Genomic DNA, 71863 nt, shown 5'->3' with positions numbered 1-71863 from the left:
CAATAAGAGCAATAGAGACCTAAAAGCAAAGGCGTGCATGTTAGCAAATTTTATTATATTAACTAGCCGTAGACCCATGCAATGCATGGGAATATATAAATATTTATGTAATGGGGTATAATTAGGGGTGGCAAAATTGGATACGACCCGCGAAGCCGACACAACACGACATGAAATTAGCAGGTTATAGGTTGAGATTTAATGGGTTTGTGTTACATTCGAGTTAATATGACTGACCCGTTTAATAAATGGGTTGAGTTAGTGTTCAACATATGGAACCTATTTGACTTGTTTGACTCGTTTAATTAAATGACATTTTACTAATATACCCATCAAACCCAAAGTACATAAACTTATTAGTTGTTATGATTTATTTTCTTTGACACATTGTGATTGATTATTTGTGATATTTATATATACTTTAGTTTTGAATGATTATATACCTAAGGGTGGCAATTCGTGTTAGTGTGGCAGTTTCGTGTCGTGTTAACTCTTGAGTATCCGACTATATAGGTCAACACTAACCCGACATGTTTATTAAACGGACCAAGCTTCATCATCCCTAACACGACCCATTTATTAAATGGTTCAATTGTGTCGATATTACTTGTTAGTTCTGAATTTTATATTAAAAATATTTGTTTTTTTTTTTTCCATAAATATATATATATATATATATATTTTTTTTTTTCATTTTGATAAAATTTGATAAACATATTGACACGATTAAACCGTTTAATAAATGGGTCGTGTTAGGTTTGACGAAGCTTGGTCTGTTTAATAAATATGTTGGGTTAGTATTGACCTATATAGTCGGATACTCAAGAGTTAACATGACACGAAACTGACACGTTAACACGAATTGCCACCCCTAGGTATATTATATAAAAAACAACAATTACTTCAAGTGTCATCTATTTTAATATATATATATATATATATATTGTAGGGTTAGGATTTGTGGCCCAAGCCCAAAATAATAAATTTGTAGAGTATGGGTGAAAGAGCTAGGTTAAGTATTGGATTGACAACAACGAATCACAACTTTCAAACACAAGCCAACATGAATTTACACATAAAGCCTGAAAATCCGAAGAGGTATATTATTGTTTATCTGATGAACAAAGGTCTTAGGGTTACATTCAAGTTCTCTCTTTTTCTCTATCTTTTTTTTTTCCTCTCCCCCGCGTTAGGAGCTTCTTTCCTTTATATAACCTCCCTTTTCTTTATCTCCATCGTCCACTTATACTTTATCCGTGAATCTACTTGAGTATGTGTCACGTCAAGCACCTTCTTCAACTCTGTGTGAGTGGCGGTAGGTGAGGATACACTGTTCAGGGGTCTTCTCCACATAAATGCGGCCAGAAAAGTTGCTGCAGAACATTAAATACGGTGGTAGCAGCTTTCTCCTTAGATATTTCTTCATTCTTATCGTCTCCTAGTGTACTCAGAGCTTATCTTGATCAGGAGAAGTCCTTGGAAGATCATTTTGACCTCTTATATGCTCAATTGACCTATACTATTCTCGTCAGAGGAATATAACCTCTTCGGACAGAAGATGACCTCTTCGGATTGTAATCATTCTTCCCTCTGAGGGTCCCACTTCTAGATGGGTCTTGCCCTTACGATCTCCTTCTTCTCGGTCGCACAATAGCTCTCATATGGGCTCTCGGCCCATTATGTTGGATTGGGCCATTTTCCCCCCACCACATATATATATATATATATATTTATACAAGTATTTTTGATCTTTTTATCTCTACAAATATATCATTTTATTATTTTTTTGTGTTTGATTAATATTTTTTAAGGTGAACCATATTCTTCTAATTTCTGTTATAGTGTATTATATTTGCTTAATATACAACTAAACTTTATAAGTTTCAAATTTCTCATCTCTCAAGGGTTAAGGAGATTATCATAATTATAAAATTTAATCACAAAATTACAATGCTATCTTAACCAAAATTAAAATGAAACCAAAGGAATAAAAGTTAGACATTATAATAATTTATTACTCAAACAATTGGTAGGCATATTCATAGTTGTGTAGATTGTGTTTTGATAGAAACTCAAATTTCTATTTCCAAAAAAACTATGTATTAACCCAAACCAAAATTCAACCAAAACTATTAAATTAAGGGAAATTAAAAAAGCACAATACCAAAATACATATTCAAAAAAAAAAAAAATCAACCTAAATCAAAATTACATGTACACAAATGTTAGGACATATGTAGAACATGTTAAGAACATATGTCATATAGAATTGACTAATTCTTTGACAAAACGCACTTTACTTGTATTTGGATAGATCTATGATATGTTTAATACTTCAAGGAACAAGAGTTCAAGTCCAAGTATTGAGGCCATGCATGTTTGTCCAAGAATCAAGTGAAGAAGTGTTATTCATTAAAGCTCGACAGATAGCTTGATAGATGTATTTATTGAGATTTAATATGTGATTCTCGATAGCTCTCAACAAAAGCTGTATCTATCGAGAATTACGAAATTCAGATTTCCATATTTGTTTTTCACGCAAGATTTTTTTTCTCACAATTTTAGACATATAGAAGGATTATTTTTAGGGCTGTCAAAGGTGGTGCAACTTGATGCGAAGTGATTATTCACTCAAATTGTGACCGAAGACAATTTTTCCTATTTCATCTTTCTCTTGAAGAAGCTGCTGTGTTTGTGCGCCAAGAGTTTTGTAAAGGAGCTTTTGAATCTTCATCGTGTGAATGAATTGAAGAACTTTGCAGCCAACATTTATCTCAAGTTGGTGTATTATTCATGTACTTAGATCCGTGTATCAGTTGGTTAGTCATGTACTGGGAGCCGTGCATTGAAAGGAAAGATTGTCATTACATTACAAGTTCAATTGTGCATTGGGATAAGGGTTCAACTGTAAGTTGGTATAAAGTACTATGATTCCTTTACTTATAATCGCTTGTTTTGATAATAGTGGATTCTCGAGAGTGGTGACCTTAAATTCATCCGGTGGGGTTTTTTCTTGGTAGTTTTCCCCATTCATAAACAAATTATCTGTGTAAAATTTATTTTCCGCTGCATTTAACTTAGTTGGTGATTTGTTTGTACTACCATACGTATTGCATGTAATTGAATCTAATTAATTCACTTGGCTGATTAATTGACTTAATTTACCAAAATGGTCAATACATTCTTGGCCTATCAACACACACACACAAAGTACTCTTAGTTATTTTGGGGGGAAAATATAGATTAAATGAGAGAAATCATATCAAATTTATACAAAACAAAATTGGGAGAATAAGAGTCAAAATATAAGAAAGAGAAAGGTACGAAGGAAGTATAACGGTAAAGAAAAGAGTAGTAAGGAGATAAAGAGGCAAAGAGAAATGGGAAAGGTAGGAGGAAGTGTTACAGTGACTAATAGGGAGAAGAAGGGTTTTTTTTTTTTTTTTTTTTTTTTTTTTTTTTTTTTTTTTTGAATAAGAAGAATAAAAGTTAAAGAGAGAGAGAGAGAGAGAGAGAGAGAGAGAGAGAGAGGGAAAAAAAAGAGGTAGAAAATAAGTGGATGATGTGGCCAAAATAATAGTTACATTCTTACTCTTCTAGACTTATATGAACATATCAAAATACCATAGCATGGAGTCCACAAGTATAAGAGTAATATTCAACCACACAAAAATTTACACAAAGATTTTTCTACTTTTCATTCTTTTTTTTATTCTTAGTATGCCAATTTAAATTCATTGTTTTTGTAAACCATGTTTACTCTACACTATTTAATTATGAAGTTTCTAGGGTATGTCATATACTTGATGGTTGATTTAAATGATTTCTTGAAAAGATTTTGTTTGAATAATTTAATAAGTTACGTTATATATCTTTGGTTATTTTTTTAATAATGGTAGTTTATTAACTTATTTGTGAAGAATTTTCTTTTGGCCACTATTCACCAAATGATCCTTAATGAATTATTATTATAAATTATTTACTTTAAAATAAGTTTAACAATTAAATGATTATTAAAAATATTCCCACACATTGCGTGGGTTTGCAGATAGTTATTATAAAAAAGCACACCCTTACCTTTAAACATTTCTTCATGTTCCATTAACACTGTCCTACGCCTCCTACCCAATTAATTCTAACAATTTGACATGTCTACAAGTAAAAAATTGTTCTTTGCTTAAACTCTGAAAACAACTAAAGTAAATGGCTAGATACCTACAATAGAACGTTATTAATTCAATAACAAAAATAAATATAAGACTGGATGTACTACATTAATTATATTAACACGAAAGGGAAAAATGGAAATGAAAAAGAATGATCAAAGTTTTCAATNTTTTTTATAATGTAGTTTATTAACTTATTTGTGAAGAATTTTCTTTTGGCCACTATTCACCAAATGATCCTTAATGAATTATTATTATAAATTATTTACTTTAAAATAAGTTTAACAATTAAATGATTATTAAAAATATTCCCACACATTGCGTGGGTTTGCAGATAGTTATTATAAAAAAGCACACCCTTACCTTTAAACATTTCTTCATGTTCCATTAACACTGTCCTACGCCTCCTACCCAATTAATTCTAACAATTTGACATGTCTACAAGTAAAAAATTGTTCTTTGCTTAAACTCTGAAAACAACTAAAGTAAATGGCTAGATACCTACAATAGAACGTTATTAATTCAATAACAAAAATAAATATAAGACTGGATGTACTACATTAATTATATTAACACGAAAGGGAAAAATGGAAATGAAAAAGAATGATCAAAGTTTTCAATCCATGATTAGCAACATTACTTTGGAAAGGAAATCATATTATTAGCCATAGAAGAAAAAAAAAATGAAACGTAGAAACTCCTATTGTTTAGGCATATATGCACCCTTGAATTTACCAAGCTCTTTTTCACTTTATGCCAAGTATATACGTTAATTTTTTTTGTATTCTGTAGAATCTTTCTAATAAATTCATTGTTTTTAAGTGTACACAACAACAAATAAATTTAGAAACAACACTTTAAATCCAATGTTTAACTAATAATTGAAAAAATATTTTACTTCAAAACAAACGGAGCATCTATTACACACAATTTTACACATACCAATGAAAATAGACTTTAGTGCGTTTTAAGGATGTGTATAAAATTGTATGTAAAGAGTGTGTGTGCTGTATTTTCCCATATAAAAAAGATCGATAATTTGTAAAAGTGGCGAAATTCATTTTTCTTGTCTTTGGGTTGAGGAGAAGAGACCCATGTGAACTAAACATGTACCGCTTGGACTTGATTGACCAGAGATAGCCCTCTAGCTTATTTATAAGAAAACAATAAACATTATTTCGTCTTTGAGCATCTTCTATTTGGTTAGCCTTTCATCTACTCTTTCGGTCTTGTGTCATTCACCATTGAGAGAGGTGGCCTAGCGGTCTTGGTGTGAACATGGGAGCACTAGGTCCTATGTTCAATTCCCAATGGGAAAATTGTGGGATTTTGCCTGCAACTAGCCCAAACTTCTAGCTCTCTCATGAGGCTAGAGTGAGGTCTATGGTTACCCCTAACCACAGTCCCTGACCACAATAGCTATGACTCAATCTAACATTCTCTAGCGAGTTGTGCTCCTATGGTCACGCCCAAGGGGGTAACTCACAATAATTGCGCCCCCCCCCCCCCTCTTGTTCATAAAAAAAAAAAAAAAAAAAAAAAAAAAAAAAAAAAAAGTCTCTTGTGTCATTCATTAATTTTCCATATCCAAGTATGGCTCGTGCTCTACTCTCTGTTATAGTGGAGCAGCTTGGTTCTTTCATTTTCCCACCATCTAGGCAATGCTCAACGATGCAGAGAAAAGGCAGCGGTGCTTAATGATCTAAATTTTCATCATAAAGGCAACGAAAAAAAAAAAAAAAAAAAACTATAGTTATGTAGATTGGTTTTGATAGAAACTCAAATTCCTATTTCTAAAAAAAGCTATGTATTCCCAAACCAAAATTCAACCAAAACTATAAAATGGAAATAAAAAAACACAATACCAAAACAAATACTCAAAAAAATAAAGCCATCAACCATAATTAGAATTATAAGAAAGAACAAAAATCCACCAAAAGAGAGTATATATATATATATATATATAGAGAGAGAGAGAGAGAGAGAGAGAGAGAGAGAGAGTACTCACACTTATTTTGTGAGAAAAATATGGATTAAATGGGAGAAATGATATCAAATTTATACAAAATAAAATGAAAAGAAGAAGAGTCGAATGTAAGAAAGAGAAAAGGATAGAGGAAATGTAAAGGTAAAGTAGAGAATAGTGAGGAGATAAAGAGGTAAAGAGGAATGAGAAATGGTGGAAGAAGTGTAGCAACAATAAATACTACGCTTCAACTTTTAGATATATGTAAATCTAGATTCATTCATATAAGAGTACCACATAAATAAGTATGAAAATAAATACCACTAGACTTGTCTCTATCCCTTGCGAATATTAGAGCTACAACATCTGATAAATATTTCATAGTCCCACAGACATTTCTAATGCCAAACAAAGATTTAATTACATGGACCAAATGAAGTCGATCCATTACCTAATGCCAAACAAAGATTTAATTTCCTTTTCTCTCTTAAAGAAAGTCTAATACAACAAATAAAAATCAGGTCACCCCCAATCCATTTTTTGGTTCATAAATAAAAAAAATAAATAAAAAATTCAAGCAATCAAATAAACAAATAAGAAAATTGTATAGGCAGATCAAAGTATGAAGAAAGAAGAAGAAGAAGAAGAAGAGTTTTTTTTTAAGCGTTGGGTGAATTCAAATTCCGTTGGCAACTGGGAAACCTTTTAAGAGTAATACTAGCTATTGGCAAATATATGATAGTACTAATTAAGGTAGCCTTAGAAACTGTTAACTTAGCAATGAGATTGTTCAATTAAAGTTTTGAATTGCACAATGTAAATTTGAGCACTCCAGTACTGTAAAGCATGTCTAAATCCAACAATGAGCCAACAACTCAATGAACAAAGTTCAAAGATTAGCCATTTAATTTGAGGATTAATGTGTTCTCTTTCCTATTCCAGTATTTATAGGGTCAGTCAAGAAACAAGTTAACATAACAAATCAACACCAGTCTCATATGTTCTACAAAAGCGTGATATACGCCCCATTCAAGACTTGGGCTTTAATCTTGTGCCATCACATATACAAACCAAAACCTTAGCCTAATCGTAGCTATAAGTTCATTCATGGAGGTTGGTTCGAAGAATGATCAAATAGGACCTTTCTATCATTTGTATTTTAAATTTCCATTTATTTCCATTCATTTGTTTTTGTTTGTCTAGTCTGTCTGTTTGAGCTAGAAAACCTATCCTCCCTTTGGCCACAAAACCTTTTCCTTCTATGTGACCACGGAAATAAAGTTCTTTTCAAATTGTCTAGAATCACATGCTTATCCATATACAATATTGTGTCAATGATGAGCTCCTACAAAATTGATGTTAGATTAATCACAAATTATCATCTCAACAGAACTTAAAAAAGCAATACATATATGCACTACACTTTGTTAAGTTCTAAAGATTTAGGATTTTATGTATTTAGAACTCTAATTTGTATTGTTGGCAAACCATGATCAAAACAAGTTGTTTAGTCTTGTTTAGGCTTGCTCAAAGTTGGGTCTTTCATGTAAAGTTGGAATCGAGTGGCCGCAGATGCATTGGTGCATTTCGGCCTGGCTCGATCGATTGAAAGAAAGACTCGATTAATCGAATCTCGGACAGAATGTTTTTCTGTAGAATATTCTAGCTCAGCCCTAACTCATTAAACGTTTTGGGTTTTCTATTTTTACCCTAAGTATATAAAGAAAAACCCTAGCCACATTTTTAGAGTTGCTCCAGTTGAGTTGTTGCTCATACTTTGCTGTTTTGTGTAAATCTCTTGTGAGATCTAGAAGAACTTTCCTTTACACAAAGCTTAGGATTTTCAAGGTAGAGATTACTTCAACATCTTGATGATCAACTCGGTTGCTACCATAGAAGCTTAAAGATTATCAAGCATGGGTGCTTGTAGCTGATTGGAGAATCCAAGAAAGAAGGAGTCCATGGATTCGGAGCTTGCACGTGGTCGTGTTAGTAAGTTCTACTGGTGGGTAGCATTAGGAAGTCAAGCGGGGAGCTTGTAAGTCCTTTTGTATGAACTTCGATTCTTTCGCATAGTGGATTCAGGTTTACTTTGAGGATAGCTAGGTCAAATCCTCCCTAGGTTTTTACCGTGTGGTTTCCTGGGTGATCGTATCATTGTGTCTTTTATATTTTCACTGCTTTATACTTTTGATATGATTGTTTGTTTGTGATAACCTAGAATTGCTGAAATTGACTAAATTGATCACTTGGCTAATTAACTAGGTTAATCTAGTTGTTTTAAGGGGTCTAAAACTGTTCAAGTGGTATCAAAGCCAAGTTGCTCTTTTGTTTTAGATCTTTTGATCTCAGAGCTGATCCTTGACCCCTATTGTCATGGAGCATGGACACTCTCTTGTTGTTCCTCCTCACTTTAATGGAATAACTATACTTATTGGAAAGTAAGGATGAAAGCATTCCTGAAATCTATTGATGAGAGGGTTTGAAATTCCGTTGAATACGAATGGCCGAAGCCCACTACTCCTGTGAGTGAGTGGCAAACTTCTAAAAAAGAAGCAGCAGGCTTCAATAGCAAAGTTATGAATGTCATCTTCAATGCTGTTTCTATGGAGGAATTTAAGAGAATCTCTAATGTTGAGGTTGCTCACACTGCTTGGAAAATCCTCCAAACTGTGCATGAAGGCACAAAGGCAGTAAAGATTAATAAACTGCAGCAATTGACTTCTAGATTTGAAAGCATTAGAATGTCTGATGATGAATCTTTTGATGAATTTTATGCTAAATTAAATGATATTGTTAATTCTGCTTTTAATTTGGGTGAAATCTATGATCAACCTAAAATTGTTAGGAAGATTCTTAGATCTTTAACTGAAGACTTTAGACCCAAAGTGACTACCATTACTGAGAGCAATGATGTGGACACCATCCCTGTTGATGAGCTTGTAGGATCTTTTCAATCTTATGAGTCTGACCTACCCAAAGTGAACAAATTCAAATCAATGGTTCTTAAGTCAGTTGATGATGTTGATGCTGGTGGATTTGATGATGAGCTCTCTGCTACAGAGATTGCGTACCTTGCCAAGAACTTTAGAAACTTTCTTAGGAATAACAATAGAAAGGCAAGAGGTACAAACACTGTTGAACCTAGAAACTTTAGGAAGAATGATCCCACTAAGGTTAATAATTTTGAAAAACCTAGAGAAAAAATTGGTCAATCTTCAAACAATCCTTTGGGTGCTCAGTGTTTTGGCTGTCAAGGGTATGGTCATGTGAAATCTGAATATCCTACATTCTTGAGATCTAAGGGTAAAGCTATGGCTGTAACCCTTAGTAATAATGAAATTTCTGATGATGAGTCTGGATGTGACGAGGATGGAAACTTCATTACTTTCACTGCTACTGTTGTAGTAAATGAAAGCATATCTGTTGAAGAGAACCCTTCTGATGGGAAACTCTTTAAGGATGTAGATCTTCAAGAGGCCTACAATGAACTTTGCAAAATTGCTGCAAAGAATGCTATGAATGTTGAACTTGACCTGAAGAAAATTGAATCTCTTGAGCTTGAAAAGAAGAATTTGCTTGTTAATTTGTTTGATACTAATGATCTTTTGAACAATGTTAAATCTGAGAACATGCTCTTGCTTGATAAAGTTAAAACTTTGAAACATGATTTATCTGTTACTAGATCTGCTAGTTCTAAACTTGATCACATGTTGAATGTTCAAAAGTACCCTTTTGATAAATTTGGTTTAGGATATGTTGAAAGCATCTTTGATTCTGCACCACATTCCACAAACTTTGTTCCTCCATCTTCTTCTGAACCTTCTGTGAGGTTGTGAGTGAAACTGTTAAGCCCCCTGTGAGTGAGGTTGTTAAACCTATAGAAGTTTCACCACCTAGGAAGATTAGAGTTGATCTAGGAGAGTCTAAACCTAAGGATTCTACCCGTTCTAAGGACAAGATACATGGTAAACCTGCTTGGGTTTATCACTATTGTGGAAAGTCTGGACACATTCATCCTAAATGTTACAAGTTTCAAGCTGCTAAGAGAGCAAACAAACCAAAGGTGCCTGTGCCTCAAGCACAAGATCCTATGGCACTCATTAGTGAATTGGTAAAGGCATTGAACCTTTATTCCAATCCTGGAGTTGGAAATCATGCGAATGTAAATAAGAACTCCAATGGTCATGGGGCATCTAAAAAGTTTTGGATGCAAAAGACTCGAACTAATTGAGTCTTTTTGACATGGTCCTTGTGCTTCATTGCTCATTCCTTTGTGACCATTGTTATTTGGTTTTTTGTGTTTTTCTTTGTTCTAGGACTTGCATTGCATTACATTCATGCATTTCATTTTAGAATTTATTTGTTTTCTCTTATAATAATAATAAATAAATAAAAGGAGAAAAGCAAAATATGTTAAGCACTATGTTTCTTGGTTTTTGAAAAAAATGTTAGTCAATTTATTTACACATAACATGTCTTATGTACCTTGTTTAGCGTTGATGAGCTTATTTATTGCACTTGACTAGTTGAAACTTTGTAGTGCATGTTGTGTGTGAAAGATGTTTATAGTTTTTAATCACTTTGTCTTGATCTTGAAGTCACATGTTATTTGACTGTCGAACTTGATCCTTTTGAGAAAGGCATAAATAACCATCTCACCACTATTCACTAGCCAATCATGAACACTTTAGTGCATATCATAAGATTCTGTGCTCGAAAAAGTGTAGCATATGCACAAAAAGAACATAAGGTGATGCCTCGGCTTAATTGCTTAATGCTTAAAATTGGTGTGTACTATTAGGCTTGATGTCATCTCACATAATTAAAATTGGTGTATATTATTAGGCTTGATGCCATCTCACATAATTATGAGGCAAAAATACAAGAAACTTACATGATTGCAAGTTTTTGTTCTAGGAGATGTGGGAGTTATAGGATGTAACTCGTTAAGTGATAGTCTCTTTTAAATTCTGTGTAATGAATTTTGTAGACTTTGTGATTGATTTCTATTCACATATCACCTTACATGTATCTCAAATTTTTGCTAGTTTGCACACACTACACAAGTTACTCTTTGCTAAACACTGTACATGTTATTGTGTGTGTTTTTGGTCTGACCAACCAAGTTTGAAAAATACCTTGAGTATTATGAAAAACATTTTTTTTGCTTGTGAATTTAAAGGAAGAACTGGCTGAAACTTTCATTGGAGAAGCTGGGATTACAAATTTGGGTTTTTGAAAAAACATTCCATTTCATCTCATATTCATGCATTGTGTTTCATTGATTTTAATGTTTTAAGGAGTTATTTTCAAAAATTGGTTTGAGTTTTTCAAAACTAGAATTTTTCTCAAAATACTGTGATCCACTACTTGTTTCGATCGATCCATTCTGTTTTTCGATCGATTGAAAATATTTAAAATTCTTTTTAAAACTTTCGGAGTGATTCGATCAATCAAATGTAATTTTCGATCAATCGAAGGTCATGAATTAGGTTTTTTAAACAGTAATCTTTGACTGATTCAACTCTTTTTTCAAAAGTCTTTTTCAAACTTTCTTTTCTCTCTCCGACTAGGCAAGGATCTACAGTGATTTTTTGTCGTTTTTCTCCAAAAGTTTTGTAAGATTTCTCTTTCCTCAAGCCGGTAAGTCTCTTTTGCCCCTCATTTTTGAGTTTATTTGCATTTTTCATGCATTTTACCTCATATTTTCGGACCTCTTTCTTTTTGGGATTTTTGATGTTTCAAGCCCAATTTTGTGAAATTGATTAATGGGTTTTTATGGGGACAAGCTATAAACATGTTCTTGATAGTTTAATTTGATCAATTTTGGGTTTTGTGGAAAATTGAAAATTCTAGGGTTTATAATTGTTCCAAATTGGGGATTTTGTTCAATTAGGTTGAATTTGATAAAATTGGCTTGTTGATTGGATGTAATTAGGCATTATCATCCATGGATTGTATTTTGTAATGCTTAATTCATCAATGTGCTTCAAAATTTTACAAGTGGTTTTCAAATTTTTGGGGTTTTTGGTTAGAAACTCTATGCCCGAGCCAATTTTGTGAAATTGAACTTAAAATTGAACATTGTTTACTGCATTAGTACATGTATCATGGCATTTTAACTGTTCATGCATCATATAGTTTTTTTTATATATTTTTTTTTGTGCTAACTTGCAGTCTGCCCTTGGTTTTTATTTGTTTCTCTATTGGATTTCTCTTGTGTCTCTGTCCTTTCCTTAGCATCATGCCTAGGAAAACTAGGGCTCGTAGGTCTGTCCCTTCACCTACTCCTTCCCCCCCGTCCTTTGACCGTGAGAAATTTCCAAGTGAGAAAAACCAGGAGATCTTTGAGAAGCTGAACCTTAAGCGTAAGATATTCTGCGTTCTGTCATTCTAGATGAGTTAGATCCTACCATTAGGAAAAACTTAGAGCGTAGGGGCTGGTTACCCTTGGTGGATATTTCTGATCCTCCACCACCTGCTACCTTGATTCGAGAGTTCTACTCGAACATCTCGATCCGCGTCTATGATTCCAATACTTTAGTTAAGAGTTAGATACGAGGCGTAGAGTACACCATTACTCCTACAGTAGTGGTTGATGCTCTAGGGGTACCTTTAGTCCAGCATCCTGTTTACCCTTATGATGAGTCTCTAGTTTTGAGTGATGTCATGTCTTACATCACTGGGTCATCTATCCAGTGGGGTTCCGATCTTAGGATCACCACTGCTGAGCTTTCTGAGCTACACTATCTTTTCTTTAGGATAGCGTGTCACTGCTTTTGGCCTATTTCTCATTTGCACACCATTCCTCTGGAGAGGTGTGTCTTTTTGTACGCTCTAGTTACTGATGCTCCTATCAGTTTTCCTCATTTGTTCCTTTGTTCTTTGAACGAAGTGTATAAGAGTTCATCTTCTTCTCATGCCCTGGTTCATCCTATTTTTATTCATAGGATTCTTCTTTATCTTGATCTTAGTAGTTTCCCCTCCTCTGAGCCTGTGCATGTCATTGATCCTATAGGTGCGTCTTTTCTTAGACAGAGGGCTGCTCACCTTCGAGCTGGCTCTAAACACCCTCGGTCTACACCTTTTGGGTCCGCACCTCCTCCTTCTTCTTCTACAGGTCCTTCTGGTGAGGATGTCCTTGATCCTGATGCTGTTGCTGCTGTTCCTTCACCTCGATCGGATGACTTTGATATCCGTCATACTTTGGAGACTATCATGACCGTTCAGGCGGCTCATAGTCAGATTTTGGTGGACATGCTTGATGAGATCCGTGCGTTGTGAGCTGATTTAGCACATCTTCGTTCACCCTCACCACCTCCTTTTGATGATGGATTTTGATTACCCTTTGGCATTCCGTCACAAAAAGGGGGAGTAGTGTTTGTAAAGGAGTTTTGTAGTTAGGGAGAGTTTTTGTTGTTTTGAGGAGCTTGTGGAGCTGTTAGATTGTATTTAGGCACTTCACCTTGTATATCATTTTTTTTTTGGATATTCATGTTAGAGGGAGTAACATTGATTGATATACATGTTTTCTTTTTTATTCTTGTTGCTTTGGATTCACTGTTTATTGATTTATATTCTATGAGTTATTCATTTGATATATGTCTTTCTTGCGTGTTGTGTGAATCATACAAGAATGTTATACCTGTTTATATACTATTTTCTGTCACACATGCGTTTATGCGTTTGTTGAGTATTTCAGGAATAAACAGGTTGATTCAATTGAGCTGCTGTCTACACTTGCAACTGATGGATGGTAGTTAGGATTGAATTTTTGTTTATGAGTATTACATTTTGTAAAGGGCTTTTTAAATTGTAAACTTTGAGCTTAGTGTTTGTGTTTTGTCATGGATTGCCAAAGGGCGAGTTTGTTAGGTTCTAAAGATTTAGGATTTTATGTATTTAGAACTCTAATTTGTATTGTTGGCAAACCATGATCAAAACAGGTTGTTTAGTCTTGTTTAGGCTTGCTCAAAGTTGGGTCTTTCATGTAAAGTTGGAATCAAGTGGCCGCAGATGCATTGGTGCATTTCGACCTGGCTCGATCGATCGAAAGAAAGACTCGATCGATTGAATCTCGGGCAAAATGTTTTTCTGCAGAATATTCTAACTCAGCCCTAACTCATTAAACGTTTTGGGTTTTCTGTTTTTACCTTAGGTATATAAAGAAAAACCCTAGCCACATTTTAGAGTTGCTCCAGTTGAGTTGTTGCTCATACTTTGCTGTTTTGCGTAAATCTCTTGTGAGATCTAAAGGAGCTTTCCTTTACACAAACCTTAGGGTTTTCAAGGTAAAGATTACTTCAACATCTTGATGATTAACTCGGTTGCTACCATAGAAGCTTAAAGATTATCAAGCGTGGGTGCTTGTAGCTAATTGGAGAATCTAAGAAAGAAGGAGTCTGTGGATTCGGAGCTTGCACGTGGTCGTGTCAATAAGTTCTACTGGTGGGTAGCATTAGGAAGTCAAGCGGGGAGCTTGTAAGTCCTTTTGTATGAACTTCGATTCTTTCGCATAGTGGATTTAGGTTTACGTTGAGGATAGCTAGGTCAAATCCTCCCCAGGTTTTTACCGTGTGGTTTCCTGGGTGATCATATCATTATGTCTTTTATATTTCCGTTACTTTATACTTTTGATATGATTGTTTGTTTGTGATAACCTAGAATTGCTGAAATTGACTAAGTTGATCACTTGGCTAATTAACTAGGTTAATCTGGTTGTTTTAAAGGGTCTAAAACCGTTCACACTTTTCTTTTATTATCAGGCAAATACATTTCATTATACATATCATACACGTTACAAGAAAATTTATGATGAAAGGGTTATAGACAAATTTGCACACCCCCACAAAAGTCCACAACAAAAACACAAATAAAAAAATTAGATTTAAATAGTGCTTTTATTGCATAGTTATTTTATCAAACAACAGCAAAAATTCCATTACTACAAGTAATTTTATCTAACATGGATATTCACATTTTCTTCTTTTAAGGCACAATCTTATAAGCTTTCATTTTATCTATCCAAGTAATCATCGAATCCTTGGAGTTCCTAAACCCCAAGAATCCATGCTTCTTACTCTTATTCATACTATCCACGTAATCCCCTCCCTTCAGTATTACATCCACAAACCACCAAACTCCAACTTCCTCCAACTTTGTAGGTTGCAACTGATTCTCTCTCACAATCTTGTCCCACACTGAACCTTTATCTTTCATCGACTCTACCAAGCTAACTTTCTCACCCTCCACAAACCCATAATTCTCAATCCCAAATTGCTCGGCCAACACCTTCCAAAGATGCTTCCACTTAAACACATCCCCATTGTTACAATTAAATGCTTCATTCCTCGCATTAGGATCTACCACAGCCCAAATTTGTTGCTCAGCAATAAGATCAGCATCCGAAGCCACATAATAATACTCCCAAGCCTCTTTGCTTCCAGGGAATTTCAAAGTAAGCCCCTCGTGCTTACATATAGCCGCATACACACAAAGTGTGCCAATTATATTCATCAAACTATAAGGTGAAAACCCAAATATGGTAGTCGGCCTATGGACTGACCAAGTCAAACCTTCTTTATTCTTAACTTCCTCAAACAAAATATCTTCCTGAGTGTAATAAAAATTGGGCACATTCAAACGTGGCATGTCTTCCATAAAAGGTGGGCTATGATATTCAATTTTGCCAAAGGTTTCGAAGGGTCCTACATAGTGTTTGGCACCTGTTTGTAGACATATGTGTTTGAGATTTGGCGCATGATGGATCACCGCACGTAGCACATTACGGAACATTGTACCGTTGGTTTCACAGTTTTGGGCCTCAACGGGCCGACTAGCCCACGTGACATGGAAGATGTGTGTGACATCAGTGAGTTGGGAAAGTTTGGTTTGGTTTCTTTTGGGTCAGAGACATCGCATTGGATGTACTCAACTGGGTGGTCTTTGTTCCAATTTGGGCAGGGACGACGTGCCACACCATAGACTTTCCAAGGCCCACCTGGGAATCAGAGAGTCGCAAGATTTCAGCTAAGCTGTTGCCCACAATGCCAGTCACGCCAATCACTAAGCCTACACTTTGGTAGCCTCGTGGTGCTTCAAAATCTTCCTCATATTTCTTCTGTAAAATTCATAGAGAAAGAGTTAGCATATGTGTTGGTGCACAAGATTCATAATAGCAAAGTCTTGGTGTGTATAGAAAGAGTGAGGGAGTTTATACCTTTGCAGCGCCAACAGATCTAGCCCACCACCAGCTCATTCTGAAATTACTGTAAGTAAGAGGCTTGTAGATGTAAGCTTAACTTTTTATTTAGCCAAAGAAAAATAAATATTCTAATCTGATTTGTGTACTGGCTATCTGCTTCAACTTATATAGAACATAAAAGAAAATTCCAGAATTAGAAAGAAGACAGTCAACATAAATGACATGAGCCATGACATACTGTACTAGGCCCAGCGTCGGAGCTATGGTTGGACGGGAGAGGGTGGGGGGAGATTTATAAAAAAAAAAAAAATTAGTATATATGTGTACGTTTGGACTTTGGATTGCGTTTTGCGCGTCCAAACGTCCAGCGTTTCCCTAGTTTTTTTTTGGAGAAGCGCTTCATCACGTGAGTTTTGTCTGTCATGGAAAACTTACACTGAGGTGGGGTTTGAATTTGCGTTTGTGCGTTTGCACCTTTTTTAATGCTTATAAACAGTAATCAATACTGCACTTTTTTTTTTAGTGCTTATAAACGGTAACCGGTACTGTATATGCACGTGATTACTGTGCAAAAGACAAAATTATTGTTTATGCACTATTTATGTATTATTTCTAAGACCCGCAACTACTTTATTAATAAAAAAATTAAAATGGAGTCACACAGTACTATTCACACATTTAAAAATTATTTTTCTACATATGACCTTGAAAGCAAAATTTACACTGAAATTGCACTATTTAGTGAGTTTGTGCACTATTTACGAAACTCACACAACCTCTAAAACTTTCATTAAAAGCGGGTCTTACAATATTATTTATACATTTAAAATTATTTTGCTATAGTATTTTCAATTTTCAACAAAATAAACGGTATCCAAACACGCCTATACTTATTTTACTATTTTAATTTTGCTACTATTCCTGAGCCCACTGTACTTTTTGGTACTATTCGTAAGTCTTACTGTACTATTTTAACTAACTTTTGCTTTTATTTACAGTATTTTCAGCAAAAATTTTCAGTTTCAACAAAATAAGTGAATCCTAAACAGATCCTATATAGTGTCTGTTTGAATGGCTTATTTTTTGCCAGTTTATTTTACTATTCAACTTATTTTTGTTACTATTTCAGCTAACTTTTACCTTTATTTACAATATTTTAATAAAAAGTTTTCAGTTTCATCAAAATAAACGGATTTCAAATATACTCTTAATATATTACTTTTTGCAAATTTATTTCAATAAAATTTTAATTTGCTCACCTTAACAATATTATTAATATTTTTAAAAGTTATAAAAGAAATTAGCCCAACAGCAAAACGCCAAACACCACCCCTAAAACAAACACATGAAAAAAAAAATAAAAAAAATTTCATCAAAGCCAATTCTAATGAGCAAAGAGATCTAACTAGCTTAGGAATAGTCGAACACCCAAATTACGGCAAGACACGCATTAAAAAAAAGGGGGGGGGGGATTTCTAAGCAAGCAAGAACAATGAAAAAAAGAAAACCTAACTTACGGCGGCAGAAGACCTAAAACCTAGGAGGAGTTGAGCTGCGGCAGAACAGCAGATAGCAGTGTAGCAGAAATAGACCAGCACCACGCCTAATGCCACCACCAATCCACCACAGCACAGCCCAAACTTGGTAAATATATCAAATCTCTCTTTATTTTTTTGGATTAGAATATTTTATCCCTCTCGTATCTGAATCTCTAGTGATTGTTGATTAACTTAGATTTGATCATACGTGTTGCGAAGACGATTGAAAGGGAGGTAGAGATGAAAGAGCTCCACACTCAACATCCAAAAATAGAAAAGAGAGAGAGAGTCTCGTGACTAGTATCTTTCTCTTTCTCTCTTAAATAAAGCTAAAAGGTTTTTTTTTTTTTTTTTAAATAATAGTGGTGAGTTTGAGTCCCGTGTGACTAACAGTGTAACACTTCACCCAAGGACCATGGCCATGTGCTGTGCATCTGATCGTGTTTTTTAAAAAGTTAAAGAGATTATTTTTTTTAAATAATTAAAGAGAGTATTTGCAATTTTAAAATTTATTGGTCAGTCACCTTGGCATCAATAGTGCAATAGTGCAAACTGTGGAGATGCTCAATAGTGCAAACTGTCCTAATAGAAGTTATGTTACTTTCCTGTGTGGTTGCAGGTCTCTCATGGCCAAGTTCAGGCAGGTATGGGTGGGGCATGTGTTTAGAGAGGAGAATAAATGCGTTAACTTTTTGGCTAAGAGGGATTGTTCCATGATGAAAAATTCTGTTGTGTTTGATACCTTTTCCTCTGATGATTTAAATGTTTTGCTTGATGCTAATATGAATGGGCTGTATTATTATAGGTGTGTTGCCAATACTTTGGCCTTTGTGACCAGTTTGTTATTGCTGTTTGTTGTTTTATATATGCACCTGATTAACCAAAAAAAAAAAAAATTATTGGTCAGTTGCTTGTGAGTATAGTGCTTGCCTATAATGGTGAGTCAAAAGTCGTGTGTGACTATTCACCTTAGGGCTGTCCAGATTGATTCAGTAACCCAACCCACCCGAAAAACCGACTGGAAACGACCCGAATCCGGCCGACCTGACTGCTCGGGCGAGTCGGCGGCGGATCTTCACCACCAGAAACCGATTCCAGCGGGTCGGTTTCGGTTTTCCTCCCCTAAAACCCGAAAAACCTGAACCGACTGAATGTTTCCAGATCTCGGCGAAAAATTTCCAGAATCCGACTATAATTTTCTAGAATCCGGCGAAAAATCTCAGATTCCGGCAATATTTCCCTTAGATCCGGTGAGATTTCACCAGATCCGGCGAAAATCTCACCGTATTTGATGAGATTTTAGCCGGATCTGGTGAAATCTCACCGGATCTAAGGGAAATATCGCTGGAATCTGAGAATTTTTGCCGGATTCTGGAAAATTATCGCCAGATTCTGGAAATTTATCGCCGAAATCTGGGTTTCTTCGTCGGATCTGTGTTTTTTTTACCGTTTTCTCGCTATCTTCTATGATCTAGGACTCTAACCAACCCGCCCACCACCCGTTGATGGTCTGAATCAACCGATTCGATAACTCCAGCGAGTTGGCGGCGGGTGCATTTTTTTCCCACCCGATTCTGGCGGGTCGGTTCCGGGTTAGGCACAAACCCAGCCCGGACCGACTCGTGGACAGCCCTAATTCACCTTTACTTATCAAAAAAAAAAAAAAGTCGTGTGTGACTAACAGTGTAACACCTCACCCATGGACCATGGCCGTGTGCTGTGCATCTGATTGTGTTTTTTAAAAAGTAAAAGAGATTTTTTTTTTTTTTTAAATAATTAAAGAGATTATTTGCAACTTAAAATTTATTGGACAGTTACTGAGTGCTTGTGTGTATAGTGCTTGTCGAGAGTGGTGTGTTAGAGTCCTGTGTGACTAACAGTGTAACACCTCACCCATGGACCATGGCCATGTGCTGTGCATTTGATTGTGTCTTTTAAAAAGTTAAAGAGATTTTTTTTTTTAATAATTAAAGAGATTATTTGCAATTTTAAAATTTATTGGTCAGTTATTGAGTGCTTGTGTGTATAGTGCTTGTCTATTATGTATAATGATTTATATATTATTAACCATATAATGATTTCAAAATTTTTTTAAAAATATAGTTTTACTTTCATAAATAATTGCATTGTAATATCTTAAATAATAATAATTTTGTGTATTTTTTTATTATTGATGGTTTATTAATACTAAATAAATGTTTATTTGAAGTTTTATAAATATTTTAATTTTTTGTTTATACTTTTAAACCCTAACTCCAAGTCTTAACTTCCTACCTAACTAGGCCTAACCTGACTGCATAGAAGACCAGCAAGTAGAAGTGAATGGATGAACTTGGAACATGTTAAAGTCAAATCTGGCCAAGATTTCCCTTAAACACAATGGGGATTGGGTTCAAAATGTGGACATATTCTGGACATGCAACACAGAGGCAGCCAAGCAAGTGTCTGTATTGCTTTTGGTTTGCACAACCTTATTAAAAATGAAAACTGTGGGGCCCATAGGCCTGATAGCCTCGGCCCATCATGTAGCAGGCCCAAGGCCCATGCCGAGGAGTACAAGCTATTTTGGACTAAAGAGGGGGAAAGCCTATTTTCCCAATCCACGCCGAGGACTACCTTATCCTCGGCCTGACAAAGGTGATTTTGGGGAGAGGCTAACCCCAAAGTAAGCTGTCACTCTCGCATTTAATGCACTCAACTAACCCCCCTGGCCGCATTAATGGGGAGGTAACCCCTTGGCAGGATAACGTTGATTAGAGTGAACCACTTGAGTACCGATAAGGCCTCTGATTAGGGAACGTGCAGCAGAGTTTTGAGGGGCTATTGTGGGGCCCATAGGCCTGATAGCCTCGGCCCATCATGTAGCAGGCCCAAGGCCCATGTCGAGGAGTACAAGCTATTTTGGACTAAAGAGGGGGAAAGCCTATTTTCCCAATCCACGCCGAGGACTACCTTATCCTCGGCCTGACAAAGGTGATTTTGGGGAGAAGCTAACCCCAAAGTAAGCTGTCACTCTCGCATTTAATGCACTCAACTAACCCCCCTGGCCGCATTAATGGGGAGGTAACCCCTTGGCAGGATAACATTGATTAGAGTGAACCACTTGAGTACCGATAAGGCCTCTGATGGGACGGACGACCAGAAGAAAGGCAAATAGATGATCAACAGATGGAAGCAGGAGATAGGAAGATGAAAACTATAAAAGAAAAGCTAGTAAAGCAAAAGGAGAGGGGGAGAAAAGAAAGAACATTAAGGCCTCCTCGGCCTGTGGCCGAGGAGCATCCCCCCATTTGGAAAGAAACTCTTAGCATTTTTTTTATAAGAAAAGTTCATGCATGGTGATCGACGGCTAGCACCTAGACCTGTCAACCCACTCTCTATAAATTTATTATTTGGGCTTATTGGGCTAAGGACCCATCACTCAGGGTCAATCCAAATTGAGTCCCTACAAAAACCTTTCCAATATTGCGTCAAGTTATTTAGGGTATAGTTAGGGAACAATTTATTTAGCTAAAATTAGAATTGCTGAAGGTATTAAAAAAAAAAGATTAAAAGTTAGCTGAATAGTATAATGAGACTCATAAATAGTACCAAAAAGTGTAATTAAACTCATAAATAATACCAAAAAATGCAATTAAACTCATGAATATTACCGAAAAGAAACTAAAAACTAAATAAGCTGAAGGAAATAAGCTTATTCCAAACTCATCATCAGTGTCAAGTTTGAAATGTAGAAATATCAAAACTTATTAGAGCATGTTTGATAGATTGTAATAGATGCTGTAATGTAATAGTTATTCCTATGGTTTAGTTATTCTTTAATTTGGTTATGGTTTTATTACAAGGAATAATCATTCCTTATGAATAGCTATTCTTCAAAATAAGGAATAATTATTCCTCTTTAAAAGGTTGTATTAGTTATTCTTTAGTAAATGTAATAATTTCAAAACTTAATATATTTTCAAATAAACAAACTTTCCATATATATCTAACAATTATTAAAAAAAAATTATAAAAAAAATATCACATATCTCTCTTAAATTTAAAAATAACAATTTTTAAGGAGATATAATTGTATAAATAAGAAATTTCTTAAAATAAATTTTAATTTTCATTCTAATGTTATAACTCACAACCAAACTAATGTATAGGTTTAGTTATTACATTACAACACATTTTATTTCTAGTAATAAAAATTACCATTCCTGTTGTAATCCCCATTCAGTGTACCAAACTTACTCTTAGTTTAAATAGTATGTAAAACAAAGGTAATATATGTTTGAACAACTCTTTTCTTTTCCTATTAATTAGGCAAATACATTTTACCGAACATATCATACATTTCATAGAAAATTCATATTGTAAGAGCATCTGTATCAGCTGTTGCAAAAATTATGCCATTTTGCCACATCAAAAGCCTACTTTATTATTTTATCACATCATTTTACAACATCCCATTTATTAGATGTTTTATCATTTAGTTTTATACATTAAAATAATATTTACTACACATTAAAATAATATATTATCATCTCCCCCATTATCATCAACAACAGCAACAACATCAACGACACAACCACTAGCCACCAATATCCACTGTCGCAACAACACCTCTACCGCAAACCAACCACCACAATTACTTACCAATATCAAATCAACCCAAATTGCAGCCAAAAAAAAAAAAAAAACCCACAACTAGAGAGAGGTAGAGTGAAAGGTGGACAGAGAGGAAAGGGAAGAGGGTGAGATCAACAGCGGCCTCGGGGTGAGATCACCTGCCAAACCCAAACCTATCACTAGCTATACCCACTTTCAAGCTCACACCATGTCAAACCCATCTACCACCATCAATGAACCCAAGAGAGAGGCAATCTTAGTCATTCACCACCATGGCAAACCCAACAAATCAAGATAATTAGTCATCATCATCATACAACTGTGAACCCACAACCCAATAAATCAAGCTAAAGAGTGAGATCAAAAATCAGAAGCGCCTCAACCCCATTCGCCAACTTCTCCGCTCCGTTCTGCAAATCCGCCGCTGCCGCTGATTTGGACAAAGTCACGGCTACCTTTCCTCCTAAAAAAAAAAAAAAAAAAAAAACCCACAACTAGAGAGAGGTAGAGTGAAAGGTGGACAGAGAGGAAAGGGAAGAGGGTGAGATCAACAGCGGCCTCGGGGTGAGATCACCTGCCAAACCCAAACCTATCACTAGCTATACCCACTTTCAAGCTCACACCATGTCAAACCCATCTACCACCATCAATGAACCCAAGAGAGAGGCAATCTTAGTCATTCACCACCATGGCAAACCCAACAAATCAAGATAATTAGTCATCATCATCATACAACTGTGAACCCACAACCCAATAAATCAAGCTAAAGAGTGAGATCAAAAATCAGAAGCGCCTCAACCCCATTCGCCAACTTCTCCGCTCCGTTCTGCAAATCCGCCGCTGCCGCTGATTTGGACAAAGTCACGGCTACCTTTCCTCCTCTCTTGGCCACCGCCACTGCCTTCTTTTGCACCGTAGATGGGCTTCTTGCTCGCATCCGATTGTGAGAAGAGGAAGAACGGGTTGGGAACTTGGGAGAGAGACAGATTCTGAAAAGAGAGAGAGAGAGAGAGAGAGAAAAAATCAAATAAAGAATTGAGAGATATGAGAGAGAAAGAGGAATAAAAAAAAGAATAAATCCATATGCCACACTCGTTCCGTACCGTGGCAAATTTGTGACTCTACTGTAGCATGTTGCAAAAAATATAAGATATGGCACATCTGATAAATAGGGTCAAATGGTGTTTGGTGTGTCAAATATGCCAAATATTTAGCATTTGGTACATATGGCACATCTGATACGGATGCTCTAAGGGTCAGCTATTGTACACATCCAAAAAAGTACACAACAAAAACACAATGACAAAAAGGATTAAAAGAACATTCCATTGCCAACAAGACGATCGTATCTAACATTTATTCACATTTCGCTTAGGCCTGGCCTAGGGCCCTTGACCATAGAAAGCTCCCAAATGTTTTGGGGATATATTATTTTCAAACTAAATATTATTTAAGGAATATTTAAATAAATAAATAAATAAGACATATTTAAAGTTCTTGGCATATTGTCTCAAGTTTCAAATTGTATTGAGCTAAGCCGGCCCTGTTTCAAGGCACAATCTTGTAAATCTTTATCTTATCTATCCAAGCAATCAATGATCTTTCAGAGTTTCTAAACTCCAAGGATCCATACTCCTTACTCTCATTCATACTATCAACAAAATCTCCTATCAAATGCATCAAATCCACAAACCACCACACACCAACGTCCTCCAATTTAGTAGGTTGTAGCTAATTCTCTCTCACAATCTCATCTCACACTGGACCTTTATCCTTCATCAACTCCACCAAGCTAACTTTCTCACCCTCCTCAAATCCATAATTCTCAATCCCAAATTTGTTAGCCAACACTTTCCAATGATGCCTCCACTTGAATACATCCCCGTTGTTACAATTAAAAGCTTCATTTCTTGCTTTAGGATCGACCACAACCCAAATTTGTTGCTCAGCAATAAGATTAGCATCTGAAGCCATAGAGTAATTCTCCTAAGCCTCTTTGCTCCAAAGGAACTTCAAAGGAATCCCCTCATGCTTACATATAGCCGCATACATACAAAGTGTACCAATTATATTCATCAAACTACAAGGTGAAAACCCAAATATAGTATTAGCCTTATGGACCGACCAAGTTAACCCCTCTTTATTCTTAACTTCCTCTAATAAAATATCTTCTTGAGTGTAATAAAAATTGGGCACGTTCAAATGTGATATGTCCTTAGTAAAAGGTGGGATATAGGGTTTGATTTTGCCAAAGGATTCGAATGGTCCAAAGTAGTGTTTGGCACCTATTAGGAGACAGATGTGTTTGAGGTTCGGTGCGTGGGAAATCACTGCCAGTAGAAAATTGCGGAACATGGTACAGTTGGTTTCACAGTTTTGGGCCTCAGTGGGCCGATTAGCCCATGTGACATAGAAGATGCGGGTCACATCGGTGAGTTTGGAAAGCTTGGTTTGAGTTTCATTAGGGTCAGTGAAATCGCATTGGATGTACTAAATTGGGTAGTCTTTATTCCAATTTGGGCATGGTCGATGTGCCACACCATAGACTTTCCAAGGCCACCTGGGTTATTTGAGAGTGGTAAGATTTCAGATAGGTTGTTGCCCGCAATGCTAGTCACACCAATCACTAAGCCTACACTTTGGGAGCTTCATGGTGCTTTATAATCTTCATCATATTTCTCCTGTAAAATTCATAATGAAAGAATTAGATAAGAATTAGAATGATATTTTGCTGTTGTAAAGTTGTTACCATAATCTGATAATCAGCTCATTATTTTCAGTTGGATTAACATAGGAGAAGTATGTGGCTATATAGAAGGAATTGGGTGTCGGCTTGTTCTTAGTATTTTTTTTTTTTGGTAGTTTATTTGCTAAGTATGAGATAAATCATCTAATTTTCTTCTTCAAATCAATTGATGAGTAAAACAAAAATAATTAGGTAGCTATTTATTCAAAATTCTAAATAAGTTTAAACTTTCGAGGTGATCAAATTAAACCCTATAATTATAAAAATTAAAGTTAAATCCTATGGTTAGTTTCGAGGAAAAAAAAAACTGCTAATGGATTAATGGAACTATTGTTGGTCCTTTTTCGTTTTCTTAATCCTTGTACAAAATTCATTATAGCATACGTGTTCGCATGTATAGAAAGAGTAAGGGAATTTATACCTTTGCAGCACCAATAAACTTAGCCAACTACCAGTTGATTCTAAACTACTGTAGATAAAGAAAGAAATGGATGAAGAAATGGGGTATTGGGAACTATAATAAGAGGCTTATAGATAGAATCATAGAAGCTTAATTTTTAGCAAAATAAAAACACTGAAGATATTTGAATTTGTTTTGCTTACTAGCTTTCTGGTTCAACTTTCCTTTTTTGATAATCTGGTTCGACTTTATTTATACAGAACATGAAAGAAAATTCCAAAATCCAAAAGAAGACAGTCTAGATATAGATGGCATGAGCCATAACACGTATTCACAGCCTGGTTCAACTTTTTTTTTTTTTTTTTGGTGGTAAATTGGAATATCATTAAAACACAAAACTAAAAGGAAAAAAGCATATTAGGGCACAGCCTGTTAGAAAACAAGCCTTGACAGTTTGCCTCAAAACATCCAACCAGGTCCACAAGTGGACATGAATAAATAACGAAGTCCAGAGATTGGTTTAGACCTATACTAGTTAATTTATCCTCGCACTTGTTAGCTTCATGATAGATGTGCCTGATGCAGAGACGAGGAATCCGCTTAGGCAATTGCCTGCAATCATCAAACAAGGGGGAAATCACTGAATTAGCATAGGATGGGTTTTTAAAGGCATCAACCAACGCCTTAGCATCAAGTTCAACAATAACATCACCTAGGTTCATCTAGTTGCATAGCATAAGCCCATCACGCAAAGCCCAGACCTTTGCCATAAAACTATTTGTGACTCCTATCCTTCTAGAAAAGCCAATAACCCAATTTCCTGGATTGTCTCTAATCAATCCACCTCCCCCTGCCACACCCAATGCTTTGCTAGCAACACCGTCCGTGTTAAGTTTCAACCTTCCCCTTTCAGGCACTTCCCATCTGACCTGCTTCATAGACATCCTTTTGCAATTAATCGAGTGGTAAACGCAATGAATGAATTCCGTAGCTTGCATGACTATCTGCTTAACTAAAGATGGGTTGAGTCTCTTATTATTGAACACGGCTTGGTTACGTTGCTTCCAGATTGACCAAATGGCAATTGGGAAAAGAATGTTCCAGGGAATGCCTTTAGGATTATGAGTGGACTTCGAAATAGCATTAGACTTCAACCAGCTTTTCAAATCTTGGTCAAAGAAGGCATTGTTAGTTCTTTGCATTCTAAGTTGCTACCAGATGGGTTGAATAGTGCGACAATCACGTAAGGCATGTGCAATTGTTTCTGCCTCCGAATGACAAAGGGGGCAAGTATTATCAATAGGGATACCTCTTCTAGCCAAACACTCCTTCACCCCAGTACTATTGTGCATGCATCTCCATATGAACATGTAATTTCTAGGCGGCGTGTGGAGTCTCCAAATCCATGATCTCGAGAATAACTCTGTGTTTCTTGGATTCGAGGCTAGAAGATATGCACTCTTCATGTCAAAACCACCCTTGGCCGAATGTTTCCAAGCCATTCTATCCCCATTCCTATCAACTAGAGGAGTAGGCACTGCTTGTATCACCTCTTTGATCTCAGGAGGAAAATCAAAGGGAATGGCTGCCCAATTCCAGCCAAAAGGACCTGTAGCATCATTGATGGTGAGATTTGAGGCTTCTTAGGTAAGAGGCCCTTAAATCATGGACCTAATGGGCCCGAGGTCTAACCAGCAGTCATTCCAAAAGCTCAAAGGGCTATTATGCCCCGGGATCCACCTAATTCCTTATCTGAATATATCTTCTCCTTTCTTCAATCCTTTCCAAGTGGATGAGCTTGGAAGCCTAGCTGTATTTCTAGAATTAATTCTTTGTTGAGTACAATATTTAAACTTAAGAACTTTGGCCCACATAGAATTCTTTTCCAGATGGAATCTCCAATTGAACTTCGCAAGGAGGGCCGTGTCTCTACCTTTGGCTGATTGAAGAGCCAATCCTCCTACATCCTTGGGTTTGGTAACAACATCCTAATTAACCCAATGCATTTTCTTGATGTGGTCATTGGACCCCCATAGAAAGTTCCTATTAACACGGTCAATACCATCAAGAATTTTGTTGGGGAGGAGAGCGTTCTGCATAACATAGCTAGGGATAGCGAAGGAGAAGGCCTGAACAAGTACCATTTTGCCCGCCATTGATAGCAGATTCACCTTCCAACAAGCGAGTTTTTTCTTCACTCAGTCTAGGACGAAGTCAAAATCATGCTTACCTAGGTTGGTTGTTGAATCAAAGCCAAGTAAGTTTGTCAGGTTATACTTGAGGTCAGAATCTACATTTGGTGAGAAGAAGACGCGGGTTTTAGAGGCACTAACTTTCTGCCCCGACTTAGCACAAAAATCCTAGAGCACGTCATTAATAGCATTGCAATTTTCTGTATCAGCATTGGCAATAAGGACCAAATAATCTGCAAAAAAACAGATGTAAGAAAGTCGGGCCGCTCCTTGAGGCTTTAATAGGATTCCACAATCTGGCAGTACATTTCTCTTCAATTAAATACCCCAAATACTCCATGCACATGAAAAAGAGGTAAGGGAAAAGGGAGTCCGCTTGTCTAATACCTCTTGAGGGGGAAAAGGATTCAAGGCAGTCCCCCATTAAAAAGGACAGCTGTCAAAACTGATGTCACATAGCTCATGATGAGCTCAATAAGCTTTTGGGGGACGTTGAATTTAATTAGCATCTCTCTAATAAAGCTTCATTCAATCCTGTCATACGCCTTCTCTAAGTCGACCTTGATAGCCATGGCACCTCTACTCCCTTTCATTCTGCCTATGGTGTGAACTAACTCTTGCACAATGATGGCGTTGTCTGCCCCTCTCCTTCTTGGCATAAAGGTAGCTTGGGATGAAGAGATAAGCGAGTCCAAATGAGGCATGAGTCAGGCAACAATGATCTTGGAAATGATCTTGTAGACGGAGTTACATAGGCTAATAGGTCTATAATTCCCGATAGATTCCAACCCTTGGATTTTAGGAATGAGAACTATATGAGTCTTATTAAGGTATTCTGGGACCTTCCTTATAAGAAAAGCTTTTCCGATTTCCTCCCTCACTGAATCCCTTACAAGCAGCCAAAACCTCTGGAAAAACCCCGTATGAAGCCCGTTGGGGCCCGGAGCTTTATAGGGCTGTATGGACCAAAGTGCTTCCTTAATTTCCTCGAGGGTAATCATCACATCTAAAGTAAGCTTAGCTTCTTCCGAGAGCTGCACCTGCCAATGGTCAATTAGAAAAGGGGTCCAGGACACCTCTGTTTGAGAGGTGGTGTATAAAGCAATAAACCCCTTTCTAAAATGCTCCATGACTTCACTTTCCTCTATTAACCACTCCCCATTTTCATCCTTAACTGATGCAATATGATTCCTCTTTCTTCTCGCAAGAGTGGATATGTGGTAGAAAGAGGTGTTGCGGTCCCCTTGTATCATCCAGTTCAACTTGGACTTTAGCATCCATAAATCCCACTCTTGATCCAGAATTTCTTCAAGATCTTTTTGCAACTGAACTTCCAAGTTAATAAGGAAGGTGTTAGGGTTGTTAAATAGTGCTTTTTGGGCCCCATAGATCCTGACCATAACTCTTTTCTTCTTATGAAGGATGTTGCCAAAGTGGCATCTATTCCACATAGTAGACTCCTTTGAAAACCCCTCTATGGCTTCAGCTAAGCTCCGGCTTCTACCCCAAGCCTTAGAGACAACATTGGGAAAGGATATATCTGACAGCCAAAACTCTTGAAATCTGAACGGCCTAGTGAGGTGCACAGCTCTGACCAGACTGGCTTTTAAAAGGATCGGACAATGGTCCGAAAGGCATCTGGGCAAGTGGGTAACCTTAGCGTTCGGATAAAGAGCACACCACTCCGGGTTCATAAAAACTCTATCAATTCTTTCCAGTTTGAGATTGTTGATATCCCTTTTATTTGTCCAGGTATACCTAGGTCCAGAGAACCCCAAATTAACCATACTACATCTATCAAGACACTCTTTGAAAGCAAGAGAAGCCTAATACTGACTCATCTGCCTCCAAATTTATCTTCATCAATAAGGGCTTGTTAAAATCCCCTGACATGATCCATGGCATTCATTGTAATTCTACAACCTTGGTTAGATTTTCCCATAATATACATCTCTCTTCACTCCTAGGACTAACATAGATAGCATAGAGTAGCCAAGTAAAATTTGAAGAGCGTACCTTAACTTCGACATGAATCTCTTGCTCAGTCTTTGCTAGTGCCTTCACTTCCACCTTGTTAGAGTTCCAAAACAACCAAAGCCCTCCGGCATGCCTAATAGTATTTGTATGTAAAGCTCTGTTGAACGGTAGACAATCAGTAATCTCCTTTACCCTACTGCCACCCAATCTAGTCTCCATGACTATCATAATCGTTGGGTCATAATTATGCACAAGATCATGAATGTGACCCTAAAAGGTAGGCTTCAAGGCTCCTTTACAATTCCAAGAAATAATATTCATGGTGAGTTGATGGAATAGGGTGGCATTCATCATACGGCGGAAGTAGCTCCGCTTCCATCCTCAGAATCCATCCGGTCTTCTTCAGCATACTGGATTTCTGTCCCTTCCCTGTAAACAGTGTCACACTTTGTTCCACTACTCCCATCTCCAGAACCCGAGCAAATGCGAGTGGATTGAAGTTTATCTCGCATAGGATTGGGCATATTACCTTCCTTACCTCCTCTGGCGATGGCTCGTTCGTTGGAGGTAGCCACCACGGGTTTGGGATCAGCCCCTACACTGAATCCAAGAGAGGCACAATGACCCATCTAGGCGTTAGGCGAAGCTGTGAACTCAAAGGTTACGTCAGCGGTTTAGCTAGTTTCATTAAGGATAGAGTGAGCGAGCTTTGGTGGGGTAAACGAGAGGTGTGTGAGAATTCCTTTCAGTTTACGACCAGCAGCGCTGGTGGTGATAGGGGAGAGATTCAGATTTCTAGCAAAAGCTTTCTTACCTTTCACCGAGTGTGGGATGGTTTTCCTCAGAAGGGTTAATGGTCTTGAGTTAGACCCGTGGGCCTTAGAGCAGTCAAGGTGCCTAAGCTCACCTATCAATGAGGCTTCCTTGTGTAGGCTTGAAATCAATTTCTCATCAAAACCTTGGTCTCGGCCCAATCCCCCGAATCTAGCCTTGACCCCTACTTTGTGTAAAAACCCTCCACGTGACTCATTCTAGTGTAGCGAGGGACCACCAATGGACACATTAATCCCATCCATATTTTTAGGAATGTAATGGGGTGAAGAATTCCAGGTTAATGCACCTAAACCCTCCTTAGTCTGACCTGGCCTTGGTACTTTATGCTAGTTTTTTTTTCCTGCGCACTACCATCCAAGGACTGGACTATCCTTCTTCATGTTCTACCTTACTCACACTATGTGTGACCTTGCTGGCCATTGTACGACTATCGTCATGCATTTCGTGCGTGCCCTCTGGTTGTCCCTACTGTTCTTGCTAACCTTCCTCCACCATGGATGGTGGTTCTGTGCCTTTCGGATAGTGAATGGGCAACTTTCAACTTTATGTCCGACTCTACCACAGGAAAAACACGACCCTATGGATAGGGGTGTCAATTTGGGTTAGCGTGTCGGGTTCGTGTCGTGTCGAGGTAGGGGTATTCAACTAAATGACTCAACCCTAACCTGACTCATTTAATAATCGTGTCATGATCTTTCAACCCTAACCCGACCTATTAATAAGGCGGATTGACCTGACCCAACCCATTTGACACGCTTAATAAACGAGTTGTGTTGGGTTGTCATGAATGTAACACAACCCATTTCAACCTGTATAATATTAAATATAACATCTATCTAGAAATAATTATATTTATATCCCAAAAAGCAGTGCATACACTTCAAGTCTTCAACCCACATTCAAAATAATATAATTCAACAAAAATATAACATTCATCTGAAAATAAGTTCTTTACACTTCAAAAGAAGTGCATACAATTCAACTCAAATTCAAAATAACAAAGTTTCACAAAATAAAATAACATATTTCAACAAAAATATAATATTCTTGGAACTCGCCAAATGCTAAGTATCAATATTAAAAGAATTTGAGCAAATAGTAGATTAATCCTAACTATGACCACGATTATCATCCATAGATTCTTTGTTGATGTCCAAATTCATAACATCTTTCACAAGCTCATCCAATTTCATTTGTGTAAGTTCTATGCCACCAAAAAAAAAAAAAAAAAAAAAGTATTAGTAGTTCTAAGGTCTATAAAGTTTTAATTTCCAATTATATCCCTTGTAAATTTTTGTAATTACTTACTTTTCTTTTTAAATTTAAAATATGTGTTGGATATAAAAAGTATTTGAAAAATCTAAAATAAAATAAATATTTATTTGTTATATGAGTTAAATGGGTTGTGTTAAGTGGGTCATTTCAGGTTGACACAAATAAATTGACGTATCAAACGTGTCTATTGCGAGTTACGCGGGTTGACCCATTTATGACCCGTTTCTTATCGTGTCACTTTCGGGTTGACCCGTTTATAACCCAAACCCATTAAGGCTCAACCCTAACCCGAAAAAACCTGTGTCGGGTTCGTGTCGTGTTCGTGGGTTGGGTCGAACATTGACACCCCTACCTATGGATGCCTTCATATGTCACCCCTTGCTCGAATTGGTCAATGGGGATGGAATTGATTAAAGGTTTGTTAATATCGATCTGGATACACAGTCTTGCGTACTTACCTCTGGCCTCCATAGCCATCTAAGAATTAATTCTTAAAACCTTCCCAATGGAGTCCCTAATTTGTTTTAGCACCTTAGTTTCATATAGCTCGAAAGGAAGCTCATTAAGTCGAATCCATACCGCTATAAGGGATACATTGGCTGTAGATGGCTTGAAAAAAGGTTCCCAAGGTCTTAAGGATAGGAAGTGTTCTCCGATGAACCAGGGCCCTTCTGAATCACGTTATCAATGTCCTCTTTGGAGTAAAATCTTATGAGAAAGAAACCACAAGTAAGGTCTACGTAGTCCATTCTGACTATTAGTCTCCACAACTGAAGCAGCTTGCTTTGCAAAAAGCTAAAACCTATAGTTCTTCCAACCAACTTAATAATAATGGCCTTCGACTAAGCCCTTTTAATGCGCTTCCTAGTCTCTCTGGATAGCTTGATCGCCACCCTACCTGGACCAACAAGATCGTTGTTATCCACGATCTCTTCTTCTGCCTTCGTATCCTCCTCCAATTGGTCAGTCAAGTCGAAGGCTTCAACAAATGCACCTGGTATTTCCCCTATAAGTTTGTCTTTGAAGGAAGCTCTAGTCTGATGGTCAAGGCGAAGATTGTCTATGGGAGGAGAGCCCTCCTTGACTGCACCATTGAACTCAACATGGTGTATATCCTTTACCTTCTTATTGCTATGGGCTAGCTTTGCTTCCTCCTCTCTAGAGAGTGTTCGTGGTTTCATGTCTCTACAGTAGAATTTGTTTTGTTTCATGGCTAGTTCAAGTTTATATAGAGCATAAACAAAAATTCCAAAATCCAAAAGAAGACAGTCTAGACATTGATGGCACGAGCCATAACACATGTGCACAACCTGGTAAAAAACCTTTCCAAGCTAGGTTACATCAAGTTATTTGAAATGTAGAAATATCTGCGATATTGGTGTGGATCATCAAGAGCGATATTTTAACTGATAATCTTCATGTTGACTATAGATTTTTTTTTTATGGGTCTGGTTAATGTGTACACTTAGGACACACATTAACCATTCATTTTAGGAAAGTTTTTATAGGAAATTGAAAAAGCTGTCAAAACAATGAATTACTTTTTCATTTTTTCATAAAAGATTTCCTAAAATAAATTACTAATATATGCTCTAAGAGCATACGTTAGTAAGTCCCTTTTTTTATATATTGAAAAAAAAAAACATAAATCGGTCAAAATATCTCATTCTAAGCACAAAAAAAAAATTATGTACATGAACTGATCAAAATCTTAGTCTTTATGGATTGGTCCTGATGAATTATAGTTTTTTTTTTTTTTGGTTAATCATTTGGACTTTCATTAACGGAAAAAACTAAGGAACAACATAAGAACAATCAGCCCTGCAAATATCAGAAATAACAACACGGAGGCTAGATTTATTATAAGAAAAAGACCTTCTAGGGCTGTACCATTGCAAGCTCCCTCTCTCCCCCTCCTCTTCAAACCCATACAATACTCCTCAATCCCAATTTAAAAATGCTTCCACTTAAACACATCTCCATTCTTACAATTAAATTCTTCATTTTGCCCAAAATTGTTGCTTAATAATAAGATTGTGTTTGAAAATAATTTATTTGTGATAACTTATTTGTATAGTGTTCATTTAAAAAAATATAGTTTTTAGTAAATTTTATATTAATATGTATGACAAAAAGTAAAAAGCAAAAAGCAAATAAGCAAAAACCAGACTTACTCTAAGCATATTATACCGGCTTGCGGGACAAAAAAAAGAAAATTTTCACTTCAAGAAAAATGTCAGTTGAAATACAACACAAACTTTTGTTTCCCTGCTAAACAAAGGAAAGAAGATCACATAGATATCTTTTTTTTTTTTAAGGACAATTATCAATCTTGACATATCTAGTGACGTTGAAAAAAATACAAAATTATAAGGTTATTAATTTTTACGATGGATCAGATGATCTTCACACAGATTCATCCAAAAATAAAGATCTCCACAGACAATAATCTGTTTTAAATAACCTTTTACAATTTCAAGTTCTGATCTGACAAGCCCAAATATTTGAAAAACTCAAACTTTGGCTTAATAATCTTATGTGCATTGAATGAATAAAATGTTGGATGCTTCATGGTCAAATCTGATATTTGCTGATCTCTGAAACCATGAGTTCTAAAGAACTCAACCGCATTGTATGCGTCACTTCCAAGAGCACGTGGGCCTTTGGTAAGCATTTTGCCAAGGCTACTACTAGAAAACCCCAATGACTCAAACAACTTCAAGTCGGGTTTCAGGGTATAAAGTACTGTGTAATTCAAGCTGTGGCAAACTTGTAATTAAAGCAACCATGGCTTCAATTTTATTTTTTATTTTTTTGGTAAAACCATAAGACATAATCCTTCTAAAAAATAAAATAAAATGATATAGTGTTATACATCATATTAAAACATTTGAAAACATTCTCATTAATAGTTTAAATATGAAGAAATTATTAATAAGAATTAAACAAAAAATTTTAAAAAAATCATATAATGTTTTCAATAGTTTTTTTTTTTAAATGAGAATGCTTTCTACATACTTAAACTATAAAACGTTATACTTTTTTTTTTTTTTTTCCATTTTCATTGATTTTGATCTTAAGTGACAAATGAAATGCTTAGGTAATATTGTGCATATTTGTCTAAAAATATATATATATTTTTTTTTATAGACTTGAAATGTGATTGTAAAAATTTGTAAATAGAAACATATGATATCAAATTATTATTTGGGTTTTATTTATATAATATAAATAGTTTATTTGTAATAAAAATTTATAGAATTATGAAGGGATAAATATTTTAGTCATGGTTTTATTATACATAAGAAGAGAATAAGTGAATTATTTTTGCCAATAGAGAATAAGTGAATTAAGTAACTTGTGAACAAGCTCTAGTTGCTCTAGAAGAAAATAAACTAAGCATGAACATCTAATATTGTTTGGTAATAAGTTCAAGTTCAGTTAGTTTTCGAAATAAAATTAAATGAACGAACTTGAAGTTTTAATATTGGTTTAGCTTGTTTACAACCATGTTTATAAAAGCAGTTAAATGACAGATTTTGCTGATAAAAAGAATTTTAAAGGTATAAATTTTAAATCACTTAAGTCAGCAATTAATTAATATTTAAAATATTGTATTTTATATAAAAATATTCCAACTACCTTTTAAGAGTAATACTAGCTATTGGCAAATAAATGATAGTACTAAGGTAACCTTAGAAATTGGGATTCAAGCACTCAAGTAAAGTTTTGAATTGCACAATGTAAATTCAAGCATTCAAGTACTATAAAGCGTATCTGAATCCAACAATGAGCCAACAACTTAATGAACAAAGTTCAAAGATCAGTCATTTTGAGAATTAATGTATTCCATTTCTTATTCCAGTATTTATAGGGTCAGTCAAGAAACAAGTTAACATAACAAATCAACACCAATCTTAGTTTCTCAAAATAAGTAATAGAACTCAATATCATTTGTTCTACAAAAGCATGATATACGCCCCATTGAAGACTTGGTTTTAATCTTGTGCAATCACATATACAAACCAAAACCTTAGTCTAATCGTAGCTAAGTTCGTTCATGGAGGTTGGTTTGGAGTATGATCAAATAGGACATTTCTATCATTTGTATTTTAAATTTCTATTTATTTCCGTTCTTTTTTTTTTTGTCTAGTCTATTTGTCTAAAGCTAGAAAACCTATCCTCCCTTTGGCCACAAAAAATTTTCCTTTTATGTGACCACGGAAATAATGTTCTTTTCAGATTGTCTAGAAGTACATGCTTATCCACAGTTCCACACACAATATTGTGTCAGTGGTGAGCTCCTATAAAATTGATGTTAGATTAATCACAAATTACCATCTCAACAGAACTTAAAAAAAAAAAATACATATATGCATTACACTTTTCTTTTTTGATCAAGCAAATACATTTTATTGTACATATCATACTCATTACAAGAAAATTTATGACGAAAGGGTTATAGACAAATTTGCACACCCCCACAAAAGTCCACAACAAAAACACAAATAAAAAATTGGATTTAAATAGTGCTTCTATCACATGATTATTTTATCAACAACAACAAAAAATTCCATTACTACAAGTAATTTTATCCAACAAGGATATTCACATTTTCTTCTTTTAAGGTACAATCTTGTAAGCTTTCATCTTATCTATCCAAGTAATCATTGAATCCTTGGAGTTCCTAAACCCCAAGAATCCGTGCTTCTTACTCTTATTCATACTATCTACATAATCCCCTCCCTTCAGCATTGCATCCACAAACCACCAAACTCCAACTTCCTCCAACTTTGTAAGTTGCAACTGATTCTCTCTCACAATCTTATCCCACACTAGACCTTTATCTTTCATCGACTCTACCAAGCTAACTTTCTCACCCTCCACAAACCCATAATTCTCAATCCCAAATTGCTCAGCCAACACATTCCAAAGATGCTTCCACTTAAAAACATCCCCATTGTTACAATTAAATGCTTCATTCCTCGCATTAGGATCTACCACAGCCCAAATTTGTTGCTCAGCAATAAGATCAGCATCCGAAGCCACATAATAATACTCCCAAGCCTCTTTGCTTCCAGGGAATTTCAAAGTAAGCCCCTCGTGCTTGCATATAGCCGCATATACACAAAGTGTGCCAATTATATTCATCAAACTATAGGGTGAAAACCCAAATATAGTATTAGGCCTATGGACTGACCAAGTCAAACCTTCTTTATTCTTAACTTCCTCAAACAAAATATCTTCCTGAGTGTAATAAAAATTGGGCACATTCAAACGTGGCATGTCCTCCATAAAAGGTGGGCTATGATGTTCAATTTTGCCAAAGGTTTCAAAGGGTCCTACATAGTGTTTGGCACCTGTTTGTAGGCATATGTGTTTGAGATTTGGCGCATGGGGGATCACTGCACGTAGCACGTTACAAAACATGGTACCGTTGGTTTCACAGTTTTGGGCCTCAGTGGGCCGACTAGCCCATGTGACATAGAAGATGTGTGTGACATTAGTGAGTTGGGAAAGTTTGGATTGGGTTTCTTTTGGGTCAGAGACATCGCACTGGATGTACTCAACTGGGTGGTCTTTGTTCCAATTTGGGCGTGGACGGCGTGCCACACCATAGACTTTCCAAGGTCCACCTGGGGTATCAGAGAGTGGCAAGATTTCAGCTAAGCTGTTGCCCACAATGCCAGTCACACCAATCACTAAGCCTACACTTCGGTAGCTTCGTGGTGCTTCATAATCTTCCTCATATTTCTTCTGTAAAATTCATAGAGAAAGAGTTAGCATATGTGTTGGTGTAAAAGATTCATAATAGCAAAGTCTTGGTGTATATAGAAAGAGTGAGGGAGTTTATACCTTTGCAGCGCCAACAGATCTTGCCCACCACCAGCTCATTCTGAAATTACTGTAAGTAAGAGGCTTGTAGATATGTAAGCTTAACTATTTATTTAGCCAAAGAAAAATAAATATTCTAATCTGATTTGTGTACTGGCTATCTGCTTCAACTTATATAGAACATAAAAAAGAAAATTCCAGAATCAGAAAGAAGACAGTCCACATAAATGACATAAGCCATGACATACTGTACTAGGCCTAACCTCACTGCATAGAAGACTAGAAGAAGTGAATGGATGAACTTGAAAGTTGAAAATGTTTAAAGTCAAATTTGGACAAGATTTCCGTTGAATACAATGGAGATTGGGATCAAAATGTCGACATATTTTGGACATGCGAGTGTCCTTATTGCTTTTTGTTTGCACAACCTTGTTGAAAAATGAAAACCTTTCCGATTTTGCGTCAATTTATCAACTATCAAGTTTGAAATATAGAAATATCAGCCACGTTGGAATGGATCAACAAGAGCGATATTCCACCGATATTCTTTCATATTGACTAATTTGCAACAATTGATATTCTTCATATTAGTCAGTTTGTACATTGCGATCCTGATAAGATCTTTGTTAGTTTGGTTTAGATGCCTGTGGAGTGGAGAATGGATTCAGATAAACGGGCTCTAATTGTTGTGAGAAGCAAAGATAGGTGAAGTTAGTGGCAAAAATGGCATCTAAGTGTTTATGCACAATGCATTTAACATGTCTTTTGTTTGTCAAGTCTAGCTGCCTGACCTAGAAAACTTATCCTCCTTGGGCCACAAAACCTTTGCCTTCAATATGACCACAGAAACCATTTTTTATTTAGCAAGTCCGGAGCACACAATTTCTCAGCTTATCGTGGGAAGTGTTTGATTGGTGTGAAAATTTGCATTGGTGGTGGGCTTGTTTAAAATTGATGTTTACATTAATCACAACTTATTAGTTTAATAGTATGTAAAAAAAAAAAAAAAAAAGTAATGTATGTATGAACAGCTCTTTTCTTTTCTTTTCTTATTAACTAGGCAAAAACACAATGACACAATGTATGTGGGTCAGCTATTGTACACACCCACTAAAGTCCACAACAAAAACACAATTACAAAAAGGATTAAAAGCATGTAGATCTCGCATGGATCGTATCGAACATTCCTTTACCAACAAGATGCTGCATCTAACATTTATTCACATTTTCTTCCTTAAGGCAAGGCCAGCCTAGGCTTAAGCCAAGCCTAGGGCCCCTTCAAGAGAAAGACTACCAAATGTTGGGGGGAGAGTGGGCCAATAAGTGTTTTTTTTTAATTGAAAATATTTGTACATATATTATTTACAAACTAAATATTATTTAAGGAATATTTAAATAAAAAGATTTATTTAAAGTTTTTGATATACTGCCTTAGACTTCAAGTTGTATTGAGTTAAGCCAGCTCTGTTTCAAGGCACAATCTTATAAGCTTTCATCTTATCTATCCAAGCGATCAATGATTTCTCAGAATTCCTAAACCCCAAGAATCCATACTCCTTACTCTTATTCATACTATCCACAAAATCTCCTACATTATGCAACAAATCCACAAACCACCACACACCAACCTCCTCCAACTTAGTGGGTTGTAGTTGATTCTCTCTCACAATCTCATCCCACACCGAACCTTTATCCTTCATCAACTCCACCAAGCTAACTTTCTCACCCTCCTCAAATCCAAAATTCTCAATCCCAAATTTTTCAGCCAACACCTTCCAAAGATTCCTCCACTTGAACACATCCCCATTGTTACAATTAAAAGCTTCATTTCTAGCACTAGGTTCCACCACAGCCCAAATTTGTTGCTCAGCAATAAGATCAGCATCTGAAGCCACGTAGTAATTCTCCCAAGCCACTTTGCTCCCAGGGAACTTCAAAGGAATCCCCTCGTGCTTACATATAACTGCGTACACACAAAGCGTACCAATAATATTCATCAAACTATATGGTGAAAAACCAAATATCACATTAGGCCTATGAACTGACCAAGTCAGCCCCTCTTTATTCTTAATTTCCTCTAACAAAACATCTTCCTGAGTGTAATAAAAATTGAACACGTTCAAACGTGGCATGTCCTCAGTATAAGGTGGGGTATGGTTTTTGATTTTGCCAAAGGATTCGAAGGGTCCTACGTAGTGTTTGGCACCTGTTTGGAGACAGATGTGTTTGAGGTTCGGCGCGTGGGGAATCACTGCACGTAGAACATTGCGGAACATGATCCCGTTGGTTTCACAATTTTGGGCCTCAGTGGGCCGACTAGCCCATGTGACATAGAAGATGTGGGTCACATCGGTGAGTTTGGAAAGCTTGGTTTGGGTTTCATTAGGGTTAGAGACATCGCATTGGATGTACTCAATTGGGTATTCTTTGTTCCAAATTGGGAGTGGACGTCGTGCCACACCATAGACTTTCCAAGGCCCGCCTGGGGTATCTGAGAGTGGTAGGATTTCAGCTAGGCTATTGCCCACGATGCCAGTCACACCAATCACTAAGCCTACACTTTGGTAGCTTCCTGGTGCTTCATAATCTTCATCAGATCTCTTCTGTTAAATTCATAAGAAAGAGTTAAATAAGGATTAGAATGATGTTGTTGTTGTTGTAGAGTTGTTGCCATAATCTGATAATTAGCTCGTATTTTTTTAGTTGGATTAACGAAGGAGAAGTGAGTGGCTATATATAAGGAATTGGGTATGGGCTTGGTATTCGTATGTTTCTTTTGTAGTTTATTTGCTAAATATGAGACAAAATATATATCATCTAATTTTCTTCTTCAAATCAGTTGATGAGTAAAACAAAAATATTTAGGTAAATTTTCATTTAAAACTCTAAATAAGTTTAAACTTTAGAGGTGGATCAAATTAAATCCTGTAATTATAAAAGTAACGTAATAAAAACTAAAGTTAAACCCTATAGTTTTTAGGGGAAAAAAAAAAAAAAAACACTTGCTAAAAGCTTAATTAAAGACATGTGGGTTCAGACTTAATTTGCTACTTCTTGAAATTTCTAAATTATCATATGTAAAGTATAATTTTTCAATATATATATATATATATATATTTATATATATAACAATGGAACTAGTGTTGGTCCTTTTTCGTTTTCTTAATCCTTGTACAAAATTCATAATAGCATATGTGTTCACATATATAGAAAGATTAAGAGAATTTATACCTTTGCAGCTCCAATAGACCTAGCTAACCACCAGCTCATTCTGAAACTACTGTAAGTAAAGAAATAAATAGGTGAAGAAATGGGGTATTGGGAACTATAATAAGAGGCTTGTAGATAGTGAAAAGTAATGCAATGCAAGAAGAGAGAAATAAAGGAAAAACAGAGAAGAACAAGAGAGAGAGATTTGATGGAAGAAAATTCTGTTCTTATTCATTAATGAAACAGATACGAGCCCCAATATATATAATGGTAACCAAATCCGTAAAGAGTGGGATTAACCAAACTAACTCTCAATCAATTGCTCCCAAACTCTGACACGTGTACACAAACAGTAACAGACTACTCCCTTCCCCAACTACACTGTGCTACCTGTAGTTTACCTCCTATTTTACCTATACTATCGGTCTTTTACCAGCAGTCTTGTCACCAACTGTGTCAGCAACTTTACCATCAGCAGCATGTGCCTGATGTGCCTTCACAGATAGAAGCTTTATTTTTAGCCAAAGAAAAACACTAGATATTTTAATTTGTTGTGTGTACTGGCTTTCTTGTTCAACTTTATATAGAACATGAAAGAAAATTCCAAAATCCAAAAGAAGACAGTATAGACATTGATGGCACGAGCCATAACACATGTGCACAGCCTGGATGAACACCTTTCCTAGCTAGGTTACATCAAGTTATCAATTTGAATTATAGATATTTTTTTATATATTGAAAAAAAAATCATAATTATAGATATTAGAATTATTGATATTCTCCAAATCTTATCTATAGGGATTGGGGCAGAATTATGGTGAATGCAAAAAGATGGTCAAAGACGTGAACTTTTTTTCTGAATTCGTTCAGAATATTTGGAAATTCAGAAAGAAATCATAAATTTTCATAAATATTTTCTCTAGATAACACAATCTCAAAAGAGAAATAAAAGCCTAATGTTATCTGTAAGTACAACAGCATCATTGTTTGCCATTACAGGAAAATTCACAAAACATAAAAGTTCACTAATTTTGTTCTATGAAACCAATCAACGAAACCTCTTTCATCCGAGCTTTATTTAAGAGCAACGTCAATAGACTCAAAACATTGCATTGCTAACAACACCTCCCAAATATCCCAAAAGCCAAAGACACATTCACATGTCATGAGCACTTTACTAAAAGACACAATCTTGTAGACTTTTATCTTATCAATCCAGGAAATTAAATATACAAGCTCTTCGTGTTCCTAAAGCCCAAAAACCCATGCTCCTTTACTCTTTTTCAGACTATCCAATATAGCCTCCCCACCCAATTTTAATTCCACAAACTAGCACACCTTAACCTCCTCCAACTTTGTGGGTTGCAACTTGCAAATGATTCTCCCACACAATCTCATCCCACATCGGACCCTATTCATCAACTCCACCAAGCTCACAATCTTACCCTCCTCTATAAACCTATACGCCTCAATCTCAAATTATCCATGGGTGTGCATGGGTCATGTTAAGGGGATTTTTTGACCTAACCCACTATGGTGAAACCATGAGTTAGACAATTTTTTATTACTATTATTATTAAATTGAGTAGAAAAAATATAAATATAAATATATTATTTAAAAAAAAAAAAAAAAAAAACAAAGATTAGTATCAATGTAACTCCTTAAAGGCAAACAACACTAATGACTAAACAACAGTAGTAAAAACAATAAGGAGAGGGTCAGACAAAGAGAAACGTACATAGAAAGATAGAGAGAAAGGGACACAACAAATATTGTAGAGTAAATATTGTAGGGTCAAACAAGTTAGAGAAAATATTGTAGAGTAAGAAATTGACCTGTAAGTCGAGACAAAGCAAAAACATTTAAAAATCGGCCACAAAAAAACTAAGAAATTAATAAAGAAAAAACTAAACATTGATCCACCACGGCAATAGAGATAAGCAAATAGAGCGAGAGAGAGGAGAGAGAGAAGCCAGAAAAAGAGAAATAGAGTAAGAGAAAGAAACTCAAGTACCTGCACCTAACACCAGAAGAGAGAACCGCCAAAGTAAGAAAGAAACCTTGGTTGAGACAACGCAAAATCATTTAAAAATAAATAAAAAGAAAACTAAGAAATCAACAAAGCAAAAAATAAATACTAATCTACCATGGTAAGAGAGCTAAACAAAGAGAGAGAGAGAGAGAGAGAGAGAGAGAGAGAGAGAGAGAGAGAGAGAGAGAGAGAGAGAGAGAGAGAGAGAGAGAGAGAGAGAGAGAGAGAGAGAGAGAGAACATTGAGAAATTTTATCTAACACCAGAAAAGAGAACTACCACAAAAAAGATAGAACCACCGCTGAGGCAGTGATGATAGTTGATGGACGGCAGTGACTCAGCAGAGGGAGAGAGGGTTCAAAAGGGAGTGAAGTGGGAGAGGGGAGTGGGAGGTGGCACATTAAGAGAAAAGGTTCTAGAGTTTGTGTGAACTAATTGATTTTTATATAGGATAGGAAGAGCTGGTTATTTAAAATTTTTTATTACTTATATAATATATTTTAAATATATAGTATTAAATATATAGGTGGGTTGGGTTGGGTTTGGTGGGTTTGAAATTTTATGACTCGAACCTAACTCGGCCCGCTATCAAAAAAAATTTGTAACCCAACCCACCAAGCCCTAAAAAACCTACCCAACCCTGTAGGTTGGGTTGGGTCGGATCAGTTTTGGTAGATTGGTGGGTTGGCTGCACACCCTTAGCCATCACCTTCCAAAAATTAAACACATCCCCGTTATTACAATTAAGCGCGTCATTCAGCCCAAATTTGTTGCCAAGTGATATTAGTGTGTTTAGGAACGGTTTATTTTTGGTAACTTATTTGCATAGTACTTATCAAAATATATTGTTTTTGTTTTTTGACAACTTTTATGTTTATAACTTAAAATGTGTGAGAAAAAGCAAAAGAAAATAAAATGCAAAAGCCAAATGCACTCCATACTGGATTATGAGGCAAAAAAGAAAACTTTCACTTTTTATCATCTTTTTTTTAGTCCTTTTAATAACTTGATAAGTGGAAAAATAAGGATTTAAACCTGAATGTCTATTGGAAATACTTAAAGATGTAAGTTGAACTACAACACACTTATTTTTTCCTATTAACAAAGAAAAAGATTAATACAATAAATTAACCATAAATCACATGAATATCTAGTTTTTTTAATCTGTTTTAAAAGGACGATTATCAATCTTTAAGCCCTTATTTGAGAGGAGAAAATGGAATAGAATAAAAAACTTTAAGCTTCACAAAAATTTATCAAAAATTAAAGATCTTCACAGATAATAATCTGTTTAAAATATAAACTTGCTTTTAAGCTATTGGGTTGCTCAGTGCCCACCAGCAAAATAATTTTAGACTAAAAAATTCAAAAGTTAACGTTACACAATTACGGAAATGTCACAAAGGAAAAAGAACTACTTTTTTCTTTTCATCTTAAAAAGACACTGCAACCCTCAAGCTTAGCTTCCAAATAAGAACGAAGCCTCCCAGCCCAGAAGTCCACGCTTGACGCCTGTGTCCAAGAAAAATAGATGTCATGGCTTGTGTCATTAACACACCCACTTTCAATTTTTTATGTAATTGGGTGAGCTTGCAATTGATATATTTAACTCTCTGATAGTCAATGACTGCTCTAGAAATTTTGTTCAGGGGTTCATTAAAAAATTTTAATAAAAAATAACTTGAATATATTGAGTTATCGACCAAAAAAAAAAATTAATACATGAAGTTTTACAATTTCAGTCTATAAGTATTCAAATTTTGAATTATGAGTATCTATTGCCAATGTGGATAGGTATGAGCCTACAATCATTTTATTTTGTTAAGTTTATCTAACATTTTTATTTTTATGCAGTTTTTATTATCTATTTGTTATTGTTTTTATAAAAATATTTTAAACTAAATGACTAAACTAATTAACTCATTGGTTTTGTATTAATAATAATTCACACAACCACAGTCATTCACACATAAAATTATACACTAATGTTTACTTAACCAATTAAATGCTTAGACAATCACTAACTTTACGATGTTTTTCTTAAATTTTACTAACTTTAAAACAAAAAGTTATTATAACATGATAACAATACACACACATGTAACAAACCATCTCTATTTCCTAATTATTAAATTATATAAATTTATATTATATTTATATTGTACACACAAACATTCATATACATCATAATTCACACAAATAACATTATAACAAAAAGTAATGCACACAATCAATATTAGACACACTCACACACATAATATAAATTTATAAAAAAAAGAGTGACACTTACAATTCACAAACACTTACTCTTTAGTCTTAGAGTTGGAAATACTTGTAATAAAGGTGTGCAAAATTTAAGTCAGGGTGTGCAAAAATATTTTTAAGAAAAAATTATAGTATTAAACTAAAAAAAATTATATACATAATTTTTTTTTTTTTTTTTTGAATGAACCCCCTGAGAATAATGTAGCGCCGCCCCTGCTGATAGTGGCAATTATTGATGATGAATGAATTAAAAAGATGAATGATAAAGCCACCATTCATGTTGCTGATGAGGTATGATAATGAAAACATGGATGAAAACAAGGAACTAATAAACAAATTAATGGCAGCAGATAGTTGCCTTTTTTTTTCTTTTGATAGGGCAGATAGTTGCTTTTAAGTATATTAATTGCCTTTGAACTTAAACTAAGCAGACAAAAGGATAATTTCAAGAGTCCTCTATTTAGTCATTTTAATAGATAAAAATTATTAAAATTTTATATTTAAAAATTGTTTGAATAGCTATTTTCTATTAGCTTCTTTTTCCTTCTTTCTTTCTTTCTTTCTTTCTTTCTTCTTCTTCTTCTTCTTCTTCTTCCTTTTTCTTTTTTTTTTTTTTTTTTTTTTTTTTTTTTTTTTTTTTTGGTAATAATGGATAATGCCTAGACTAAAGAAATAGGTCAGTCACAAATAAAACTAAAGCATTCTTCAATCTCCACCACAAGCGGTGGGTTATCAAAATAAATAAAACTAGTCACTAACCCATGCGATGTAGGATTTACCTCTTCTTTGAGTAGTTTTTGTTATAGACATGTGAGTTCAAGCTAATAGAACATGTTCTTGGTGTCCATAAAGCTGCCAATAAGAAACATTACATACAAATCTTTGCACCGAAATAGACATTTTTGCTAATTCTACATTACAACATTGTGCATGTAATTTGATTCTAGCTAATACAAAGTTGGCTGATGAAATTCGTGTGAGATGTTTATAAATTGAAAGAAAAGAAGAAAGTGGATAGTAAATTTTGAATAGAATAAAACTTCTCTATTTGTGGTCTACTCTCTAACAGACTTATCATTAGACCACACAGTAGAGAGCACATAATTATATTCCTTAAAAGGTAGCAGATCATTTAATTAGTAATTATTTGAATATGTTGTTCCTAAAGAAAAAGTGAAGCTTAAAAAATTTTGTGTTGTCGAAAGGTGCAGCTTGGAATTGTGCTACCACACATGTACATAGCTTAATAATGATAAGGATTTATCTAAGCATATCCGAAAGTGGTAGACCCTCTGACTTCATCAATGGCTTGAATATCTGATGCACATTATATACTGCTCTCATTTAGATTCACGTGATCACCATTGTAGCATAATTTACAAAGATGCGTGATTAAAAAAAATTTCATAACCAAATACTTTCACAAACTTCAACAATAAATCTTACAAACCTTAAAGTTCATGAATATATTCTAACATAAAAATTGATAAGTAAAAATTTTAGTTCAAACGATTTTTTGATTTTCTTAAAAAAAAAAATCGATACTTACAACGGAGGAAGGAGGATGTTCTAGCATAAATTGTGGAAACTTATTACTACAAAAAGGAACCATAAACACGCACATGCTTTTGAGATCAAACTAAAGAATTAGAAAACAGAGATTATCTACTCTATATATATCATATTATATGTGACATTAAGTGAGGAATACCATAAAACATCACTGCACCTAAAAGAAAAATTAGATAAAAACAACTATCAATTCTCTTACCTGCTAGGTTGTGTTCCTAGGAAACCTACAAAATCAAAAGGAAAACAAAGAAGAAAAACATGAAGAACCATCAAATAAACTATTTTTTATTCAATGGATGGTGAGTTCTTCAAACATGCGTCAAAGTCCATTAATAGCTGTGTCAGAATTGGGATTAGCCAAATCAACCGAAAAAATGGTGTTTGATAATAGATTAGGAGCTGTCTTGAAAGCAGCTCTCCCAATATCTATTACCTCACCGTTTAGGCTGCTTTGATGAGTATTAGCTAGGAGGTCTTGCACTTTCTTGTGCCTTATAGCTTGGTTAGCATCAAGTGTCTTGTTGGCGAATAGTTGTTCCATGCGTATTCTGCAAAGGTTTCTCTCCATCGGGTTGAAACAGGTAGGTTCTTAGGGGAAGGGAAGAGTTTTAGGGTTTTTATGTTTTAGTAGTAGCAAAATAGCATGTAGTATTCTTTTTTCGTAGTAGCGTGTCATTTTTTTTTTTTTTTTTGAGAGTTTTCTTTATCATCAAACTAAGACAACAATCAGTTTTTGGTGTAGACGAGAATTGAACCCCAGATCCCTTATTCAACCATCAGAGACTTTACTAGTTGAGCTGGCTGGAACCCACGCGTGTCTTCTTTTTTAAAATCTTATTAACTAAATCAAATTCAATCAAATTAAATAAAAAATGCTGATGTGGAAAATTGTAGAAAGGTCAACCACAACTCAAAGGCTTTGGTCAAAGGCTTCCTCCAAGTAGATTTGTCCAATTCTTTTGTTAGGAAACTCATCCAATAGGATCCTATAGTTAAGGAGAAGAGGTTTCAAGGAGTTATTTAAAGAGTATTTTTAAGAATAATTATAAGGATGAGACTTCCACTTCGATAATGAGGCATCTCATTCAATCTTTGGTGTAAGTGAGTGAATATTTATGTTTAAAATGAATAACATCTTATTTGTTTAAGACTTTAAGTTTGTATTTGTTTTATATATATTACAATAAAGAAACTATTAATCTAATTATTTGATGTCTTGAAGCATTCTTCTCGTCTAGCCAAGCGTCCATCCATGGCCTCCATTCCTTTGGATTCTCCTGCTCACAAAAAACAAATTATTGGTAGGGATAGTATGAGTCTTTTACAATCCCTTTTTGGTAATAACATCTTATTTGTTTAAGACTTTAAGTTTGTATTTGTTTTATATATATTACAATAAAGAAACTATTAATCTAATTATTTGATGTCTTGAAGCATTCTTCTCGTCTAGCCAAGCGTCCATCCATGGCCTACATTCCTTTGGATTCTCCTGCTCACAAAAAACAAATTATTGGTAGGGATAGTATGAGTCTTTTACAATCCCTTTTTGGTACTTCTCCGACAAGAAATTGAGTTTGTCTATTTCACCGTCAAAGAAGCCTACATCAGTTGGTTCCGGATTTCTTCTACACAACAACATTGGTGAAGTGTTAGCTACATCGTGTTCGGGTGGAGAAGAATTTGAATACTTTGATTAGAGATAGTTTTGATTTTTTTTTTCTTTTCTTTTTTGTTTGCATACTTTTACAATGTAATCATACTGCGTTAACTTTGGCTAATGCTACAAATGAAAAAGAAAAGGTCATTGTTTGATTAGAAAAATGTCCCACTTTTTTCGTCTCCATTGTATAATTTGATTTTATTTAAATAAAGTCTATTATTGTTTCTACTAAAAAAAACTAGTTATTTGAATCAATGATGTAATGTTAAATTATTAAACCATGTCATCATCATTTGACAATTCAAATGTTGGATAAATTCTTCCCAGGGAAAAATTTGCTGAAAATAGTTTATATATAAAAATAAGATAAAATAAATAAATAAATAAATAAACTCATCAAATGATCAACTCAAATCTGCCCTTGATCACGAAAAAATAAAAAACTACCGAACCTCGTTATCATCATTTAACTATTCAAAATGTTGGATAAATTCTCCCCAGGGAGAAAATCACTAAAAAGATTTAAAAAGCACCTCATCAAATCTGCCTTAATTGAACACGAACTTACAGTTAACAACTGGCTCCATTATCAAACTCAAACCCCTATAAATTTAAGAATTCGGAGCAGAGACTCACAGTCAAGCCAGCTCCTATTCACCTACTGGATCCTCTCACACCCACATCCCAATCTCTTCAATTCTCCCTCAAAAATGAGCTGGTGGTGGGCTGGAGCAATCGGTGCTGCCAGGGCAAGCACAACCTATTTTACTAATCTCTTTCTAATGCTATCTACTGGATAATTTTCAGAGTATAGTGACATGATATTCCTTCTTCATACATTCATGATAGATGATACTGTTAATTTAATTAATGTCATTCACTATATATAAATAGTGAAATGAGGGAATATCATGTTTCTGTACTTGAAAAATATCTAATAATTTACTCACTATCTAATAAGGCATATCTAACAATTTCTATTTTTATTGATTTCACAGAAGAAATTCGATGAAGATGAAGCCCCGCGAAGCTTTCAAAACGTGGGATTAGTGATCGGTGTTACAGGCATAGTTGGTAACAGCTTAGCTGAAATATTACCACTCTTAGACACCCCAGGTGGGCTATGGAAAGTCTATGGTGTGGCACGTCGTCCACGACCAAACTGGAATTCAGACCACCCTGTCGAGTATATTCAGTGTGATATCTCCGATCCTCAAGAAACTCAAACCAAGCTTTCCCAACTCACCGATGTCACACACATTTTCTATGTCACATGGGCCAACAAATCCACCGAGGCTGAGAATTGTGAAACCAACGGTGCCATGTTCCGAAATGTCCTACGTGCGGTGATCCCCCATGCGCCAAATCTCAAACACGTCACTCTCCAGACAGGTACTAAACACTACATCGGAGACTTCGAGACTGCTGGAAAAATAAGGTTCGCAAACGATCAGCCTTTTACAGAGGACTTGTCGAGAGTGGAAGTACCTAACTTCTATTACACTCTTGAGGATGTCATGTTCGAGGAATCCGAGAAAAAAGAGGGACTCACTTGGTCAGTTCATAGACCCAACGTGATTTTTGGGTTTTCGCCTTATAGTTTGATGAATGTAATTGGGACACTTTGTGCTTACGCTGCTATATGTAAGCACGAGGGGGTTGCTTTGAAATTCCCTGGTGTTAAAGCTGCTTGGGAGTGTTATTCTGTGGCTGCTGATGCTGATCTTATTGCTGAGCAACATATTTGGGCTGCTGTGGATCCTAATGCGCAGAATGAAGCCTTTAATTGTAACAATGGAGATTTGTTTAAGTGGAAGCATCTCTGGAAGGTGTTGGCCGAGCAATTTGGGATTGAGGAGTATGGTTTTGAGGAGGGTGAGAGAGTGAGTTTGGCGGAGTTGATGAAGGACAAGGGTCCAGTGTGGGATGAGATTGTAAATCAGAATCAGTTGCAACCCACAAAGTTAGAGGAGGTTGGGATTTGGTGGTTTGCAGATTTTACTTTGGGAAATGAAGGTTTGGTGGATAGTATGAATAAGTGTAAGGAGCATGGGTTTTTGGGGTTCAGGAACTCTAAGAACTCAGTTATTTCCTGGATAGATAAGATGAAAGGCTACAAGATTGTGCCTCAGTAAGTTTTATTCAGTGAAAATTGTTATGTCTTGCGAATAGTTGTTGGGATTGAAATGAGGTGCAATAGCAATTACCACATTCCTTGTGAAAAAGTAAAAATTAACATACTAGAAAAGTTTAAAAAAAGAAAAAGTTATATATATATATATATATATGGGTTGGGTTCAAGTTACACCTTGAAATTTTGCAAACATGGAGAATATGTGAAGATAATGTAATCTAACGGTGGATTTGTCAATATTCACATCCAATTAAAAAATATTGAGTAGTGTAACATCGCTTAAACTTACACCAGATGTAACTTGAACTCAACCCTATATATATATATATATATCTTATTAAATTTTACCTTTGATATAGAGACGGTAATTGCATAGGGCCGTATCCAAATCTTAGGTGGATTTTAAGCTATTGGGCTGCTCAGTGCTCACTAGCAAAATAATTTTACACTTAAAAATTCAAAAGATAACGTTACACGATTACGGAAATGTTACAAAGTAACAAGACTTTTTTCTTTTCATCTTAAAAAGACACTGCAACCCTCAAGCTTCCAAATAAGAACGAAGCCTCCCAAGAGTCCACGCTTGACACTTCTGTCCAAGAAAAATGCATGTCATGGCTTGTGTCATTAACACACCCACTTTCAACTTTTTTATGTAATTGGGTGAGCTTGCAATTGATATATTTTACTCTCTGATAGTGGCAATTATTGAGGATGAATGAATTGAAAAAATGGATGACAAACCCACCATTCATGTGCACATGAGGTATGATAATGAAAAGGACTTGTTTTGGGTTCAATTCATCCAATGCATTGGGCTCAGTCAAATGGTGATACGTATTCAAAAGTGAACATGTATCACCATCTTAGATGTCATGGCTTGTGTCGTTAACGCATCCACTTTCAACTTTTTTATGAAATTGGGTGAGCTTGCAATTGATATATTTAACTCTCTGATAGTGGCAATTATTGAGGATGAATGAATTGAAAAAATGGATGATAAACCCACCATTCATGTGCACACGAGGTATGATAATGAAAAGGACTTGATTTGGATTCAATGCATCCAGTGCACTGGGCCCAGTCAGATAGTAATACGTATTCAAAAGTGGACATGTATAACCATCTTAACGGGTCCAATGCCACTGGACATTGGACCCAAGCCTAGCCCTAATGAAAATATGGATGAAAACAGAAAACTAATAAACAAATTAATGGCAGCAGATGGTTGCTTTTAAGTATATTAATTTCTTTTAAACTTCTTTTTTTTTTTTTTTATTACAAGATAAAATTCTACTCTAACATAATCTAAGTATATATGTGTGTGAAACTCTCTCCTGGAGACTTGAACCCCAACCCTTTCCTCCCCCCCTCCCACCTCACAAGCACTTATACTTGTGAAATGACTATCACACTAAAGGTGTGCGGTGGTATTGCCTTTGAACTTAAAATAAGCAGTCAAAAGGATAAATTCAAGAGTCCTCTATTTAGTCATTTTTATAGATAAAAATTATTAAATTTTTATATTTAAAATTTTTTTGAATAGCTATTTTTAATTAGCTTCTTTTTCTTTCTTTCTTTTTTTTTACATTTTTTTTTTTTTTTGGTAATAATGGATAATGCCTAGACTAAAGAAATAGGTAAGCTACAAATAATGCCATCCAGGTCCATGGCTAAAGCATTCGTCAATCTCCACCACAATAAGCAGTGGGATATCAAAATAAATAAAACTACAAGATAAAAAGATTCCATGGTTGGCAAGACCATCAAAACTACGGTTTTCTTCCCAGTAGATGTGTCCAATTCTTTTGTTAGGAAACTCATCCAATAGGATTCTATAGTTAAGGAGAAGAGGTTTCAAGGAGTTATTTAAAGAGTATTTTTAAGAATAATTACAAGGATGAGGCGTCCACTTCGATAATGAGGCATCTTATTCAATCTTTGGTGTAAGTGCATATTTATGTTTAAAATGAATAACATCTTATTTGTTTAAGACTTTAAGTTTGTAATTGTTTTGTATATATTACAATTATGAGAATAGAAAAACAGAGAAGAAGAAGTAGAAAAATGCTTATGGAATTGAGAGAAAGAGAGAGTGTGAGATAGAGAGAATTTCTGGAAATCTCCGTGATTACTCTATTGAATCAATTGAATTAAAAACTGTACAAAGCCCTATATTTATACTGACAGAATGAAGAAAACTAATTCCCAAATTATGCGCTAAGCAGTTACAGGGAAGTTAGATCAGCTACTGCACGTGCATCACCCACGTGTGAATCATAAATAACTAATACAGTCTAAACTACAAGTCACTTAGCTGCTCATGTCGTTTTGCACATCACTTTGCATTTGCTTCACTTTGCTTCATTTTGCTGGCACTTCACTGTTGCATCACTACCTTCTTGTGTCACTGCTGCTCTAACCTTGCGTTTAACTTTAATATCTTTACATCCCCCCTCAAGGTTAGCACCAGATCCATGTATATTGATTATGTTCATTTTGTCAAGCAAATAAGCTAATTGTTGAGCATTGAGGGCTTTTGTAAGTAAATTTGCTAACTGAGTATAAGTGGGAGTATAAAACAGTTTGATCACTCTATCTTGCACCTTATCTCTAACCAAATGACAATCTATCTCAATATGCTTCGTTCGTTCATGGAACACAGGATTCTCCCCTATATAAATTGCAACCTGATTATCACAGTAAAGTAAGGCTGGTTGTGGGTGATAAATCTTAAGATCCTTCAACAATGCAATCAACCAGGTTATCTCACATACTGTCACAGCCATTGCCCTATACTCAGCTTTTGCAGAAGATCTAGAAACACAATAGACTGCTTTTTGGACTTCCATGAAATAAAAGAATCACCTAGGAAGATACAATAGCTTGTTGTTGATCTTCTAGTGTCCACACATGCTACCCAATCTGCATCAGTGTACCCTTTTAAATGGAAATTAGACTTTGAGGACAATAAAATTCCTTGTCCAAGACAGCCCTTAATATACTGTAGCACCTTGTAAGCTGCATCCAAATGGGGTTTTCTAGGCTTAGACATAAATTGACTAAGCTTACGCATTGAATATGTCAAGTCTAGTCTTGTAATAGTAAGATATAACATGTTAAGTTCTAAAGATTTAGGAATTTATGTATTTAGAATTCTAATGTGTAATGCTAGCAAACCATGACCAAAACAATATGGTTAGTCTTGTTTAGGCTTGCTCAAAGTTATATTTTTTATGTAAAGTTGGAATCGAGAGGCTACAGATGCATTGGTGCATTTCGGCCTGGCTCGATCAATCGAAAGTTAGACTTAATCGATCGAATCTCGGGCAGAATGCTTTTCTGCAAAATTTTCTAACTCAACTCTAACTCATTAAACGTTTTGGATTTTCTGTTTTTACCCTAGGTATAAAAGGCAAAACCCTAGCCACGTTTTTAGAGTCCCTCATGTTGTATCGTTGCACATACTTTTCTGTTTTGTGTAAATCTCTTGTGAGATCTAGAGGAGCTTTTCTTTACACAAAACTTAAGGTTTTCAAGGTAGAGATAGTATCAACATCTTGATGATCAACTCGGTTGCTGCCATTGGAGCTTAAAGAATAACAAGCATGGGTGCTTGTAGCTGATTGAAGAATCCAAGAAAGAAGGAGTCCGTGGATTCGGAGTCCGTGGATTCGGAGTTTGCACGTGGTCGTGTCAGTAAGTTCTACTGGTGGGTAGCTTTAGGAAGTCAAGCGGGGAGCTTATAAGTCCTTTTGTATGAACTTTGATTCTTTCGCATAGTGGATTCAGGTTTACCTTGAGAATAGCTAGGTCAAATCCTCCCCAGGTTTTTGCCATGTGATTTCCTGGGTGATCATATCATTGTGTCTTTTATATTTTCGCTGCTTTATATTCTTGATATGATTGTATGTTTGTGATAACCTAGAACTGCATAATTTGACTAAGTTAATCACTTGGCTAATTAACTAGGTTAATCTGGTCGGTTTAAGGGGTCTAAAACTATTCAAGTGGTATCAGAGTAGGTAGCTCTCTTGTTTGAGATTTTTTTATCTCTGAGCTGATCATTGACCCCTGTTGTCATAGAGCATGGACACTCTCTCGTTGTTCCTCCTCACTTTGATGGGAATAACTATGCTTATTGGAAAGTAAAGATGAAAACATTCCTGAAATCCATTGATGAGAGAGTTTGGAATTCCATTGAGTACGGATGGGAGAAGCCCATTACTCTTGTGAGTGAGTGGCAAACTTCTCAAAAAGAAGCATCTAGTTTCAATAGTAAAGCTATGAATGCCATCTTTAATGTTGTTTCCATAGAGGAATTTAAGAGAATCTCTAATGTTGAGATTGCTCATACTGCTTGGAAAATCCTCCAGACTGTGCATAAAGGCACAAAGGCAGTTAAGATTAACAAGCTGCAGCAATTAACTTCTAGATTTGAAAGCATTAGAATGTCTGATGATGAATCTTTTGATGAATTCTATACTAAATTGAATGATATTGTTAATTCTGCTTTTAATTTGGGTGAAATCTATAATCAACCTAAAATTGTTAGGAAGATTCTTAGATCTTTAACTAAAGATTTTAGAGCCAAAGTAACTGTCATTACTGAGAGCAAGGATGTGGACCCCATCCTTATTAATGAGCTTGTAGGATCTCTTCAGTCCTATAAGTCTGACCTACCCAAAGCTTCCAAATCCAAATCAATGGCTCTTAAGCCTGTTGATGATGTTGAGGTTGGTGGATTTGATGATGAGCTCTCTATTACAGAGATTGCGTACCTTGCCAAGAACTTTAGAAATTTTCTTAGGAATAACAACAGAAAGGCAAGAGGTACAAATACTGCTGAACCTAGAAACTTTAGGAAGAATGATCCCACTAAGGTTAATAACTTTGAAAAACCTAGATATAAAGTTGATCAATCTTCAAACAATTCTTTGGGTGCTCAGTGTTTTGGCTGTCAAGGGTATGGACATGTTAAATCTAAATGTCCTACATTCTTGAGGTCTAAGGGTAAAACTATGGCTGTAACTCTTAGTGATAATAAAGTTTCTGATAATGAGTCTGGATGTGACGAGGATGAAAATTTCATTGCTTTCACTGCTACTGCTGTAGTCAATGAAAGTATATATGTTGAAGAGAACCCTTCTGATGGGGAACTCTTTGAGGATGCAAATCTTCAAGAGGTCTATAATAAACTTTGCAAAGTTGCTGCAAAGGATGCTATGAATGTTGAACTTGGCATGAAGAAAATTGATTTTCTTGAACTTGAAAAGAAAAATTTGCTTGTTAAATTATTTGATGCTAATGATCTTTTGAATCATGTGAAATCTAAGAACATGCTTTTACTTGATAAAGTTAAAACTTTGGAACATGATTTATCTGTTGCTAGATCTGCTAGTTCTAAACTTGATCAAATGCTGAATGTTCAAAAGTATCATTCTGACAAATTTGGTTTAGGATATGTTGAAAGCATCTCTGTGTCTGCACCTACTTCCACGAACTTTGTTCCTTCATCTTCTTCTGAACCTTCCGTGAATGAGGTTGTGAGTGAAACTGTTAAACCCCCTGTGAGTGAGGTTGTCCAACTTGTAGATGTTTCACCCCCTAGGAAGATTAGGGTTGATTTGAAAGAGTCCAAACCTAAGGAGTCTACCCTTTCTAAGGACAAGATACATGGTAAACCTGCTTGGGTTTGTCATTATTGTGGAAAGTCTGGACACATTCATCCTAACTGTTACAAGCTTCAAGCTGCTAAGAGAGTAAACAAATCAAAAGTGTCTGTGCCTCAAGCACAAGATCCTATGGCACTTATTAGTGAATTGGTAAAGGCGTTGAACCTTTATTCCAATCCTGGAGTTGAAAATCACTCGAATGTGAATAAGAACTCCAATGCTCATGGTGCATCTAAACGGTTTTGGATGCAAAATACTCGATTTAATTGAATCTTTCTAACATGGTCCTTGTGCTTCATTACTCATTCCTTTGTGACTATTGTTCTTTAGTGTTTGTGTTTTTGTGTTTTTCTTTCTAGGACTTGTATTGCATTACATTCATTCATTTCATTCTAGGATTTATTTTTTTTCTCTTTTAAAATAAAAAAAAATAAATAAAAAAAAACGAAAAAAGGGAATAAAGCAAAAATATGTTTGGCACTATTTTTCTTGGTTTTGAAAACAAGATTGGTCAATTTATTTACACATAACATGTCTTGTGTACCTTGTTTAGCTTTGATGAGTTGATTTATTGCACTTGACTAGTTGAAACTTTGTAGTACATGTTGTGTGGGAAAGATATTTATGGTGTTTATCACTTTATCTTAATCTTGAAGTCACGTGTTATTTGACTGTCAGACTTGATCCTTTTGAGAAAGGCATAAATAACCATCTCACCACTATTCAATAGCCAATCATGAACACCTTAGTGCATATCATAAGATTTTGTACTCGACAAAGTGTAGCACATGCACAAAAAGAACATAAGGTGTAGCCTCGGTTAATTGCTTAATACTTAAAATTGGTGTGTACTATTAGGTTTGATGTCATTTCACATAATTAAAATTGCTATGTACTATTAGGCTTAATGCCAATCCACATAATAATGAGGCAAAATTCAAGAAACTTACATGATTGCAAGCTTATGTTTTAGGAGATGTGGGAGTTATATGATGTAACTCTTTTGGTGATAGTCTCTTTTAAATTCTGTGTGATCAATTTTGTAGACTTTGTGATTGATTTCTATTCACATATCACCTCACATGTATCTCAAGTTTTTGTTAGTTTGTACACACTACACATGTTACTCTTTGCTAAACACTATACATGTTATTATGTGTGTTTTTAGTCTGACCAACCAAGTTTGAAAATACCTTGAGTATTATACAAAACATTTTCTTTGCTTGAGAACTTAAAGGGAGAATGGCTGAAATTTTCTTGGGAGAAACTGGGATTAAAACTTGGGTCTTTGAAAAGGCATTTCATCTCATACTCATGCATTTTGTTCATCAATTCTAATGCTTTGAGGAGTTTGTGTCAAAAAGTGTTTATTCTTTCAAAAACTGTGTTTTTTCTTAAAAATTTTGTGAGCCTCTGCCTGTTTCGATTGATTCATTCTGTTTTTCGATCGATCGAAAATGTGCTTCAATTCTTTCAAAAATCTTGGATTGATTTGATCGATCGAATGTGATTTTCGATCAATCAAATATTGCGAATTAGGTTTTCTTAAAATACTGTTCTTGACTTTTTCAAAGTCACTTTTTCAAAACTTTTCAAACCTTTCTCTCTCTCTCCGACTCGGCAAGGCTCCACTGTGATTTTTTTGTCGTTTTCTTCCAAAAATTTTGCAAGGTTTCTCTCTCCTATAGCCGGTATGTCCATATTACCCTTCCTTTTGATGTTATTTTCTCATTTCATGCATTTTTCATGCATTTTAATTTGGGTTTTTCAGACTATACAAAATTTGGGGTGGGGATTTTTGATGAATCAAGCCTTATTTTGTAAAATTGATCAATGGGTTTTTGTGGGTACTTGATATAAACTTGATATTGATAGGTTAATTTGATCAATTTCGGGCTTTGAGAAATATTAAAATTCTAAGGCTTGCATTGAATCCGAATTGGGGATTTTGTTCAATTAGGTTGAAATTGATGAAATTGGCTTGTTGTTTTGATATAATTAGGCATTATAATCTGTGTGTTGTGTAATGTAATGCTCAATTCATCAAATCTGTTTCAAAACATTCAAGTGGTTTTTCAAATTTTTAGGGTTTTTGTAAGAAACTCTATGCTCAAGCCAATTTGTGCAATTAAACTTAATTTGAACTTTGCTTACTGCATTAGTACATGCATCATGACAATGTGGCTGTTCATGCATCATATAGATTGTTGTTCTATATCCTTTTGTGCTAACTTGTAGTCTGCCCTTGGTTTTTGTGTTATTTTGGTTTTCTCTTTGTATCTTTGTCATTTCCTTAGCACTGTGCCTAAGCAGAATAGGGCTCGGAGGTCTGTCCCCTCACCAAGTCCTTCCTCTCCCTCCTTTGATCGAGAGAAGTTTTCGAGTGAGAAAAACGAAGAGATTTATGAGAAGCTGAACCTTAAGAGAAAGATTTAGGCTGAGCATTCTATTCTTTTAGATGAGCTTGATCCTGCCATTAGGCCAAATTTTGAGCGTCAGGGTTGGTTACCTCTGTTGGATGTTTCTGATCCTCCTCCTCTGGCTACCCTGATTAGAGAGTTCTTCTCGAACATCTCTATCTACGTTTATGATTCCAACACTTTAGTAAAGAGTTAGATACGAAGCGTAGAATACTCCATTACTCCTACGATAATGGCTGATGCTCTAGGGGTACCCTTGGTCCAGCACCCAGTCTACCCTTATGATGAGTCTCCTCTGTTGAGTGATATCATGTCTTACATCACTGGGTTTTCTATCCAGTGGGGTTCTGATCCTCGGATCACCTCTGCTGAGCTATCTGAGTTGCACTATCTCTTCTTTAGGATAGCTTGTCATTCTATCTGGCTCATTTCTCATCTTCACACCATTCCTCTCGAGCGGTGTGTCTTTTTGTATGCTCTTGTCACTTATGCTCCTATTAGTTTTCCCCATTTGCTTCTTCGTTCTTTGAACGAAGTTTATAGGAGTTCATCTTCTTCTCATGCTCTTGTTCATCCTATTTTTATTCATAAGATTTTGCTTTATCTTGATCTTAGTGGTTTCCCTTCCTCTGAGCCCGTTCATGTGATTGCTCTCATAGGTGCATCTTTTCTTAGACAAAGGGCTGCTTATATTTAAGCTGGCTCTAAACACCCTAGGTCTGAGCCTTCTGATAGCGCACCTCCTCCTTCTTCTTCTATAGGTCCTGCTAGTGAGGATGTTCTTGATCCTATTGGTGATGTTGTTGCTGCTGATGTTCCTCCACCTTCTTCGAATGTCTTTGATATTCATTGTACCTTGGAGACTGTCATGACCATTACGGCGGCTCATAGTCAAATTTTGGTGGACTTGCTTGACGAGATTCGTGCTCTGCGTGTCGACGTAGAACATCTTCATTCACCCTCACCACCTCCTTTTAATGATGGCGTGTGATTGTCCTTTGGCATTCCATTACAAAAAGGGAGAGTAGAGTTTTGACACTGTAGAGGAGTTTTTGTAGTTAGGGGGAGAGTTTTTTGTTTTGAGGAGCTAGTGGAAATGTTAGATTGTATCTAAGTGCTTCACTTTGTATATCATTGTTTTGGGGCTATTCATGTTAGGGGGAGTAAGTGTTTTTGGGTGTTACATTGTTTTTGATATACATGATTCTTGTTTCTTGTGATTCACTGCTTAGTGATTTATATTTATGAGTTATTCATTGATATATGTCTTTATTATGTGTTGTGTGAATCATACAAGAATGTTATACCTATTTATTTACTGTTTTCTGTCACACATGCGTTTATGCGTTTGTTGAGTGTTTCAGGAATATACAGATTGATTCAATTGAGCTGTTGTCTACACTTGCAACTGATGGATAGTAGTTAGGATTGATTTTTAGTGTTTATGGGCATTATTTTTGTAACGGGCTTTCTACTTGTAAACTTTGAGCTTTGTGTTTGTGTTTTGTCATGGATTGCCAAAGGGGGAGTTTGTTAGATTCTAAAAATTTATGAATTTATGTATTTAGAATTCTAATGTATAATGTTGGCAAACCATGATCAAAACAATATGGTTAGTCTTGTTTAGGCTTGCTAAAAGTTATATTTTTTATGTAAAGTTGGAATCGAAAGGCTGCAGATGCATTGGTGCATTTCGGCCTGGCTCGATCGATCAAAAGTTAGACTCGATCGATCGAATCTCGAGCAGAATGCTTTTCTGCAGAATTTTCCAACTCAGCCCTAACTCATTAAACGTTTTGGGTTTTCTGTTTTTACCCTAGATATAAAAGGCAAAACCCTAGCCACGTTTTTAGAGTCGCTCCTGTTGTATTGTTGCTTATACTTTTCTGTTTTGTGTAAATCTCTTGTGAGATCTAGAGGAGCTTTCCTTTACACAAAGCTTAGAGTTTACAAGGTAGAGATAGTATCAACATCTTGATGATCAACTCGGTTGCTACCATTGGAGTTTAAAGAATAACAAGCGTGGGTGCTTGTAGCTGATTGGAGAATCCAAGAAAGAAGGAATCCGTGGATTCGGAGCTTGCACGTGGTCGTGTCAGTAAGTTCTACTGGTGGGTAGCATTAGGAAGTCAAGCAGGGAGCTTGTAAGTCCTTTTGTATGAACTTCGATTCTTTCGCATAGTAGATTCAGGTTTACCTTGAGGATAGCTAGGTCAAATCCTCCCCAGATTTTTACCGTGTGATTTCCTGGGTAATCATATCATTGTGTCTTTTATATTTCCGTTGCTTTATATTCTTGATAAGATTGTATGTTTGTGATAACCTAAAACTGCATAATTTGACTAAGTTAATCACTTGGCTAATTAACTAGGTTAATCTGGTTGGTTTAAGGGGTCTAAAACTGTTCATAATAGTCTACCAACTAGTCTTCTATAGATTCTAGGATCTTGCAGCAATTGTCCTTGATATTTACTTAGTTTCAAACTTTGATCCATTGGAATTTTGCAAGGCTTACAAGCTGTCATCCTTGCATCTTTAAGTATGTCAAGAGCATACTTTCTTTGACACAAGGTTATCCCTTCCTCTGATCTAGCAACTTCAAGGCCAAGAAAAAATTTCAAACTTCCAAGGTCTTTAAGCTTGAATTTCTGATCTAGGAACACTTTAAGTTCTTCCACAGCCTTGATATCATTGCTGGCAATTAGAATATCATCAACATAAACTAATAAAGACAAAAAAGAATTCTGAGACTTCTTAATAAACAAAGAGTAGTCTGATTTTGACTGTTTGAAGCCATGTTGCAAAATAGTGGAAGAAAACTTGGAGTACCACTACCTAGAAGCTTGCTTGAGCCCATGTAAGGACTTATTGAGCTTGCATACTAGTCCCCCCTTGCAGTGAAACCCCTATGGAAGCTGCATATATACATCCTCATGCAAGTCACCATGGAGGAAGGCATTATTGACATCAAACTGAGTCAAATGCCAACCCCTAACAGCAGCAATAGATAACAAAGTCTTGACAGTAGTCATTTTTACAACATGTGAGAAAATCTCAGTAAAGTCTAGACCCTCCTGTTGAGTAAATCCTTTAGCAACCAAATGTGCCTTGTACCTCTCAACACTGCCATCTGATTTATATTTCACTCTATAAACCCACTTACAACTCACTGCCCTCTTATGAGGAGGTAAAGGAGTGAGAGTCCAAGTATTATTAGACTCTAAGGCAGCAATTTCTACATCCATAGCTTTTTGCCACTTAGGATTTTGGACAGCCTCAAAATAAGACTTAGGTTCAGGAATGGTAGAAATAAGGGAACAAAAATTGGCATAAGATGGAGACAACTTAGAAGTAGACATATAAGAAGACAAAGTATATTTTGTACCTGATGTTGTAGATGAAGAACCTGACTTGATGGAAGAATGGAGATGGGCAAATTGATCACAATGAACTGAGCTACATTTGTAAGATTGCAAATAAGCAGGGGGCTTAGACACTTTGTGAGATCTTCTTAAAGATGAAGGAATGGGAGCAACATCTAAAGTGGGAACAATGTCTGCAACTGCAGAAGGAATACTAAGAGGAATACTAGAATTAGGCACAGAAGCAGCCTCATTTGGTAACTGAGAATCTGGGACAAAAGGTGAGGAAGGAATAACATCAAAAAAAGAATCAGAGATAATGGGCATATCAGCAGATGGAATAACAGAATCTTGTGCAGGAATAGGGTTAGAATGAGGAAAGGAAATCAAAGGGTCATGAGGTGAAGCCACAAAAGGAAACAAATGAGGTAAAGGTATATTGGAATGAGAAAAAGAGGAATAGAGATTTGAAATAAAAGGAAAAACAATTTCATAAAAGATCACATCTCTTGAGATGAAAACCCTTTTAGTGAACAAGTTAAGAAGCTTGTAACCTTTAACACCAAAAGGGTATCCAAGAAAAACACAAGGAACTGACCTAGGATCAAATTTAAACCTATGATGAACTAAAGTTGAAGCAAAACAAAGACATCCAAAAACTTTGAGATGTTCATAGGAAGGAGGTCAAAAGGTGATTTATTGTTCAAAATAGGAGAAGGTAACCTGTTAATGATATGTACAGCAGTTAACACACATTCACCCCAAAGATAAAGAGGGACATTGGATTGAAATTTTAAAGCCCTAGCCATGCTCAATATATGTTGGTGTTTCCTCTCCACAACTGAATTTTGTTGTGGAGTGGCTACACAAGAATGCTGATGAATAATACCATTAGCATAAAAGAAATATTTCAAGAAAAATTTAGGAGCATTATCAGTTCTAAAAACTTTGATTTTAGTGTGAAACTGAGTACATATCATATTGTAAAAGGAAACAAGTAAAGGTCTGGTGTCTGATTTACTTTTCATGAGATAGACCCAAGTTGATCTAGTAGCATCATCAACAAAGGTCAGAAAATATTTGTAACCTTCTTGAGTAGGCTTAACAAAAGGACCCCAAACATCACAATGAACAATGTCAAAAGCATTATGAGAAATATGATTGAAAAATGGAAATGGAAGCTTTTTCTGTTTAGCAATAGGACAAAGAACACAATTTTTATTGCTTTGGAACTAGATTACATCAGGGAAGTGAGTGTGCAATGCACTGAGCTTATTACCAGAAACATGCCCAAGTTTAAGGTGCCAAAGATATGACTTAGAAACAACAGGAATGCTAGAAACATAATGAATAAGGGAATTGAAAACAAACTGCAAAATAGACGGGGCCCCTGATAGAGATGTGCAATCTGATGGAGCTTACAGTAAGTAAAGATTGTTGTGCAATTTACCCACTCCAATCGTTTTCCAACATGCCAGGTCCTGTATGAAACACAAATTTGAAAGGAAAACAAAGCAACAAGATAGGGATTTTGTTAATTTGCTGACAGAGATTAGATTAAATGAGAAAGAAGGAACACAAAGGACATTTTCAAGAACTAAGGTAGAGGTTATTTGAATTGTTCCTGTGTGAGTGACAGTAACTTTCTCACCATTAGGTAATTGAACAAAGGTAGAAATAGAACTAGTGATCTTAGTGAACAAAGTAATAGAATGAATTATATGATCTATGGCCCCCGTATCAAGGACTCAAGTCTCACCATTGAAGGTAGTCATATTCACAGGATTAACTGCAAACACAGAATGTTGCATGCTTAAACACATATTTTCTTGAAACAAATTACAAGAAGTACCTAATGCAGCATTAAGATTGATTGCAGAATTAGCTGAATGAACACCTTCACATAAACCAGAAGCAAAGGCATCGGTATTGAGCAAAGAGATCAGTTGTTAACACTGCTCAGAAGAAAAAGGAAAATTGCCACTCCATAGATCTTCAAACTGAGATTGGGATTGATCACCCTCAAGACTAATCTGGTTTGCCATTGGAGTCTTTCCCTTCTGCTTGTAACCTGGTGGGAAACCAACCAGCTTATAACACTTCTCCTTAATGTGACCAAGCTTGCCACAATAACTGCACATAGGCCTTCCTTTCCCAGTGTTGCCTTTGAAATTCTTGCTAGTATTACCATAGCCATAAGTAAAGCTTTGATTTTTAATAGCAAGAGCAGTCGTTTCAACTGATGAGCCCAGATTGAAACCCAAGGATCTTTGCCTCTCTTCTTGAATCACTAGAGAGAAAGCCTTATCTATTGAAGGAGTAGGTTCCATCATGAGAATTTGAGTTCATACTTGAGAATAAACATCATTCAACCCATTGAGAAACTGCATCAGTGAATCTTGATGCTGAAGAGTGGTGATCTTGTCATTAACACCACAAGTGCACTTACCACAAGAACAGCAAGGCAAAGGTCTAAAATTCAGCAATTGGTCCCACGATGCTTGAAGCCCTGTGAAATATATAGTGACTGTTGAATCACCTTGCATCACAGTAGAAATCTGCTTCTGTAGCTATGAAATTCGTGGTCCATTAGCTTGAGAAAAACGATTTCTAAGTGTATTCCAAACCTAAAGAGCTGTGTTCCTATAAATCACACCAGCTGTGATATGAGGTGAAACACAATTCAAGATCCAAGAGGAAATCATTGAATTGCACTTAGACCATGCCTTCTTCTCCAAAGGAGTAACTGCCATTGAAGTAGTGATTGATCCATCAACAAAACTGAGTTTGCTTTTAGCATCCAAAGCCATCTTCATAGCTTAAGACCAGGTAGGATAATTGTCCTCTGTTAATGGCTATGGAACCAAGATCGCACCAAGTGATTCACCATGATGCAAAAAGAATGGACTACGAGGATCCTCCATCGGTGTAAGCTCACTCTGTGAGGTTGAAGATAAAGCTTGCTGAGAATTGGATGCCATTGAAATGGATTCAGGCTCTGATACCATATGAGAATAGAAAAATAGAGAAGAAGAAGTAGAAAAATGCTTATGGAATTGAGAGAAAGAGAGAGTGTGAGATAGAGAGAATTTCTAGAAATCTATGTGATTACTCTATTGAATCAATTGAATTAAAAACTGTACAAAGCCCTATATTTATACTGACAGAATGAAGAAAACTAATTCCCAAATTATGCGCTAGGCAGTTACAGGAAAGTTACATCAGCAACTGCACGTGTATCACCCACATGTGAATCATAAATAACTAATACAATCTAAACTACAAGTCACTTAGCTGCTCATGTCGTTTTGCACATCACTTTGCACTTGCTTCACTTTGCTTCATTTTGTTGGCACTTCACTGTTGCATCACTGCCTTCTTGTGTCACTGCTACTCTAACCTTGACTTTAACTTTAATATCTTTACAAAAATAAATAAACTATTAATCCAATTATTTGATGTCTTGAAGCATTCTTCTCAACTTCTCATCTTGCCAATCGTCCATCCACAGCCTCCATTCCTTTGGATATTTTTGCTCACAAAAAACAAATTATTGGTAGCTAGGGATAGTATGAGTCTTTCACAATCCTTTTTTGGTACTTCTCCAACATGAAATTGAGTCTGTCTATTTCATCATCAAAGAAGACTACATCAGTCGGTTCTAGATTTCTTCTACAAAACAACATTGGTGAAGTGTTAGCTCAATCATGCGTTCGGGTGGAGAAGAATTTGAATACTTTGATTAGAGATGGTTTTGATTTTTTTCTTTTCTTTTCTTTTTTGTTCGCATACTTTTACGATGTAATCGTGCTGCATTGGGTTTGGTTAATGTTGTAAAAAAGAAAAAGAAAAAAAAAATCATTATTTGTTTAGAAGAATGCCTCTCTTTTCTTGTCTTCATTATATAGTTAATTCTATCTAAATAAAGTCCACTATCATTTCTACTAAAAAAATCTAATTATTTGAATCAATGATGTAATGGCTAAACTATTAAACCATGTCAACATCATTTGACTATTCAAATGTTGGATAAATTACCTCATCAAATGATCAACTCAAATCTCCCTTGATCACGAAAAAAAATAAAATAAAAAACTATTGAACCACCTTATAATCATTAAACTATTCAAAATGTTGGATAAATTTTCCCCCCAAGGAGAAAATCACTAAAAAGATTTAAAAAGCACCACATCAAATCTGCCCTAAACACTAACTTACAGTTAACAACTGGCTCCATTATCATAATCAAACCCCTACAAAATTAGGAATTTGAAGCAGAGACTCACGGTCAAGCCAGCTCCTATTCACCTACTGGATCCTCTCACTCCCACATCCCAATCTCTTCAATTCTCCCTCAAAAATGAGCTAGTGGTGGGTGTTGGGCTTTGTGGAGCCTAGTTTATGTTTGATCCGGTTGGCCCATTTTGTATCCCATTGTAATCCTGTGCGCAAAATATAGAAGCCGTTTTTTGTGATTAGGGTTTGTCACTGTTGTTGTGTTTCAGAGAGAGAGAGAAAGAGAAACATTGTAGCTGCACTTTGTATTTTTCCCCTGATAATAGTAAAATTCCTGCAACTCCGTGGATGTAGGCAAATTGTCGAACCACGTAAATACTGTCTTATGCGTGTAATTGTTTTTCTTTGACGTGTGTTTTCTCTATTTTTTTTATTTCTCACAGATTGGAATTTCGGTTGAATTCCCAACAGTGGGCTGGAGCAATCAGTGCTGCCAGGGCAAGCACAATCTATTTTACTAATCTCTTTCTAATGCTATCTATCAGATAATTTTCAAAGTACAGTGATGTGATATTCCTTCTTCATACATTCATGATAAATGATACTGTTAATTTAATTAATGTCATTCACTATATATAAATACAAAATAAGGGAATATCATGTTACTGTACTTGGAGAATATCTAATAATTACACACTATCTAAGGCGTATCTAACAATTTTTGTTTTTATTGATTTCATAGAAGAAATTCGATGAAGATGAAGCCCCGCGAAGCTTTCAAAACGTGGGATTAGTGATCGGTGTTACAGGCATAGTTGGTAATAGCTTAGCTGAAATATTACCACTCTTAGACACCCCAAGTAGGCTATGGAAAGTCTATGGTGTGGCACGTCGTCCACGGCCAAACTGGAATTCAGACCACCCTGTCGAGTATATTTAGTGTGATATCTCCGATCCTCAAGAAACTCAAACCAAGCTTTCCCAACTCACCGATGTCACACACATTTTCTATGTCACATGGGCCAACAAATCCACCGAGGCTGAGAATTGTGAAACCAACGGTGCCATGTTCCGAAATGTCCTACGTGCAGTGATCCCCCATGCGCCAAATCTCAAACACATCACTCTCTAGACAGGTACTAAACACTACATCCGAGACTTCGAGACTTCTGGAAAAATAAGGTTCGCAAACGATCAACCTTTTACAGAGGACTTGTCGAGAATGGAAGTACCTAACTTCTATTATACTCTTGAGGATGTTATGTTCGAGGAATCCAAGAAAAAAGAGGGACTCACTTGGTCAGTTCATAGACCCAACGTGATTTTTGGGTTTTCGCCTTATAGTTTGATGAATATAATTGGGACAGTGTGTTTACGCTGCTATATGTAAGCACGAGGGGGTTGCTTTGAAATTCCCTGGTGTTAAAGCTGCTTGGGAGTGTTATTCTGTGGCTGCTGATGCTGATCTTATTGCTGAGCAACATATTTGGACTGCGGTGGATCCTAATGCGAAGAATGAAGCCTTTAGTTGTAACGATGGATATTTGTTTAAGTGGAAGCATCTTTGGAAGGTGTTGGCCGAGCAATTTGGGATTGAGGAGTATGGATTTGAGGAGGGTGAGAGAGTGAGCTCGGTGGAGTTGATGAAGGACAAGGGTCCAGTGTGAGATGAGATTGTAAAGGAGAATTAGTTGCAACCCACAAAGTTGGAGGAGGTTGGGATTTGGTGGTTTGCAGATTTTACTTTGGGAAATGAAGGTTTGATGGATAGTATGAATAAGTGTAAGGAGCATGGGTTTTTGGGGTTCAGGAACTCCAAGATCTCATTCATTTCCTGGATAGATAAGATGAAAGGCTACAAGATTGTGCCCCAGTAAGTTTTATTAAGTGAAAGTTGCTATGTCTTGTGAATAGGTGTTGGAATTAAAATGAGGTGCAATAGCAATTACCATATTCCTTGTGAAAATGTAAAAATTAACATACTAAAAAACTTTAAAAAATGAAAAAGTTAAAAAAAAAAAAAAAAATTATCTTATTAAATTTTTACCTTTGATATAGAGATGGTAATTGCATAGGGCCGTTTCCAAATCTTAGGTGGATGTTGAGGCGAGGTTTCAGATCTGTGTGCTATGTAGTAGTTGAAGTTGCTTTTGTCTTGTGCTGTGCAATGTAAGGGTTACTCTGTTATCTCATATCTGTTGGATTTTGGGTTTTAGCCTTTCTGTGCTATTTGGTAATTGAATAAAAATTTGTTACTAATTTCTCGGAAAAATATATACATTAAAGAAAGAATACATAACACCCCCAACCCCCAAAAAGAAAAAACTGCAAGAAAATATGTCATAGTTTAAATAACAAATGATACTCCTGTTTACATAGACCTGCTTTGTGTTATAGCGCAATTTTTTCTTTGGGTACAGACCACAGCCTGTAGGATATATAATTTGAAGAATGTGGGCAGTGGGCACTGTTGAGAAAGAGCACACTCAAAACATGTCTCTGGATTTTGCAGAGAGGCTCTCACACACAGAAAATGTGGGCACTGTTGGAATGTCTGAGATTCCCACCTCAAGTTTTGCAACAAAAAGTAATGTTCAATATATTTCCACCTATAATTTTGGTTCAAATATTAGTTGCGTGTGTTATTTTATTGTTGTTTGTGAGTGTTCTTGTATTCTTGTTATCACCATAGACTCCTTATTTATGATTGTAATGCACGTTAAAGTTGTTTTTTTTTTTTTTTTAATGATTAGAATTACTATCAAGCGTAGAGTTCTGCCCACAGCTTGAATTCTTGCCCCAAAGACCCCCAAATACTTGGTACCTATGAAGGTACCGACTTGCCTAACAAGTGCGGTGGTACCCAAGAAAGTTTTTGTGCATATATATTTGGAGGTAATATGGCATATGGGTAACATCGGTTCAACATAGGATTGTTTTTTTTTTTTTTTTTTTTTTCTTAAGTGCAAGGGAATAAATATAAAACTTGGGTTAAGACCCAATAAAAGTTATAGATCTAGCTGGGCTGCCAAAGGTTTGGGGCCTAGAGCTTTGATTGAATGTGCAGTCCTTTTATTTCTTGCCCAAGTCAGGAGCCCATTTCACTTGAGGATTCAGTTAGCGCACTCTTTTTGGGGCCCGACCAGTTTGCGATATGGCTAGATAAAAGAAAGAATACAAGCATATCCCGTTTACATAAACCAGCATTTAAAACTCGTAATGACATTATCCAGCAAAAAAAAAAAAAAACTCAGTAATGACATTAGCTACAGTATATAGGCTTGGAATATTTTTTTAGGCAACTAAAGGGATCGGACTTAGGCTTATAGTGCATGTTAGAGATATATATTAGACATATTAACCCAATGTAATAGGCCAAAACCCATTCCTGCTTGTACTAGTAGTCTAGAGTTTAGTCGCCTATATATACTCATGTTAGGATTCATTGTAACACAGGTTATTGTACTACACTCTTATACAATAAAGATGTAACCCTTAAGAGATTTCTCCGTGGATGTAAGCCGACAAGGCTGAACCATGTAACTCTCGTGTTCTCAATGTTTCTATTATATGCTTCCTCTTCCGCATCCACTCTAGCATACACAACATGGTATAACACATTACGTTTGATAATATTGTCCATTTAACATGGTATCAGAGCTAATATTCAACAGTGCATTGCAAAAACCATATCAGATAAGTGCATTCTGATATAGTATCTTCCGACTTTGTTTGGAACATTTGATCAAACAGAGAGAAATCATAGAGCTAGAAAAATTTTTGTCTACAGAATATATAATCCTAAAAGCCAAATAAGGCTTTTTGCGTTTAAAATTTGACCACAAAGTACAACCGCATCATTGTTTCATGTTTGCCTTGCCATGCCATTACAGGAAATTTCACAACATAAAGACACTTCATTAATTTTGTTCTAGATGAAACCAATGAACCATACCTCTAAATTTCCATCCAATCCAAGCTTTATTTAACGACAACATCCATTACAAACAACAGCATTCAAAGAACCCAAATAGACATTGAATCACTTTAGTAGCAGCATTTTACTAAGGCACAATCTTGTACCCTTTCACCTTATCAATCCAATAAAGGAAGGAGTTCTTGGAGTTCCTGAACCCCAAAAACCCATGCTCCTTACTCTTATTCATGCTATCCAACAAAGCCTCCCCACCTAAAATCAAATCCACAAACCACCAAACCCCAACTTCATCCAACTTTGTAGGCTGCAACTGATTTTCGTTCACAATCTCATCCCACACAGGACCCTTATCCTTCATCAATTCCACCAAGCTCACTCTCTCACCCTCCTCAAACCCATACTCCTCAATCCCAAATTGCTCAGCCAAAACCTTCCAAAAATGCTTCCACTTAAACACATCCCCGTTGTTGCAATTAAAAGCTTCATTCCTCGCATAAGGATCCACCGCAGCCCAAATTTGCTGCTCAGCAATAAGATCAGCATCGGAAGCCACAGAATAACACTCCCACGCAGCTTTAGCACCAGGGAATTTCAAAGCAACCCCTTCATGTTTACATATAGCAGCGTAAACACAAAGGGTCCCAATTATATTCATCAAGCTATAAGGCGAAAACCCAAAAATCGTGTCAGGTCTATGAACCGACCAAGTCAATCCCTCTTTTTTCTCGGACTCCTCGAACAGAACATCCTCGAGCGTGTAGTAAAAGTTGGGCACCTCTAACCTCGGCAAATCTTCCGAGAAAGGCGGATCGTGCCGTGGGAACCCAGGTTTTCCGAAAACCTCGAAGTTTCCGATGTAGTGTTTAGTACCCGTCTGGAGGCAGATGTGTTTGAGGTTCGGCGCGTTAGGGATCACAGCGCGTAGGACATTCCTGAACATGGCACCGTTGATTTCACAATTCTCAGACTCGATGGATTTGTTGACCCAAGTGGCGTAGAAGATGTGGGTGACATCGGTGAGTTGGGAAAGCTTGGACTCGGTGTCTTGAGGATCTGCGACATCGCACTGGATATACTCGATGGGGTGGTCTGAATTCCAGTTTGGTCGTGGACGACGCGCCACACCATAGACTTTCCATGGCCCACCTGGGGTATCTGAAAGTGGTAATATTTCAGCTAAGCTATTGCCAACTATGCCTGTCACACCGATCACTAATCCCACGCTCTGAAACCCTTTTGGTCCTTCATCTTCATCAAATTTCTTCTGTAAAAATTCATGAAAAACAAAGTTAGATTAAGCTTTAGATTAGAAAGAGATTAAATATTATTGTGTTTGGGGTTGTACTTGCCCTGGCAGCGCCAATAGCTCCAGCCCACCACCAGCTCATTTTTTAGGTTGGAGAAGAGAGAGGTGGTGCTGATGCTGATGATGATGATGATGATAATTGAAGGGATTGGAATTTGGGATTTGGGAGTAAGATCAGTAGGTGAATGAATAGGAGCTGCCTAACTGTCGGTCTCGAATCTGGATTGTTGAATTTATAGGGGGTTTGATATATTGGTTGGAAAGAGATTAATGAATTGGAGCTAGTTGTGAGTTTGTGGTC

General features: G+C 35.9%; 4 protein-coding genes, 1 long non-coding RNA gene and 4 pseudogenes across 7 annotated transcripts; 3 read left to right on the top strand and 6 right to left on the bottom strand.

The window, feature by feature from the left end:
* LOC112016528 (3-oxo-Delta(4,5)-steroid 5-beta-reductase-like) overlaps nt 1-4102 on the bottom strand; it is a 4718-nt pseudogene extending 616 nt beyond the window's left edge.
* Nucleotides 4103-15008: 10906 nt separating this feature from the next.
* LOC112016527 (3-oxo-Delta(4,5)-steroid 5-beta-reductase-like) lies at nt 15009-16584 on the bottom strand (annotated as a pseudogene).
* A 7458-nt stretch (nt 16585-24042) lies between these two features.
* On the bottom strand, nt 24043-26584 carry LOC112016518 (3-oxo-Delta(4,5)-steroid 5-beta-reductase-like; annotated as a pseudogene).
* Nucleotides 26585-36417: 9833 nt separating this feature from the next.
* Nucleotides 36418-37910, bottom strand: LOC112016533 (3-oxo-Delta(4,5)-steroid 5-beta-reductase). Its single transcript, XM_024049088.2, has 2 exons — nt 37775-37910; nt 36418-37675 (listed from the first exon to the last, which is right to left on the bottom strand). The coding sequence occupies exons 1-2, from the start codon at nt 37811-37813 to the stop codon at nt 36542-36544; spliced, it is 1173 nt and encodes a 390-aa protein (XP_023904856.2). The 5' UTR covers nt 37814-37910; the 3' UTR covers nt 36418-36541.
* Nucleotides 37911-38773: 863 nt separating this feature from the next.
* LOC112016511 (3-oxo-Delta(4,5)-steroid 5-beta-reductase) lies at nt 38774-43398 on the bottom strand. Of its 2 annotated transcripts, XM_065769362.1 has the most exons (4): nt 43275-43398; nt 42979-43024; nt 40985-41033; nt 38774-40356 (listed from the first exon to the last, which is right to left on the bottom strand). In XM_065769362.1, the coding sequence occupies exons 3-4, from the start codon at nt 41021-41023 to the stop codon at nt 39223-39225; spliced, it is 1173 nt and encodes a 390-aa protein (XP_065625434.1). In that variant the 5' UTR covers nt 41024-41033; nt 42979-43024; nt 43275-43398; the 3' UTR covers nt 38774-39222. The 2 variants fall into 2 exon arrangements, with proteins under 2 accessions (XP_065625434.1, XP_023904840.1); XM_024049072.2 differs by lacking the exons at nt 42979-43024; nt 43275-43398 and having other exon boundaries at nt 40985-41402.
* A 4481-nt stretch (nt 43399-47879) lies between these two features.
* Nucleotides 47880-48670, top strand: LOC136065756 (uncharacterized). 2 transcript variants are annotated; one of them, XR_010627364.1, is made up of 3 exons: nt 47880-47929; nt 48055-48133; nt 48267-48670. It is a non-coding gene; the product is annotated as an uncharacterized LOC136065756 (long non-coding RNA). The 2 variants fall into 2 exon arrangements; XR_010627365.1 differs by having other exon boundaries at nt 47880-47933.
* A 351-nt stretch (nt 48671-49021) lies between these two features.
* LOC112016510 (3-oxo-Delta(4,5)-steroid 5-beta-reductase) lies at nt 49022-50699 on the top strand. Its single transcript, XM_024049070.2, has 2 exons — nt 49022-49241; nt 49491-50699. Exons 1-2 carry the CDS (start codon nt 49203-49205, stop codon nt 50625-50627), a joined length of 1176 nt encoding a protein of 391 aa, XP_023904838.2. The 5' UTR covers nt 49022-49202; the 3' UTR covers nt 50628-50699.
* A 15744-nt stretch (nt 50700-66443) lies between these two features.
* On the top strand, nt 66444-68218 carry LOC112016517 (3-oxo-Delta(4,5)-steroid 5-beta-reductase-like; annotated as a pseudogene).
* A 1897-nt stretch (nt 68219-70115) lies between these two features.
* Nucleotides 70116-71851, bottom strand: LOC112016509 (3-oxo-Delta(4,5)-steroid 5-beta-reductase). Its single transcript, XM_024049068.2, has 2 exons — nt 71606-71851; nt 70116-71520 (listed from the first exon to the last, which is right to left on the bottom strand). The coding sequence occupies exons 1-2, from the start codon at nt 71642-71644 to the stop codon at nt 70384-70386; spliced, it is 1176 nt and encodes a 391-aa protein (XP_023904836.1). The 5' UTR covers nt 71645-71851; the 3' UTR covers nt 70116-70383.
* Nucleotides 71852-71863: the final 12 nt, after the last annotated feature.

This window comes from Quercus suber, unplaced genomic scaffold, assembly GCF_002906115.3.
Source record: "Quercus suber isolate HL8 unplaced genomic scaffold, Cork oak 2.0 scaffold_1125, whole genome shotgun sequence".
Lineage (NCBI taxonomy): Eukaryota > Viridiplantae > Streptophyta > Magnoliopsida > Fagales > Fagaceae > Quercus > Quercus suber.
The sequence above is the reverse complement of the archived record's forward strand: the minus strand, read 5'-3'. Positions and strand labels throughout refer to the sequence as shown.

What these genes read in the sequence shown, in the direction of transcription:
- LOC112016510 (XM_024049070.2), top strand. Translation starts at nt 49,203, where the DNA reads ATGAGCTGGTGGTGGGCTGGAGCAATCGGTGCTGCCAGG. An exon ending in GAGCAATCGGTGCTGCCAGG is followed by an intron (nt 49,242 to 49,490) that starts GCAAGCACAACC and finishes TTGATTTCACAG; the next exon opens with AAGAAATTCGATGAAGATGA.
- LOC112016511 (XM_065769362.1), bottom strand. Translation starts at nt 41,023, where the DNA reads ATGAGCTGGTGGTTAGCTAGGTCTATTGGAGCTGCAAAG. An exon ending in GGTCTATTGGAGCTGCAAAG is followed by an intron (nt 40,357 to 40,984) that starts GTATAAATTCTC and finishes TGAATTTAACAG; the next exon opens with AAGAGATCTGATGAAGATTA.
- LOC112016509 (XM_024049068.2), bottom strand. Translation starts at nt 71,644, where the DNA reads ATGAGCTGGTGGTGGGCTGGAGCTATTGGCGCTGCCAGG. An exon ending in GAGCTATTGGCGCTGCCAGG is followed by an intron (nt 71,521 to 71,605) that starts GCAAGTACAACC and finishes GAATTTTTACAG; the next exon opens with AAGAAATTTGATGAAGATGA.
- LOC112016533 (XM_024049088.2), bottom strand. Translation starts at nt 37,813, where the DNA reads ATGAGCTGGTGGTGGGCAAGATCTGTTGGCGCTGCAAAG. An exon ending in GATCTGTTGGCGCTGCAAAG is followed by an intron (nt 37,676 to 37,774) that starts GTATAAACTCCC and finishes TGAATTTTACAG; the next exon opens with AAGAAATATGAGGAAGATTA.